The following is a 71,335-nucleotide window of genomic DNA, read 5'->3' as shown; positions in this document are numbered from 1 at the left end:
TGTGAACGCCAGACTTTCTTAGCTAGGATAAGAGGAACCAAGAAAAGAGGAGTTTTTGCCCAGGATGAGGCCAGAGAACTAAAGAGGAAGCAGCCTTCTGGGGGTGGAGGAGTGTGATGGAGGCACAGCAGGAATCCAAGAGAGAGAACCAGAGGGTGAGAGTTGAGGTCTGGCCACTGCTCCCCACCTGGGGCCCTCCTTGTCCCTGCTAAGCACCTTTTCCTTTGCAAACCCTGAAAATGAACCACCAGGAAACTAGGACTCCACTTAATCTTCAGGTGAATACCTAAGGAACAGTGGAAGGTGAAAAAGTAAGCCAGCCCACGGTGAAGGGACATGGTAAAGGACACAGTGACTTCAGAACAGAAAAACAAACAAGACAAAAAAGAAAAGAAAAGGAAAAAAAAAGTGTAAGCACCAACACTATAAACCTCCCAATACTTCTCAGACTTCCCTGGTGGTCCAGTGGTTAAGAATCCGTGCTTCCAGTACTGAGGGCACGTTCGATCCCTGGTCGGGAAAGTTCCACATGCTGCGCACTGCGGCCAAACAAACAAACCTCCCAGTACTTCTCTGAGATGTTTGCCTCTAGCAATGGTAGGAATGTCCGTGAGAGCAGCATCTAGAAACTACACAGGCAAAATCCAAAGGATCTCGAGATCCCCCAGGCTGTCCTGATGTGTGACGATACCAGCAGAAACAACCTTGCATGGTCTTTCCCACTATGCGTATTTCAAGTGAGGAAAAGAAAAGAAGAACAAGTTCAGAGAGACTGTGGTTCAGAGTATCATGACAGCTGAATTGATGAAGGAATGCAACCACAAGCATTTACAACCTAGGGAATGCAGAACATTGGCTCAGGTGATCAATAAAGAAAGTAGTAAGGACTTTTTCAAAGACTGTTTCTTGTTTATGAAAGTAAAAACATCTAATTCAAGTAAAACGATATCCAGAAACTTAGGAGGAAATGTGACTCATTTAAGAAAACCTCACAAAAGTTTATCTCACAGATACTTGGAAGTTCTAAAGGCCAAAGCATTTTAAAGAGAAAAAAAAAAAAACTCCCTCAATTTTTTTCACCCATAAATATCAGAAAGATAAACCCAGAAGCAACGGAGTAGGCTATCAAAACACTCTAAGATGTTCATATCCTTTAATCCAAGATTTCTATTTCTGGGAATTTATAGCCAGGAACTAATTACACAAATGAGAAAAGAAAAATGAAATTGTAAACTGCAAATTCATCTAGAATAGCAAAAAAAAAAAAAAAAGTGGAAATAACCTAAAATGTCCATCATTAGGGGAATGTTTTAACCTCATTACATTAACAGGATTAGGGCTTCCCTGGTGGCACAGTGGTTGAGAGTCCACCCTCCGATGCAGGGGACACGGGTTCGTGCCCCGGTCCAGGAAGATCCCACATGCCGCGGAGCGGCTGGGCCCGTGAGCCATGGCCGCTGAGCCTGCGCGTCCGGAGCCTGTGCTCTGCAACGGGAGAGGCCACAACAGTGAGAGGCCCGCATACCGCAAAAAAAAAAAAAAAAAAAGTACGTAAAGAAACATTAACAGGATTACACAACCATTAAAAATCTTTTTAAGGACAATGATAAAAACATGATATTTGATAAAATATTTAAGGGAATCTGAAGAATACAATTGTGACAGTGTAGATTGACAAGAAGGGGACAACCACATGTAGCCAGTATAGCTTCAAATTCTCTCCCCTGTTTACAACACTAATGACCTTGGACTAAGCACATGATCTCACTACCTGCAGGGCCCTCATGTTCAAACTGGTAACCTCAGAGTCTTGAGTGTTGCTGTGAGGACAGAGGCAATGCCTCTTGCTTCTTCTGAAGCATGGAACAAAGCAGTCAGTAGGCGGCAGCTACTGCTTCTAAGATACATAAAAACCCCTATGCATACGCAAAGTAAAATACAGAGTTCTTTATTTAAAAAAAAAAACCTCTATTTTCTATGTTGTACCTTCAATTTTTAAAAGACTAGAAAGCAAAAACACAAAACAAAAAAAAGCCTTTTGACACAAAAGTGACAAATATTTACAAGCATAAAAACAAAGATCTGGGCTTCCCTGGTGGCGCAGTGGTTGAGAGTCTGCCTGCCGATGCAGGGGACACGGGTTCGTGGCCCGGTCCGGGAGGATCCCGCATGCCGCGGAGCAGTGGGCCCGTGAGCCATGGCTGCTGGGCCTGCGCGTCCGGAGCCTGTGCTCCACGGCGGGGGAGGCCACAGCAGTGAGAGGCCCGCGTACCGCAAAAAAAAAAAATTGCTCTAATTTACCTGTACAAATGATGTTCATTTGATATCACAATATCAACAAAATGTGAAGCTCTTTTACAAAGTGTAGTGCAAATGAATGCTTTAAAGAAATGTAATTTCTTCTCCCCAAATAAGTGCTTTTTCTTTTAATTTTTAAAATTTATTTGTTTGTTTGTTTATTTATTTATGGCTGCGTTGGGTCTTCGTTGCTGTGTGCAGGCTTTCTCTAGTTGCGGAGAGCGGGGCGGGGGGGGGGGGCTACTCTTCATTGCGGTGGCTTCTCTTGTTGTGGAGCACGGGCTCTAGGTGCGCGGGCTTCAGTAGTTGTGGCCTGCGGGCTCTAGAGCACAGGCTCAGTAGTTGAGGCGCACGGGCTTAGTTGCTCTGTGGCATGTGGGATCTTCCTGGACCCAGGAAAGGCTCAAACCCGTGTCCCCTGCGTTGGCAGGCGGATTCTTAACCACTGCGCCACCAGGAAAGTCCCTCCCCTAAGTAAGTGCTTTTTCAATCTCATATGACACCAAGGCGAGGCAAGGGCATTCCCACCGAAGCCAGGAGCTCTGGACTGTTTAGAAGCCTCTCCCTTTCTGCCCTTATCTCCCCACCGCATAAATTATTGCAAACTTTTGGATTATCTTAATCAAGTTAGTTGTAGGCATAGATCCTGTCTTAAACAAAAGACCACATAACTTGCCTCTTTTCTATGTTTCTGAGAAGTGGGGAAGGAAGATTAACTTAAAGATTATTTTCATATTTGAGGGCAAGTGACTCAGAATACACTTCAGCAGGCAAGTGTGGTAAGTGTGGCTTCAGAGCCAGGCTGAGGGTCAGCTCTGCCGGTGACCCTGTGAAGGTCACTTCATCTCTCAGAGCTTTGGTTTACTCATGTGTAAAGTGAACTTTATCTTGTTGCAAGAATTAAATGAGCAGGAGCTTAAAGCTTCTTGTACGGTCCCTCAGAAAGCCCCAGAGGCCTGTCCCAGACGGTGATGCCCTGCCCCCGATCTACCCCCCTCACTGGCTGCCCTCGCTCCTCAGCTGATGGTTACCTTCACTGGTGCAGAGGGCACAACTGCTTCCTTAATTAAAACATTGTCATGTCCAAGCTAAACAGCACCCAGGTAGGCCCGCTCCATCCTCCAGCAATCAGTCAGCTACAAAACCCACCAACAGCAGGCCTGGAGGTCCACATGGGGTGCAGAGCCTGCTCTGTGGTTCTTCTGAAGACCACAACTCACAGACGTGGTGTGCTCAGTTGGCGACAACATAACTGGATACAATGGAACACAAACGTACTTTAAAATATGAAAATGTTCACAAACTATGGTTTGGGTATCACTTTACAATAATAAAATTTCATTTATTCAATAGGAAACTTCAAAGCACTAGCCACAGCTTTTTCTATATGTGAAAGACCACCCTGCAGGCCCCAGCAGAGACCCCCATAACTAGGCTCTCTAAGAGCTATAGACTTGGGCTGAGGCCCACCTGGGGTCCTGGCTGGCCAGCCTCAGTCAAAACCAATGACCCTCCAGTCCTCCCTCTTATCCTCCTCTGAAAAATGAAGAGGGGAGCAAACCAACAAGGCTGTTCTGAAAACAAAATCAGGACTATGGGAAAATTCCTGGTAAACTGAAAATGCCTAAACAATCAAGCCATTCATATTATTTTTTTAATTATAGAGTCAAGTTATTACTTAAATATTAATTCTAAAAGTAAAAGGCCAATGGAACAGTTTGGAAATCAAGGAGAAACTTTCCGTACTTCTACAACCTTAACTATAGTTGCTGTATATTGTTTTAATATTTTACACTTGTGATGAGTATACCTATTGCTTTACAATTTGCTTTTTCAAGCCTTTAAATTTTTCATTACTTAAGTATGAGCTACTGTCACCATCACACATGGTCCTTTCCAATTCTGAGTCATGAAGGCTAGTCACAACACCGAGGGTCAGGCTTTCTATAACCTAGGTAACATTCAACTCAAGCACAGAATCACCAACCCAGATGGGAGCAAGGCCTCTGTGTGGCAGGGCTGCCCTCAAAATCCAGGAAGGAGGGCTTCCCTGGTGGCGCAGTGGTTGAGAATCTGCCTGCCGATGCAGGGGACACAGGTTCGTGCCCCGGTCCGGGAAGATCCCACATGCCGTGGAGCAGCTGGGCCCGTGAGCCATGGCCACTGAGCCTGCGCGTCCGGAGCCTGTGCTCCACAACGGGAGAGGCCACAACAGTGAGAGGCCCGGGTACCGTAAAAAAAAAAAAAAAAAATCCAGGAAGGAAAAGATCGCCCTCAAGCCTTCACCCCAACAAAGGGGACAGAATCAGAGAGAAGCCTGGAGGTGGAAAGAAGAGACAAGACAGGTCCTGTAAGGAGCAGGATGGGAGTGTGTTCCATGCAGGGTCAGAAGCCTCATCCATGTCGACAACCTCAACAGCATCCCTGTGACCCTGAGTCACCAAGGAGAGGTCCGAGTATACTGAATACACTTAGGCTGAGAAAAGAATAACACATCTTTAGAAGGATTTTCAATAGAATTGGATAATATAACATCAGTTTGAGCCCTTTAAACGTATATTTCTCTTAATTAGCAAATTCACTCAAGTAGACCCTGCACTTTGAGCGATACGGAAGTTACTGCGCTGGCACCATGAATCAGGCACAGGTGCTGAGCTCTCGGGGTCTATGGTCTGCTCCCTCACACTGCCCTCCCCAAGTTGTATGAGGAGGGGGCTGTCAATATCCTGGTTTTGGAGATATTGAAATATTTGGCCAAGGAAGACCACGGTTACCTAGTAGTAGTAGTGCTGGCACTCAAACCCAGGACTGTGTGGCTCTGAAACCATGTTACTTCCTATACCTTACTGCAAATACTACCTTTTTTCTGCAGGAACTGGCAGTGAAAGTTACACACTAACTGCATGGATTTGTGAGCATAAGCCATATGAAAAGAGGCAGAACCCAGGCAGATGCTGTATTACCAACTAAAAACGTAAATTCAGGCAAAGGAACTGAGTTAAGACTGACGCCAGTCCTACTGTGGAAGCCCCTCTCATCAGAGTTTAGCACTGCTTCCTAAGAACTTCCACACTAATCCTTGAGCCTCCAGGGACATAAGTGACTTTTGTTAAAATAAGCCACTTGAATCACCCCTCCCCCATCTGCATTTCTGACTTCTCACCTGACGCTCTCACTTCTGTGCAGAGCTTCAACCTGCTGTGTCTACTACCCCAAAACAGCTCCCTATTGAACTCCACCCTCCAGGAGGAGGTTCAAACCCGAGCTTGGCCTGCAAGGCAGGTCACACAACCTGAAGTCTGCCCACCCAGCCTTCCCCCGCTCCACCCTCAGCAGCCCCTTCACACCGTCAAGTTCTTTACAACGCCGTGCCTCTGCCTGGGCCTCTCCTTCCAGTCACTGCCACCTGGAGAGCGCCTGGAGAGTGGCAAAACCACTCCGAAGTCACCTCCCTGAAGGCCAGCTTCTGTGCAGTGTCCTGAGGGTGGTCAGATCCACCCTCCTCTGTCTGCCCCTACTTTGTACACACTCCCATCTGCTACTGTCACAAAGATGGGATCGCTTCTAAGCTCACCTCCTGACAGTCACCTGAATCTCGGGATCCCAGAACTGTGAGGAGAGACAAGTGTCAGGGGCACTGCACACACAGTGGCCAGGAAGGCTCCCTTCGACCCACCTTGCCCAGCTCCCATCATCGGCGTACACTCCTTCCGAACACTCAGCCCAGGAGTGAACTTTAAATAAAAAGCAGGCACTTCGACATAGCAGCCTAATGGAGTTCCCCAGCTCATTACTGACAACTCTGCCGCTCTATCAATATATAAATCACGGACAGGCCTCTGGAAAATAAGAGCCAACAGATGCAAGTTTCCTGGTCAGAGAAGGGCCCGTGAATACTAGCTGACCTCAAGGCAGGTTGTGTAGTTAACTGGATGCCATCCCTGCACAGTGGCAGCAGCCTGGAGTCCACACTTCATCGTGGGCCTTGCCCTCTAACAGCCTCACCTCCTCACCAATGCCTCTCTGGCGAGCAACTCACCTAGGGAAGCTGACACATGACATCACGCTTTATGTTCAATGTCAGTGAGGCTGTGCATGTCTGCCTCATCCTCTCCAGTATTCTAAAGAAATGCACTGTGAAATGAGCAAATACCCTTTTCCATGCCTGGAGAGTGAATGATGTCGGCCAGTCTCCTTACAGGTATCAGACACAACATAATAGGAAGACTGGAGGACACACACATATACCACATTTGAGTGGTACCTACCGTATACCATCCTATTACCTCCATGTCTGATTATTCAGAACATCTTTATTATGATGATTCTTTTCATCAGTAATAAACCATTTAACATCTGTGAGGCTTTAAAGTTTAGTATTTTTTTGCTTACACAAGCCCTTTATATAGCTGATACACTGTATTCTGTTAATAAACTGAAAAAAACAGTCCCTAAAATATTCAGAATCTGGCCAGAAGGCCACAAGAAGTCACTGTTGGATAGTCATGGTCATTGGCACAATCCACACCCAACTCTCAAACCCACCCAGCAGCTCTGGGCCCAGGGAGGGGCCTCTCAGGCTGCAGAAAAGTCTCATCTGTGAGGACATATTCGACAGAACAAGTCAAATGTTTGGAATTATCACTTAACATTTATTTCACAAGTTTCTCAAGTACCACTCAACTGAAAAGTAATCATCTCAATGTACTCTTTAATCAATAAACATTAAACAACTCTGCTCAAAACGCTCAAGTCCCACAAATGTTTCCCTATGAAAAGTATGGCACAAAAAAATAGCAAAAACAAAATAAGTAACCTTTTGACAGTCAGGCAGAAAGGTGTTTAGTGATCCAAATTCAGACAAAAAAAACCAGTCCTTTCAGCAGATGCACAAGTATTTCCTCTGCAAGTGACACATTCTGGGATATCTACACTGCCAAACATAACCAACCACCAAGGAAGCAAAACCTAATGGAAAAACCCCAAGCTGGCAACCAGGAGCCCTGACTCTGGTCCCAGGACAGGCCGCTGGCTGTGTAATGCTACTAAAGTGGTGGACAGGTCTGGTACCCCTTTCTCCATCAGAAGAAGGAATATCCATCACCACCCACACTGTTCAGAAATATTCTGGGGACAAAAAATGAGAGGTGAAAATGCTTTGGAATGTGTCTTCCATAAATACAAGTCATCATTATTATTAGCTCAAAGATGACCAGGAAAATAGGATTACAGAATATCAGAGGTGAGAGGGAGCTTAGAGATGGGATGATCCAGGAATTCCTAATCTGGGGTCCAGGCCTCTGATGCTGTCCACAAGTGTGCTTTCTGGGAAGAAGTCCATAGTTGTTATCAGATTCTCAAAAGGTTAAGAACCTCCAAGGCTCTCCTTTTACAAACATGAAAACTGAGACCATAAGATATGTGATTGTCCTAGGCCTCAGGGTTAGTCAGGAAAAGGCTGGACAGAGCCCAGGGTTCCTAGTCTCCATCTATGCTCCTCCCCCTCTACTATCGCATATTCCAGGGAGGAAAAAAGTCACATAAAGCTCATATAGCTAAATAAATAAATTTTTTAAAAAAGGGGCTTCCCTGGTGGCGCAGTGGTTAAGAATCCGCCTGCCAATGTAGGGGACACAGGTTCGAGCCCTGGTCCAGGAAGATCCCACATGCCGCGGAGCAACTAAGCCCCTGTGCCACCACTACCGAGCCTGCACTTTAGAGCCTGTGCTCCGCAACAAAGAGAAGCCACCGCAGTGAGAAGCCCGCGCACCACAACGAAGAGTAGCCCCCACTCGCCTCAACTAGAGAAAGCTGCGCACAACGAAGACCCAACGCAGCCAAAAATAAATTAAAAAAAAAAAACAAAAACCACCACACACGTGGTTTCTAAAGTTATAGCAAAATTTCCATCCTTTTTTTTTTTTCTTAATGCTTCTGAGGCCTTTGATCGCTGAGGCCTTTGACTGTTGAGATAGCATTTTATTCATTCTATATTCTCATATGCTGTTCTTTCAGTGCCTAATGTCAGGAAACACTCAGATGATGTTTTAATATTGAAAATAAAGATTTTATTCTAGGAAACAAGAAAACTAGACTACATGATGCTGTTTTATTAAGCAAACAGATAAACATACAATCATGGGAATGACTACAAGCTAATATATAACATAAGTAAGGAGTTTTTGTCATTTTGTTTTTAATTAAAATACCAAAGCTTGTGCTCTTAGATGGCCACTGCCCCTCGAATAGCTACCATTGGAACCACACAGACGCCAAGAATGTTGCATTGTGCAGAATACTCTGAGAATTCTTCTTTTAACACTGCCTCCAGTCAGCATAGCATAATCGTCTGAATACCACCAGTCTCAAGGAACTCCTACACAGCCATCCCAGGGACCACTACTGGGCCCATCAGGAACCAGGTTTCAGGCACTGACATGCTTTCAGGTATGCGAAGGATCACTGCCAGGGCCATAAAGTAAGGTCTCTACCTGTGGAATGCACACTGACTGACTTCGTAACTAAGGCACTGCTGCGCTGCCTTCAGGTATGCCGCTGCACTTCCAAACAATCTTAATTGGAAAAAAACTGAGCCAGCACTATCGCTCATGTGAATGTGGTCATTACCCAAATAATCTACAGGGTGGCCTCCACAAAGTCACCAGTACAATCTGATGGCAGATAAGGCAGGCCCGAGTCAGATGGGAGGTCCAGGTAAGGGTAGCCAGAGAGCACTTGGTAAAAGCTATCATGATCTCTAAACACAAGGTGCCATTACTATTATTAAGGAATCTATGCCACCTTTTTGATATTCCATAACATCCTGGAATCAACTGTGACCTGGTCAGAAGAAGGAAACCTGAGCACCAGGCCCTTAACTTGGTCTGCACAGATTATTATTTAAGTGAATAATAATTATTCAAGTGAATAATAAGAAATGAAAAAAATGTAAGGACAAACGCCCCTCATCCCCCACCCCAGAAATTGCCTGGCCATCAGAGATCTGGACTGGGCATCCAAGACTGGGAAAGACAACTTTATCTCCCAGCAACAAGCCATGTTCAAAACCTAGATATTGGGACTTCCCTGGTGGTCCAGTGGTTAAGACTCCACCTTCCAATGCAGGGGACCTGGGTTCAATCCCTGGTTGGGGAACTAAGATCCCACATGCCGCAGGGCAACTGAGCCCACGCGCCCAACTAAGATCCGACACAAATAAATTAATTAATGAATGAATTAATTAATTTTTAAAAATCAACACGCTTTATAAAAAAGGACATGGAGTATTTATTTTTAAAAAAACAGATACAGCTTTCTATATATGCCTGCTGTTAGATCATTTAAATATTATGACCTATATCTTATACATTTGAGACTAAAAGTAATAAAGTTTCAGTTCCCCAACAGCATGAGCTAAGAATGATATTTCCATTCAAATGAATTTTTATTCTTCTCCAAAAAAGTGAATTAAGAGTGCAGACCTAATCACTCATCTATTCCTCTGTGTTACGTTACTTTCCCAAGTAATAAATATCATCAGCCTAATGGCCAGTTTCTTTAAAGCTGCAAGACAATTGTCAAAAGAAAAACACACCACAGAAAAGTTTTTGATGTAGTGGTCTCATATCTCAACTAACATAACCTCACCAAGGAGACTGTGAAACTCTAGAATTAAGTTTAAGTGCACACAGATTATTGTTTCCCATGTGAATCAAGAGAAACCCCAGTTGCACTGGCTCCCATTCAATGCCTCTATGGGGAGGCTGCAAGCAGGCTTGTGAATCAAGTGTAATAAGAACTTTCGTGCAAGAAGGGGAGGGCTGGCATTCAACCGAGCCCACCTGGTTGGCTCCCTTGCCCTGGGTTAAAACAGAACTTCAGCATATTGGGATAACTGAAGAGGAAGGAACTACAGAGAAGGGAAGGAATTGGTGTGAGCTCACCGCCCGTAGCCCAGGTTTAAATTCTCTGAGCTGGTCTCCTGATTTTCATCAGGACAACCAGGGTGTGTTTGGTAAACAGTGTAATGAGTAGCCGTGGAGTCTCTGAGCAGCCAACCCTCCTTAACCACAGAAACACAGGACAGTTGGGGTAAAGGAGAGAAGACAAGACCCAGGAATGGTGCACAGACCCCACCTGAAGGCACCCAACCCGAGAGCACCATCCTCAAAGGCTGCAGCTGTGTGGGACTCCCGGAGACAGCACAACTCGCTCCCCTGACCAACTCCTCTGAAAAGAAAACCAGCCTTCCCAGGTGGAGCTGAAACCCAACAAGCCACTGAAACTGAGCAGCAGCAGAAATCACTACCTCTCCAATCCTAGGCCTCTCCGGATGCCCCGGCAGGCTGGAGACTCACGTTTCTAAAAATGACAGTCTGGGAAAACTACGAGGAGCAACCGGGCAAACACCCCCAGCCTCTCCTGCCCGTTCCCCCAGTCCTAGGACCTGCTCACAAAGAACGGCTTGCCATCCCCCGGCCCCACAGAGCCAGAAGAGGGACAGGGAGGGTGGGAAGGAAGGAAATGGAGGACGGTCATCAAAGCGCCCCAAATAAGCGCGTCCGCATATGTGTCCCGCCTGCTCTGGCCGCCCCCTCCCCTCCAGGCCACCCTCGGGCCCAGCCCTGCCCTCTAACCGGCGCCTACCGGGCCCCCTCTCCTCCGGCGCGGCTCCCCGAGACGCCCGCGCTTCCCCCAGGGAACCCCTGCACCCCTCGGCTTCCCCGCATCCCCTCCCCAAGTCTCTCCTAAAGTCGTCCGTCCCCCCTTCTGCGGCAGCGCTCTTGCCTCCGCGGGCCCCGCTCCCCAACTTCTCTCTCCAGCAAGCCCTCAACCCGAGAACTCGTCCTCTCCTCTGTGGCGCCCCCGCACCAACCCCGCACCCCTCGGCCCCCAGCTTTCCTCAAGCCCAGCCCACCCGCCCTCCGGAGGCCCCTCGACGTCCTCTCTGGCGCCCCCCTCGGCCCCCGGACGCCCCTCGGCGCCCGCGGTGGCCCCAGAACACACCCCCTCCCACAGCGACAGGAAGTTCGCGCGCCGGCGGCGCGGCCCCAGAGGCTGCCCTCGGGCGCGGAGCGCGGCCCCAGCGTGGCGGCCTGACAGGGCGCGGGCCCGGCCGCCAACCAGCGCCGCGCGTCCGTCCGCGGCGCCCCAACCGTCGCGGCGTGCCCCTCACCTTGGCCGCTGTTCGCCTCCCGACACGCCGCACACCCTTCTCCGGCCGCGACCGCGTCTTCAGCCCCGGCTCCGGCTCCGGCCCCGGCCCGGCTCCCGCCCTCGCTCTGGCCACACTGTCCAGCCCTGCCCTGCCCCGCCGCGGCCGCTTCTGCCGCCAGCCCCGAGCGCCTCGCCCCCGCCGCGCCCGCTGTGCTCGCGCCATTGGCTGCTGGGAGCCTGCCCCGCCCCACAGCCCCTTCAGCGTCCCTGATTGGGCCAGAGGAGCTACGAGGCGGCACGCCCCCTAGCGCGCCAAAGGGACCTCCAGTGGGCGTCATTGGCGACTACCTTTGTCAATCAAAGGGGGAAAGCCTGCTTAACTGAGGAGAGGGCGGCTGGGGTCACTTTCCCCGAGTCGCTCAGAGGCTGAGGTCCGCAAGACTTACTGCCTGGAGTCAGTGTTTCGGCTTTGCGGGCGCCCAGAGGTGGGGGCCGCGGGAGGGTCGCACCGCACTTAACTGGGAATTCAGGGAAGGTAGTCTTTCTGAAAGTTTTCTCCCCTAAGGCACTCACAGAAGCCAATGTCATCAGGGCTTCCTCAGATTCACTTGAGCCGGCTTAGTTTAAGCAAGACGGAGAGCGGGGTGTGTGTGTGTGTGTGCGCGCTCGCGCGTGTTCACAGAGCCCACGCGAGGGTTTGGGGAACCGATGCCAGGTAACTTGTCGGGGGGGCCGGAGCAAATAAATAAATGTCAAAGCCAGGATTAGAAACCGGGTCAGCCAGATCCCAGGTCTGAAGTGGATCCACATCACCACCTTGAAAATAATCACGACGATGGTGCAGCAATATGGAAAAACGCTTAAACTAAAATGTTAAAAGGAAAAGCCAGATACGAAATGGCGGGGACTCTAAAACTGCTACTACATTTGCACAAGGACCAGAAACAGAGTGGTTTTTCCCTTTTTAAGTATTTGTTCTGTTGCAATGTGCTTGTGATAATAATAATTAAGAAAGAGGAAAAAGAAAGGCACCACCTGCTTTGTGACCTAGAGGGGTGGGATAGGGAGGGTAGGAGGGAGACGCAAGAGGGAGGGGATATGGGGATATATGTATATGTATAGCTGATTCACTTTGTTATACAGCAGAAACTAACACACCATTGTAAAGCAATTAGACTCCAATAAAGATGTTAAAAAAATAATAAAATCAAGACAAAAAAAAAAGGATCCATACAGTCTAAAGAGAGGTGGGGGAGGGGAGGTGGGGGAGGGATGGATTGGGAGTTTGGTGTTAGCAGATACAAACTATTATATATAGGATGGATAAACAACAAGGCCCTACTGTATAGCACAGGGAACTATATTCAATATCCTGTGATAAATAATAACAGAAAAGAATATGGAAAAGAATGTATATACGTGTAAAACTGAATCACTTTGTTGTACAGCAGAAATTAACACAACATTGTAAATCAACTATACTCCGATAAAAATAATAATAAAAGAGATACAATTGACATATATATTTTAAAAAAGCACTACCATGGTGTGCCAGGACCAGCTACTGCCAAGAACTCCCTGCCATTCTCCAGGACTCAGCCCACAGGGACCACTCTGCCACCCAAAACACCTCTGGACCACGTGTGCAGAACCCAGTCATCAGCTGGGGTCTCCCAGCCCTCTGAGATCTGGGGAAATTCCAGGTGCACTGCTTTTCCAGGTCCTCTGAAGATCCAGAGTCTCCCCATGGTTTCTGAACAAGTGCATCACCTCTGCCTCCAGCCTCCTGCTCTTTCCCACATGTTCGCTGGTCCTTGCCATCATCCCCGTCTCCATTTGCACACACTCACATAATCCCCCTTCACACCGACCACTGGTGAGGCTAGCAGGGGTTCCTGCAGACTGAACCCCACAGGGAGGCATCCAGCCTGGCACTGCCTAGCAACATGAGACACCTCCTGAGCCCTTTTGGCCTCTTGGCTCTGAGGTCACAACCTGGCTATGTGACCCAGGCAGCGCTCTGGGCTCTGCACACTGGCTCCCTTCTTTTCTCTCCCCTTCCTTCTGAAGACAAAAACAAAATTCCTCTCATTTCTTTCACCAGAACTCTGACACTTGCTCAGTTCTTTGAGTCTCATCTCTGTTCCAGCAGCTCATCAGGCTATTTTTCCAAAGAGACCTCCCCTTTCCAAGCTGTGAGCATCCCAACTTTGACCCCCACAAACATTTCACAATGTTGCACCCAGCCTCCTCCCATCAGATCCAAACAGGCCTGGAGCCCAATCCTGCCTCTGCTCCTCCCCCACTGAGGGGCCTTGGGCAAGTCACTGCAGCTCTCTGCATCTCTGTGTCCCAATCTGTAACACAGGGGTGATGACAGAGCTCACCTCACAGGACTGTGGCAAGGAGTAAATGGGGCAAATCAGGTAGAAGCACGGGAAGCAGCTCTGGATGCAGGCGTGAGTGCTTAGTATCTGAGCGGTTAACGTGGTCACACTTTGTCAATGTCATTTTGCTCCCTTCTTCTTGCAAAATGTGCTCATTACCTGAGTCTGGGGCAAAGGCTGACTGGTCCTTTATTAGCCATTTCCCACTAAACAGCCAGGATAAACAGACAGCCGATGTTAAAACATACTTTCACAGAGAACAAAACATTCTCCAAAAAATTTGAAACGTCCAGATACAGTTCTTGTATGGTGATATACGTGTGTCTTCCAAGAAAAAAAAAATCAAAATCTGTTACAGATATTCACTTGATCGACAAGTACTTCCAATGTTTAGAGAATGTGCAGGGCAAGGGATGGGGTGGATCGAGGGAGGGACGGACCTGGGTCCTGTTTGTGCTCCTGGGAAGAGCACAGGACGTAGAGTCTAGAAGAGGCCTCCCCAATGAGTGACCGCAGTGATCCCTGGAGGGCGACGATATTGAAGGCAGTGATATTTAACTGAGCCAAAGTGGATGGAAAGGATGAGGGCAAAGGCCCAGAGGCAAGAAATCCTGCTGTCCAAGGAGACAGGAGGGTTCTGCCTGGCTGGAGTGTACAGCTGAGCAGTGAGTAGCCGTGTGATGCTGGCAATCTGCTTTGCCACTCCAGGTCTCAGTTTTCTCAGCTGTAAAATGGGTATAATCACAGAGTCTAACACTTAGAGAAACTGCAAGGATTCTCGAGATCACACCTGTGATGCTCTTAGGACATAGCTGGCACAGCCAGAGGTTGTTGAGTGTTTTCCAAGGACCTGTTTGCATTTTGTAAAAGTGCTCTTTTTAAAAATTTGTGATTAAAAAAAGAACATGGGCCCAAGAACATGCTCTCTGCACCAACTGTTAATATTCTAGAGACATCAAAGTGTTAACTGTTGAGGCCGGAGGAACACATTTCTGAATATACCTTGGAATGAAGCTCTCCTCTGCCAAGTCATGTAAAGATCTGAATTCCTTGTAAATGTGTCCTTGATTAGGAGGCAATTACCCCAGCCTTTCTTGCTTTGCTTTGTTTTGCTCCATGCCTGCCTGCACGCGTCTGCTCACATAAAATGGTACCAGCAAGTACACGGCTCCACTCACATGCGCCAGGCTCAACTCAACACCACTGGGCAAGACCCCTGGGCCTGGAGCCTGCTCCCTTCCAAAGTCGGCAAGATATGGTCACATCATCTGGATCGCGTTTCCCAAAGTGGGCATCTCCAGGATGCCCTGCATTGGGATCACCCCATTTTCCACAAGTTCCTCAATTGGCTCTTATGCCTCATACAGTTTGAAGCTCTATTCCTGACACTGACAGATACCCTAACTTTTACTAGGTGGAAAAGCTCATTTGGGGAGTTCAGGGTTACAGTGTTGCCATTGGTGCCAAAGTGGAACAAGTATCAACAATGAGACAAATAGGTTCAAGTTGAGTGTTTTGAAACTTTGAATGAAGGCCTGGCAATGCCCAGACTTTATGTGATACATTGTATTTTCTACCATGTGATAAAGATATAAACTCCCTCAGGAACTCCTTCCTTGAGTCCCTGAATTTCAGGAGGATGAGGAGGTCCTGAACACCACATTGATTCCATTCTGAATCCAAAGTATCATCTTACCCTTTTTCAGGCTCCCAGATCAGATGAATGGAAGGTCATCCTGTGATTGTAAAGCAAGATTTTGTTTTACAGTGTTATCATGTGCATCTATTCCTGTGAATCCAGATTTCCTTGATACAAAATAAAATTAGATACTGAAGTTAATTGTTTTTAAAAACTGGAACAGTCGGGCCTCCCTGGTGGCGCGGTGGTTAAGAATCCACCTGCCAATGCAGGGGACATGGGTTCAAGCCCTGGTCCGGGAAGATCCCACATGCCATGGAGCAACTAAGCCCGTGTGCCACAACTACTGAGCCCGCGTGCCACAGCTACTGAAGCCTGTGCACCTAGAGCCCGTGCTCCGCAACAAGAGAAGCCACCGCAATGAGAAGCCCGCACATCGCAATGAAGAGTAGCCCCTGCTCGCTGCAACTAGAGAAAGCCTGCGCACAGCAACAAAGACCCAACGCAGCCAAAAAATAAATAAATGAAAAAAATCTATAAAAACAAAACCGAAACAAAAAGATCTCAAACTGTATATTCATCAAAAAAGTAACATTGCTCTTACTATTGGTTCATTTTATAACAAATATGTAAATGTTATGAACTTGAACTTTTAAAAGAAGTTGTACACCAATACTTACATTATAAAATAAATGTACACCAATAAAATGCTGCTACTGATTACCTGTAGGATGTCATGGAAAGACTCCCACAATTAAAAACGTAAAGAGGTTTTGAAACCACAGCTGGAGACAGTGGGGAGCCTTCAACGACTGCTCTTCACCCCCAGACCAGCTATTACCAAAGGTTCTGCTGACCAGGAGTGACCTTCATCCGTGTGTCCATGCCTCACTTGTTGAATCACCATCTGTGAACACTGGACAGGGGCTCTGCCCTGGGGGCGTCCACATCTCGCCTGGGTTGGGCGTGGGTACTTCCAGGTGGGTGGGACTTGGGACCCCTCCTCAGCCAGGGCTCAGGATTATATGTGTCTCAATGTTACTGTCACGGCAGTAGTACAAGAAGCAGCGCTGGAGGTCAGACTTCCACCCCAACTCTGGTTAAATATTTAATTGGGTCCTGGTCGCTTCCTGGTGTCAGAGGAAAGGAGAGGCCTGAGGGCCACAGGCCCAGTTTTATCTTTTGTGGAAAAGAATTTTCCCCCCTGCCAACAATGAGGGAACCCTAGGACTCAGGCAAAGGCTCAGGGGTTCCTTGTTCTTTTTTTGCTTTGTTTTTGTTTTTGCAGAGCAGTTTTCGGTTTACAGGTTTGGACATGTCTCCTCGCTTCCCAGCCTCAATGTTCTCATCTGGACAGGGGAACAGCGGCTCACCACCACCACCACCCACCGCCCGGGAGGGTGGAGGAATTAAACATGCTAATTGATGAAAAGGACTTTGCATGGTGCCCAGCGCACAGCAGGCGCTCGCCCGACTGATGCTGATGTGGGTATTGGCCCAAACCATCAAGCACCTCCTTGGGACTTCCCTGGTGGCCCGGGTTCGATCCCTGGTCAGGGAACTAGATCCCACATGAATGCCACAACTAAGGAGCCCACCTGCCACAACTAAGACCCGGTGCAACCAAGTAAATAAATAATATTTTAAATAAAAGAAAAAAAGACTCTGTGCTTCCACTGAAGGGGGCAGGGGTTTGATCCCCGGTGGGGGAACTAAATCCCACATGCCGCATAGTGCGGAGGTGGAGCGGGGAGCACCTCCTCATCTGTAAAGGGGAGAGCAGGCAGGGGAGGGGCCTGGCAGGGCCCAGGGGACGTGGCAGCGCCCTCTCCCTCTCTTGCACCCCCTGCCCCACAAGAAGCAGAGCCATGGGGTGCCGCTCCCCAAAGTGGGCATGGCCCGGGGAAGGTGGACTTCCAGCCCAAGTGAGTGCCAGATTCACTGACATCATCACCCACGAAGGAATGTGGGCACCATCCCTCCAGATCACCGGCTGCCCCACCCTGCTGCCTGCGTTTCCACTCCCGCAGCCCTCTGCTCTTCCCAGGCCCAGTTCCTGCCCCCGCCTGGTCTCCCTGTGCACCCTTCTCCCTCTGTGGGAGCCTCCGACCAAGTCTGAGATCCACCCTCCAATCCAGACAGCCCCACTGTGGGCAGGGGATTGGGGAGGCCAACTCCACATTGAGCTCAAGAAATTCCTGTGCCCCGTGGACTGCCCATGGTCACCCACTTTCTCCTCTCTCTGGGTCTGGGCAGCAGATGGTAGATCCACACCAGAGCCTGTCAGGGTAGGTCACGGATGGTTTTGAACCATCTGAACTGGAGCTGTGTATGCCGTGTGGCGGGTGCTCAGAAGTGTGTGTGACGAAGGACTATTCCTTTTCTTCTCCAGGAGCATGAATGATGGACAGTAGTTCAGAATGGGGGGTCAGCAGGGTAACAGGCAGAGGGGCGACATTTCACATTGGAGTGCAGTATTGGGCAGGGGGTGGGGTGGGTGGGAGAGATTGGTGGAGGAGGCTGTTTGGGGGCCACAGAACATCAAAGCCAGAGACCCCAAAGGATGACCAGGTGAGTCCTTCCCTGCTTCTAAGTTGAGGAAGTGGAAGTCCAGGGAAGTCAGGTGAGTTACCAGAGGTTCTCCAGCCAACAGGGCCAGAGACCCTCGCAAACCGGGGCCTCCTGGCTGCTTCTCCTGTGTTCTTTACTTCCCCACAGCAATCCCCCCTTTCCCTCCAACACAGCAGACATGTGACGCCGGGTATCGAGCTGGGCATGAATGAAAACCACTCATTCCCCACTTTCCAGCAAGTAATGCTGGTGGGGGCCAGAGGAGGTGGCTGTGAGCAGTGATGCTGAGGGGCCCAAGCAGTGCTCTGGGGACGGGGTCCCGGAGGGCCCCTGAGAAAAGCAGAGTTTGAGTAGATTCTGGAAGATTCACAGGGCAGGACTTGGAAGGACGGGTCTGAGGGGCAGGTAATGGGAGCAGTGGGGGGCGGGGCGGGGGTGTCAGTCAGCCGGAGGTGAAGCACAGGCAGATTCCTCAAGGCTGTCGGCAAACATCCCTCCTTATGGTTTGAGACCAAGCGCAGGGGCGGCCAGCCGAGGGCACGCTCCCAGGAGCTGTCCTCTGGGCATCTGGGTCCTGGCAGCTCCCGGGGGGCTGGGGGGCGAAGGGCCGAGGCTGCTTCCTGCTGTCCCTCCAGCAGCCTCAGACACGCCCTTCCTGTTGTGACAACTCTGTTCTCTGTGCAACTGGTTCTAGCCCGTGGCTTGGGTTTCAGATTTCGGCCCATGCAATCTTTGAGGCTGATGGGAGTGTCATGTGGACTCTGGGGAAAGCCAGCCCGTCAAACCCGGCCTGGCTTCGTTGCAGCTCACAGCCTTCTTGTTGGGCGCCCAGACAGTGGGCTCCCCGAGCCAGGGCCTCCCGGGGACCAGGCCTGGGAGACTGCCGCTACTCCCTCGTTCAGGCAGCCTTCACCCTGCACCTACTGGGACAGATCACCTGCTGGGTGTCCACGGAGGGCCCAAGGGGCTGAACTGGCCCTGGTTTCTTCCAGGCCCCAATAACAATCACATTCGCCACCAAAATGACCCCCTTCCATGGTGACAGGCCCCAGGATGGTGCTTTATACAAGAGAACTCCTGCTTCCTCACGACAAGTCCTCTTTGCACTTGGGGAAACTGAGGCTCGGAGGGGTAAAGTGACTTGTCCAAGGTCATAGGCTCTTGTCTGGCTCCAAAGCCATACCCTTTGCACTACCCCACACCACGCTGAGTCTCCCAGTAGAGAGGGCACGGGGAGAGCAGAGGCCCTGTCACTCGTCAGTGTCCCCTGGCCTGGGGGCCTCCCTGAGCACTGGCCTTGGAGCCTGGCCCGATGTCGGGCACTGTTTCCAGGCACTTACTCTGTGGTCTCTGCGCCCTCTCCCACTTCCTTGCTCTGCTGTCCCCCGCTCACCTGCTAATGTGCCCTCAGTTTACAGAAAAATTGATTAGAAAGTACAGAGTTCCCACCTACCCACACCCCCCCACACACAATAGTTTCCCCTAGTAGTTATGTCCATATTAGCGTGGTGCATTTGTTATAATTGAGGAACCAATATTAATACACTATCGTTAACTACAGTTCAGAGTTTGCGTCAGGCTTCATCTTTTGCACTGCACAGTTTGACCGATGCATAGTGACGTGTCCATCCTTATTACATCAGACAGAATAGTTCCATTGCCCTGAAATCCCCCCGTGCTCCACCAGTTCATCCCTCTCCCCACCCCAACCCCTGGCAACCACTGATCCTTTTACCGCCTCCGTAGTTTTGCCTTTTCCAGAATGTCATAGAGCTGGAGTCATACAGTCTGTTACATTTTCGGAGTGGCTTCTCTACTTAGCAATATGCATATAAGTTTCCTCCACATCTTACTGTGGCTTGATAGCTCATTTCTTTTTATCTCTGATAATAGTCCATTGTCAGAATGTACCACAGTTTATATATCCATTCAGCCACTGAAGGACATCTTTGTGGCTTCCAAGTTTGGGCAATTATGCATAGAACTGCTATAAACATTCTTGAGCAGGTGTTTGTGTGGACATAAGTTCTCATTTAGGTAAATATCAAGGAATGGTGATATTTTTTTTTCAGCTTTGTATTTACAGGCGTTTGTGTCATAGAACTAACTGTGAGATCAGAAAAAGCACCTATGAGAAATTTGGATAAATATGGGTGGAGTTATATGAAAATGTTTGAGGCCACCAGAACCGAACTCAAGCTGGGGGGAAAGGCGAGGATGATTTAGTGGGAGGAGAGAGAGGTGAGAGGTGAGAGATGAGAGGTGAGAGTTCACTTGTGTGGAACTGAAAAGTCAAGGGCAGGCAGAGAAGAGTGGCAGGTGCTGGGTCAGAAGATGGTTTAGAGACTCAAGGACGTGGTCGTTTAACTGGGCCTCAGGAATGGGCAGGATTTCAGCAGATGGGGGAGGAGAGGGGAGGGGAGGATGCCAGGTTGTGGGAACAGCAGGACTGTGAGGTGGGCATGGGGCATGACTGGCTGGGAAGCGGGATGCCTGGAGGTTCCACCGTACCTGTAAGTAGGAAACTTGCTCCAGGCCAAATGACAGGCCTTTCCAGGTATGGGAGCTGAGGCACCAAGAACGCTCCCAAGCTGAAGGGATTCCTGGGCTGCCAGTTCACTAAAATTTTCCATTTGTCCTCCTGTTTCCTTGCTTTCTCAAAGCCTTTCTGTTTGGGCTCACTCGCCTGGAGGCATGGGACACAGCACCCTCTGGGCAGGAAGTGAGTGTAATGTAACCATGACCCCCACCCCACCCCAGTTTTTATGGCTGTGACTCAACCCTCACCCAGCCCAGGGCTCTGCCAGTTCCCCCTCCCCTGACACTTGCACACGTTCCCACTCCCCAGCTGGGCTGCTCTCTTCCCCAAGCCAGCTGGTGGGACATGGAGACTGCTGCCCAGGGGACAGTGGGAATAGAGAAGGCAGACCCACAACAAAGCTTTGTGATCATTGCTGCTAAAAATAGCAGGACAGCAGGACTTCCCTGGCGGTCCAGTGGTTAAGACTCCACGCTCCCCAATGCAGGAGACATGGGTTCGATCCCTGGTCGGGGAACTAAGATCCTGCATGCTGCACGGTGCGGCCAAATAAATAAAGTTAATATATTTTTAAAATAAGAATAAATAAAAATAAAAATAGCAGATCAGCAACCAGGGCAGCCCAGACCCAGGTGCACAAGCTCGGCCACTGCCTCTTCCCAGCTGGCAGGTAAGGATGGCAATCACCCTCATGTCATCATGCACACTTTGGAGACAAGGAAACAGACTCAGAGATGTGATGGTGTGGACCCACACGGACAGTCAGTGGACAAGGGTTCTCCCGGGACTCAGATTCCAGAGTCAGGCTTTGAAATCAGAGATTTATTGAGCACCTACTATCCACTGGCCACCGTTCTGAGTGCTGTGGTGAATGAGATGACAAATCCCTGTCCTTGTGGGGCAAATCCCCTGGGGCAGAGGGGGAGAGGGATACTCCACAAATCAGCAAGTGAACAGAAAATCTGCTCGCAGGGCCCTAGAACTTGGCCCGTCCTCTCCCCGCCAGCGGTGCTGGGTTGGCACAGGCAAGCTGCTCTCTTTCCTCCCCATGCCCTGAAATGACTCTTCCCCTTAAGCCCCAGATGAAACTTCTAGGTCGCCTCTGAACATTGGGACAGCACATGCCTTCAGCTCAGGGAACTGCTAGAGGCTCAGAGGCAGAGAGGCCCTACCAGCCACCTGTGCCAGTCTTATCCATGATGGATGCCCTCTACCGCACCCCTGGGAGTGGTACCCTCCCTGAGATGCGAGGCTCATAAGATGACTCATTCTGCGCCTGGGCAATGCTACCAAGAAAGGGCCCCTTACACCAAACCAACACCTACCGCCCCACTTCTGCCCCCTGCTCCTGGGTCTGCCTTCTGAAACACCCTGACTACATATTACTCCTCTTCACCTAACAGCTCCTCGATTTTTTAATTTTTATTTATTTTTTATTTTTAGTCACGCTGCACGACTTGTGGGATCCTAGTTCCCTAACCAGGGATTCAACCTGGGCCACGGCAGTGAAAGCATGAGTCCTAACCACTGGACCACCAGGGAACTCCCGGCCCTTCAGTATTTTGTGTCACTCCTAAATCTTCTCTTCTTGAGACTAAATTTCTTCCAGTTTCAAACCATTCCTCACACACTGTTTGCCCCGCCCCCCCGCCTTTTTTTTTTTTTTGCGGTACGCAGGCCTCTCACTGTTGTGGACTCTCCCGTTGCGGAGCACAGGCTCCGGACGTGCAGGCTCAGCGGCCGTGGCTCACGGGCCCAGCCGTTCCGCGGCAGGTGGGATCTTCCCAGACCGGGGCACGAACCCGTGTCCCCTGCATCGGCAGGCGGACTCTCAGGACTCTCAACCACTGCGCCACCAGGGAAGCCCCTCACACACTGTTTGATCTTGCTCTGGCTTGTCACTGCCGCCAGTGTCTGCTGCTCTAACTCTGTCCAGAAGTGCTTCACACAGTGACCACTGAGGGCCCCAGCCACGCAGAACAAATTCCAGCCCGCCCAGTTCTTTCTTACCTCAGCCTGGGGGTGCGTGGCAGTGACCCTGGGGCAGCAGGAGCCACACAGGTGAGGGCGAGGGCCATCACAAATGAGCGGGTACCTTAGACTCCTTCAGTCAGTCATTCAACTGTCATCCATCAAGTGCATGCCATACTCTGGATCGGGTCAAGCAGAGGTTGTGGTGCCCTCACGGAGCTGACGGTTTTGTGGGGGAGAAAGTAGAAAAGCAGGTAAATACCTAAGATAACTTCAGATAGTGATCAATGCTTTGAAGAAAGCCACAGAAGATGATAAGATACTTTGGCTGGAAGGATGATCAGGAAAGCTTCTCTGAGAAGGTGCCCTAAATGAAGAGATGGAGCCGGCCCCGCAGAGATCAAGGGGAAGAGAATTCCATGTAGAGGCCAGTGCAAAGGCCCTGAGGCAGTGGTGAGTGTGGCACCCTCAAAGGCCTCTGTGGCTCCAGCAAAAGGAGCAAGGGCAGAAGGGAGAGTGGGCGGTGGGGAGATGAGGCTGGAGCTTGAGTTTATTCTAAATTACAGGAGAAGTTTTCTTGGTGGGTGTTAAGTCTCAGATATGATCTGACTTATGCTTTAAAATTTAAGAGACAGGGGCTTCCCTGGTGGCGCAGTGGTTGGGAGTCTGCCTGCCGATGCAGGGGACACGGGTTCGTGCCCCGGTCCGGGAGGATCCCACGTGCCGCAGAGCGGCTGGGCCCGTGAGCCATGGCCGCTGAGCCTGCGCGTCCGGAGCCTGTGTTCCGCAACGGGAGAAGCCACAACGTGAGAGGCCCGCGTACCGCAAAAAAAAAAAAAAGAAAAAAAGACAAATAATAAGGGCTAGCAAGGATGTGGAGAAACTGGAGCCCTCACACGCTGCTGGCTGGAGTGTAAGACGGTGCAGTTGCTTTGGAAAATAGGCGGTTTCTTAAAAAGTAAACATAAATTTACCTATGACTTAGCGCTCTTAGATATCTACGCAAGACAAGCGAAAACATCTGTCCGCCTAAAGCCTTATACACAGATGCTCACAGCTCACAATGGCTAAAAAAGTAAAAACAACTCAAATGTCATCAACTTGGTAATGGGTACATAGGTGTGGTATATCTATCCATACGATGGAATACTATTAGGCAATAAAAGGAAATGAAATGCTGATGCCCACTACCACATGCATGGATCTCAAAACATGATGCAAAGTGAAAGAAGCCAGCTTAAAAAAAAAAAAAAAGAATTAGAAGAAGAACAAAAACTCCACATACTGTAGGATTCCACTTATATGAAATGTCCCCAAAAGACAAATCTATAGAAACAGAAAGTAGACTAGTGGTTGCTGGAAGCTAGAAGTAGGAATAGGGAGTTACCGCAGATGGGCTTGAGAGATCTTGTGTGGCCAATGGAGATGTTGTAAGATCGGATTCTGGTGATCACTGCACAACCCTGTAAATCTGCTAAAGGTCATTGAATCGTACACTTAAAATGAGTGTTTATGGTGTGTAAATTAGACCTCAATAAAACTGTTCAAAACGAAGATTTCTCCTCTAGCAGCCTCTGGATTTTATGCTCCATGATGACAGGGACTGACCCACCTTGTTTAGCAAAGTGTCCCCAGGACCTCAAACAGCTATGACACACAGTGAGCACCCAGTAAATACCAGTAGAACGAATGAATGAATGAAGCCTATTAAAAGTTATAATCTTCAGTTGCGCGCACAGCACCTCACAGCCTCCTTCTCTCTCTTCTCCTCTCCCTCACCTCCCTACTTGAAACACTTATCCCCACGGCTGGTCCACTTCCTCTGGGATCTCCCTGCCACGCCGCGACCCTGACCTCACCAGGCCCACCATGGCCCCGGTTGTGAAGTCCCAGAGCCCCTTTCAGGGCTGAGCTCCTGTGACCCCTCGCAGCTCTCGTCACGCTTTCCTACATCCTGGCTTCCACGAGATGCTGAGCCGAGCTCCTCACTCCTCTCTGACTGCCCCTTCTCAGCCCCTTCTTGTTGTTCCTTGTGGCCTCCGCCCTCAGGCAATCTCCTGGAGCATCCTTTCCCAGCTCCATGCCAGTGGCCCTCGATTCTATATCACAGTCCAACTTCAGATCCTCAAGTGCCAACGTGACACCCCACAGGAGTGTCCCCAAGATTCCTCAAGTTCAACATCCCTAAAACTAAAGGCATCATCTTCCCCTGAGCCCTGCATGAATGGCACCTCCTTCCAGAAAGCTGAGCATCCTTCTTGAGGTCTCTCTCCCCTTCTTCACCCATCCTCCCCCACCAAGTCCTGTCGACGCTACTTCCAAACATCACTTTTTTCTCCAGGACACCGTCATCTATCGTCTGGATGACCATTCTCCCATCTGTTCTCCACATTGTAACCTGAGTGACCTATTACAGGTTAAAATTCTTTCAGTTGTAGCCAACTCTCTCTAACTCTGGCTGAAAATAGTGGTGGAGTTACAAGAAGGAGACAGGCAGTGTTCCGTGCAATTGAAGGAAGAACTGAAAGGTCAGGACGAGGGAAAGAAAGTGACCGGACAGCCCCCAGCCTCACCCTCTGAAGCTCATGGTCCTTCTTTCTGGAACACGTCTTCGAGGGGCCTCCACCTCGACAGTTTCTGTGCTGACCCGAGTAGCACAGACATGTCCTCAAGACCCACTTGGGGGATCAAGCTCCTTGCAGACCAGGAGAAATCACCTGTGCCCAGCAGCCAGCCCTCCCATCCCCCAAGCAGATCAGATGGCTCCCCTAATCCTGAATATCTGTCCAGACACAACACAGAGAGCCAGCCTCTCTTATCCACTGCCCTCCGCCCCTCCAAAACTTCTGCCCCGTCACAGTCAGCTCTTTCCAGGCCCTTCATGGCCCCTCCGAGGGTCCACTTGAGCAGCCTGCCCTCTGCTCTCACCCACCTCTGGGAATGTTCCTTTCTTATCTCTCTCCCCTTCAGACTGAACTCTGCAGAGCAAGGACTTGCCTGTTTTGCTCAGGGCTGTGCCCCCAGCACCCAGTGCTATCAAATCGCTAATGCTCCTTCAATATTGGGTGATTTAATGGGAAAACAGGGAATTCCGCATGCTAAGGAGAAGTTTGTGCCTGGGACAGACCGTGTGTGAGAAGAGTTTGCCTGTCAGCCCAGCTTTCTGGCAGACTTATTTTCATTCTTATTCTGAGTACAAGATTCAGGAACTGAAGCAAACCAGTGACTTTCTCGCTACACAGTTGTTACATGGAAACAATATTATTTCATAGCCATGAATAATAGGATCTCACTGAACAGCTCCTGGAAAGTATTTTAGTTAACATAACTTTGCCAAGTTTACCTAATTCTGCTTAGAAAGCTCAAACCCCTTTTGCACACACACGCCCCCTGCTGGTCAACTGAGAATTGCTCCTGGCTCTAAAGATCTGCAACCCGGGGTGCACAAGCCACTTCCTCCACCGACCCTCCCACCCCCAATAGCCTCCTTAGTCCACAACCTCAGCTCTTCTTTGCTGTGCTTCCCTCCAGCCTCTCCCCGCCTCGATCATCCTCTGAACCACCCACAGAGTCTCAGCTCTAAGAACACCTCCCTTGTCACTCTACTCCTCAGAAACATTCAATGGCTCCCTAGTGCCAAATCCTTTAGCCTGGCATCCAGGATCCTTCATAAACTGGCCATGAATCCTCTTTCTGAAATTAACCCCCCACTGCTCCCCTGCTTCCCATCCAGTTTCCACTCATTCTTTAAGACATAGCTCAAGGAAACCACCCCCAGATCACCCAGCCGAACCAGAGCACAGCTATTGGAGCATATATTATTCATGCCACTTCTCTGAAAGACAGTATAGGCTCAGTCTGTCTTTCTCACTGTTCTTACAAGAAATCGTTTGTGAACTCCTTGAGGGCAGACACCAGGTCTTAAAACTCAAGTGACAGTAAAAAACATTAACTAATGCTGATTTGGCACTTTTGCAATCATTGCCTTTCCTTCTTCGTGATGGCTTTGTGAGGTAGGCGGGGCACAGATTATAATCTCCACCAGGCAGATGAGAAAGCAAAACTCAGAGTCATACAGCAAACAAGCAGCAGAGCAGGGAGAGGCCACGGGTCTTCTGATACCTGATTCCGTCCTTGTTCTGTTACCCCCTGCAGTCTCCCTTGTGCATCTTCCAACTTCCCAAACCTTCTGAATGGCAAGTGACAACCAATATTTGTTGATTTTATAATCTCCAGTTTCAACCCCTGGATACTGTCCTGCTACCATAGGGACCTGTTGGAAAGAGCTGGGTGGGAAATCACATGCACCGGGCTCCAGTGAGCCTCTGTCTTCCACCAGCTGTGTGACCCTGGGGAGTCACCTCCTCCCGCACATGAAGGACTGGGCAGCATTCTGTGTCTCTCAGATTAGGTGCTGGGTTTTTGTTGTTGTTGTTTGTTTTGAACTTAGTAGGCCCTCAAGGCTTTGTGGGAAATGTAATTTGTAAAAGTTAAATAACTACACGGCAGCCCCCGCCCCCAGTGCCCAGGGCCTCCCTGGCTCTCCCCCCACCGTCCCCGTACCTTGCAGTAAGGGAGGTGGCTGCATTCCTGAGCAGGGACACTGGAGGCCGGCTTCCTTCTCCAAGCTGCTGCTGGAGCTCCTCCATTATCCCCTCCCCACTCACAGCATCTGTAGCCCAACTGAAGAGAAAAACGTGTTTACCTGTTTCTAAGACTGAACAGGACCTCTGCCAGCCTTGGGGAAGGACTCAGTCTTTCTTATAACTCAGCCACGTCAAAACTGGTGCAATTCCCCACGTTAAATCATTAAACATTCCCATAGTCTTATGTTCTTCAGCCAAAGGACAGGAACATCCCTGCGGGGCAACAGGGTGGGTGAATCGCTTGTTACCTAGAAGGAGAATACGCCTGGGACTTTAGGGCACTGGGTGTGTGCTGGGTGACAGGTCTGAGGAGGTGGGCTTTGCTCTGGATTGGATGCTCTGAGGAAGGGCAGGTGATTCTGTAAACAGGTGTCTCAGTAAACCTTGTCTACAGGGAGTGGAGCCTGGGGCAGGTACAAGCAATGATTGGTGAAGTCAGTCCTGTGGCTGGGACAGGGTGGGGGAAGCTTGGTCATTTTGCAGCTTGGACAATGTTGATGCTGCCGTTCAGGTTCAGACACGAGGATGGAAGGATTCTGCCTTGATGATCAGTTACACACTGGCCTGGTCTGATGCCGACGGTCTGTGCGATTATTTACATTCCACAGGAGAACACCAGGCTGCAGGGACCAGGCCTGCTCTTGGCTGTCGGGGCTGCTTTCTCTTCCTCGGGGACAATGTCAGCAGACAAAGCTCAGCACTCGTGGGACTTCCCTGGTGGCGCAGTGGTTGAGAGTCCGCCTGCCGATGCAGGGGACGCGGGTTCGTGCCCCGGTCCAGGAAGATCCCACATGCCACGGAGCGGCTGGGCCCGTGAGCCATGGCCACTGAGCCTGCGCGTCCGGATCCCAGCAGTGAGAGGCCCGCAAACCGCAAAAAAAAAAAAAAAAAAAAAAAAGGTGAAGGAGAGGAGCTTGGAGAATGGCCCTGAATCAGACACCAGAGGCACGAAAGCCCCAGGGGCATGTGGGCTTGCATTGTACCAGCAGAGACACCACACCGCAGCCATTGCTGTCCTTCAGGCAAGAGGGTCACCCACAACCTACATCAGCATAGCAATCACATTTGCTGAAAAACCCAGAAAACTTGGGCTTTCTCTGAAGCATCTGACTCAGGTGAGAGAGTAACTAGAGAACAGGGGACAAGCACAGCCAGGCCCGGGAACTCAGGAGGGGAGGTCGCAGAGGCTTGGGATCTGGAGAGAGAGAAGGCACGGGTGTGATGCTTCTTCTCCGAGAACAGACGTGGCCAGCCCAGCGCTGCCGAGCCTGCAGGGCCTTCGCAGGGAGTCTGAGCAGGACTGAGAGCTGGGAGCGGTGGAGCAAACCTGAGAACCAGGTGGTCACCTGTCACCAGTCGGCCCTTCGGTCAAGGGCCAATTCCTTGCGGCTGTCTCCGCTGCTCACCCACTGTGTTCGTGTCCTAGAGCTGCTGGAAAAAATGACCACAAACTTGCTGGATTAAACAACAGAAACTTATTCTCTTACAATTCTGGAGGCCGGAGTCTAACATCAAGGTGTCAGGGGTGGTTCCTTCCAAGGGAGGATCTGTTCACGCCTCTCTTCAAAGTGGCAGCCAGCAACGCCTGGCTCGCTTGGCTCAGGGCGGCATCTGCCTGTCTTCACATGGCCTTGTCCTCTGTGCCTGTGTCCTCTCTTCTTCTGATAGAGACACCAGTCATGAGATTTAGGGCCCACCCCAAATCCAAGACGATTTCATCTTGAGACCCTTAACTAATTATATCTGCAAAGACCTATTTCCAAACAAGGTCACATTCCAAGGTTCTAGGTGGACACGAGTTTTGGAGGGACACTGTTCAACCCAGTATACCCACAAAGAAGTCTGGGGTCATTGGTGTCCCACAAGGTTGAGGTTCTGAAGGTGATACCCCTGCAGAAGTAGACCCAGGGGCCGAGTTCAAAGCCCTGGCTGGCACTGGAGGCTACTCAGTGGGTGTCAAGTGCTCCAAGGAAATTGCTGCTGCCACCCGCAGGGCCCATCCTGGCCAAGCTTCCAACCTCCCGGTGTGGAGGGCCACTGGGAACAAGGCCAGCAAGGCCCCACTGGCCCCTCTACCACGGCTCTGCAGCTTGCCTGGTCCCCCTGCCCAAGCTGCTGCTAACGGCCACAGCCACCTGGGCAATCTGCCAGGCCACCTTCCGTGTCCTGCCCAAGCTACAGTGTCCTCACCGCTAACCCCTGGAAGGAGACTTTGCTCAGAATTTGCTCTCTTAGACCCACTCGAGATCCCGGGATGAGAACCCAGACTCCAGATATGGGGCTACCACGCAGCATTATCATATAAGAAAAATCAAGGGAATTAAACTTGAAAAAGAAAGGGGAAAAAAAAGGACAATCAAGGGGCAGGGAAGCCCATGGCTCCCTGCAGGGGACCCTGCAGACCTCAGGCTCCCTTCTGCTAAGGGAGCACAGCAGCCACGGAAGAAATGAGCACGAGATGGAACGCTCGGAACCCTCTAGGCACAGAAGTACGACGATGCTATCTTCAGCTTAAAAGCATATGAGGAAATCCCCTGGAGGCCCAGTGGTTAGGACTCTGCTCTTTCACTGCCGAGGGCTTGGGTTCGATCCCTGGTTGGGGAACCAAGATCCCGCGAGCCACGTGGCGTGGGGCGTGGGGGAGGAGCGTATGAGACGCAGTACGATTCAGGCTGGGACAAATCAGAAGAGAGATAAAAATACCTCGTCTGCTTGAATGAGAAACAGGAAACAAAATCTGATGGTGCTCCTGTCGCCTCCCAGGTGTCCTGAACTGTCCCAGGGAACCCCACGTGGGCACAGCTCCTGTTAATGAGCACCTTGTGGGCACTGGTCACTGGGCAGTGCCAGGAGTCAGGCGAGAGGCCGGCTGGCCGGGGTCCCTGCAGCAGACACTCACCTGCTTCCCTGGCCACAGGAGGCTCATGGCCTGACGCTGGCGAGACCAGAGAAGCTCCTCCGGGGCTGGCTGGAAAGACAGCAGAGCTGGAAAGTGGACCTAGAGGGATGGTGGGAACTGCCAGTCTCCTGGGGTTAGAACATCAGGTGAGTTTGGAGCTGGCGGACACCGTGTATGGAGGGCCTCCGGGTCCCCCCAAGCACAGGAGGCTCTGTGGATGGTGCTGAAGAACCACAGTGTGCTGGGAGAAATGGCCACAGGTCAGAAAAATCCTCTGGGCCAGACGGTGGAACCCAGTTGCATGGGGTGGGGCTGCGGGCCGAGACCCAGTGGTCCAGGTGGGAGGCCCACTGAGGAGCCTGTCACCAGGTTTGGGGACTGCCGGGCTGTGAGGGGGGGAACATGTAGGAAGACTCCTTCATTTTGGGCTTGAGCATCTGCCAAAGAATACTGAGGGAGCAGCCCATTCAGGAGGCAGGCAAACGATGAGTTCACTGTGCGAAAAATCAAACAAAAAGAATCGCTGAAAATGACCAGATGCTACAACCCTCAGACTTCGGGAACCACCCGCTCCCACCCCATCAAACGGAAAAAAGTAATGGGAGCTGATAAGAAAACAAAAATTGTCATCCTGGACGATTCCAAATGGGGACACCACTGCCAAGACCTGAGCCGAGTGACCCGACAGTCTGTTCACAGCCCAACAACTTCCCAAGGCCTCTCCACACATCGCATACTTCCTACTCCTGCATGTTCTAGAAATGTCCAGAGGAAACATCTGCCCCAGAACATGACATCACTAATGTCACAGTCAATATCTGACATAAATCTGTTTAGCAGACACTTGCTCTCACCTAGCAACCTGGTCACTGGCAAACTAACTTCTTTCCTCCGTGATTGAACTGCCCCCTGAGCTCAGCCTGCGGTCACATTCCCAGCCAGGGACTTCACCCTTTCCCAGACACATCCGAGAGGCAAAAATAAAGCAACATAACGGAGAACCTGGGTTGTGAGAAGTGGTGGGTGGAAAAGCTGTGTGCAGAAGCTGAGGGTGGAGGCCAGCCACGTGGATTTTGTCCCCTCCTGGGGAAGAAAACCCCGTCAGAGCTGGAACTAGAGCAAGGTGGGGCAGGCGGTGGCACTTGTTATTTCTAAGGCAAATATAGGTAATCCCCTTCTTAAACACTGGGAAGCAGAGGTCCAAAGAGCCACTGTCAGCCTTGGGACAAACTAATAAGTGGCAGAGCCAGGCCTCAAGCCCAGGTCTGATTCAGAGGCTCGAAGCCACACCTGCCATCCACAGCGGGCCTAAATATTAAGGAACACACGAAACGCCTCGATCCATGAGCTGGAGCTGTTTCAGGCTTAGCGTGAACACAGCAGACAGATCCCTCCAAGTTGCAGTTTCTTTGGATTCTGGCTAAATGCCATTTGTATTACATTTTGTTCACTTTGTACTGTACCAGATCCATTTAAAAGGACCTTTTCCCCTAAATGGCAGTGAAGCATCATTAAGTATATGTGAGCACGTGTATACACACGAGACATGTAAGCGCGACAGGTGTTCGCACATGGGTACGGGGAAGACCTCTATCTTCTATGTCCTTGGCGTAATTATGTTAACAACAAAATCCTATTCCTAACGTTGTAACCAAAAAGAGGTGGGGAGTTGAAAAAGAAACTCAGGACAGTGAATGAAGCATCAATGAAAACTGTCACATGTGACAGTAAAAGGTTCTTACTAAGAGGAATATCCCCATGGGTTATTCGGCCGCATCAGTCGCTCTACAGAGGGACACGGGCTGCCTCCCCATATTTTTCTGTAGGTCAGTGGTGACCAGGGTGGCTTGTGGGTAAACACATCACATCAAGAGCTTATCCCGCCGCCAACGGCTACGAACAGCGCTTACCTCTGCGTCTGTGGCAAACCCAGATGCTGATGTCATATGAGCCACATGCTGGGAATTGCCTGGGCTCATCGGACAGACAGACTCACCTACAAAACCCAGGTGAGTTGTCTGAGAGCATCAAGACAAAGGACTTTGTAACGATAAATGCTGAGGAATATTTCTAGTCGCCTGTTTTCCTCCAAATCGCAGTCAAGCTAAAAGGAATGAAAGCAGCCGTCAGATTAAATGTTTTGTTTTCTCACGGCGGCATGATTTTGTAAGATATTCAGGTTTGGGGTTTGTTTTTAATTTAGTGCTATAATAAACTAAATCACAGGCTGAAGCTGTTACTTTCTGTGGAAAGAGCTCGTTTCATACATTTGTGAATCAGTTCTTACAGCCCTTATGAAATAGACTGTGATATTGTGATTTACAAGAAATATATATTTGGTCTCCATCCCCTTTCCTGGCACACAGCTCCTAAAACCCTTGTAATTTCCTTTCTAAGAGCTACAGGGACATCTTTGTTATATTTAGTTTTGTTCCCAGTTCCTGAAATTGCTACAGAGCATAAAGGTGAAATGGGTATCTTTTGTTGTTCCTAACAAGTCCCTTTCAAGCAAGCCAGAGTTTGCGCTACTGACTGGGGGCTGGGGCTCCTGGGTGGCCTCGGATGTGAGCTGGCTGCCTGGGGAACCAACCACGTGATTGGAGGGGTGGAACTTTCAGCCCCACACTGCAGCCTCCAGGAAGGGAGCGAGGCCGGAGGTTGAGTCAGTCGCCAATGGCCAATGATTTAATCAATCATGTCTGTGTAACGAGGCCTCCATAAATATCCCCGGACTATGGAATCTGAAGAGCGTCCAGGGTGGTGTCCCCGGAGAGGACATGGAAGCTCCGTGCCCCTTCAGACACACCTCGCCCTGTGCATCTCTCCCATCTGGCTTTTCCCGAGTTGCACCCTTTATGTAAACCAGTAACCTAGTAAGCAAACTGTCTTCCTGAATTCCGAGAGCCCCACTAGCAAATTAATTGAACCCAAGGATAGGGTTGTGGGAACCTCCAACTTACAGCCAGTTGGTCAGAAGCACAGTTAACAACGTGGGCTTGCGGTCGGCGTCTGAAGTTGAGACGGTGGGGGCAGTCTTGTGAGACTGAGGCCTTACCTGTGGGATCTGACTCCAACTCCAGGCAGACAGCGTCAGAACTGAGTTAAACGGTAGGATACCCAGCGCTGTGGCAGAACTGCTTGGTGTGGGAAAAATCTCCATACATCTGTTATCAGAGTGTCGTGTGAGCGTAAAGGAGAAACAGGGACTTTTCCCCAATAATAGGCTCCTTAACCTTCCAAAGAAATGCCTTTATTTATTTACAGGGTTTAGGAAAGGAAAAAAAGCTCTAGAAAAAGGAAGTTTCCAAAATAGGTCTTCAGCAAGGGTGGGTGCAGGCTGGAGTTTTGCTCTCGCTGGTGGTCACTTCCAGGTTGTGAGGACGGTCCTCCCGGAGTCTCTCGATCGGCCCCCTCTGGGTCCCAGCGACTGGCCCGGCCGACTCCTCAGCTCTCGGTCAGCCCCGTCGCCCTGTGCCAGCTCCTCGTCGTACCTAGAAACAGAGAAGCATCTCCAGGGCTCAGCGGCAGTGTCGCCATGGCTGCGGTGCGGCCAAGGCCTGTCACCCGGAGAAGCAGCCTGGCCCCGTCCCACACGCCTCCAGCCCACCAACCACTGCCCCAGGCCATGGAACACAAGTACAACTGCCTCAAACTGTTACTGTGGGCGGTCCCCACCCCTGCAGCTGACATTTTATACAGGCCACCAGACTGAACTTGGCAATGACCCCAAGGAAAGAAATGAGCCCTCAGGGTAGTGAGGGAGAGAAGTGACGTCTGGAAATACTTTCCACACAGCACCTCGCTGAGCATCTGTGGGGCGGGGATGACTAACCCCATTTCAGACGGGGCACAGGGTGTGAGTGGCCCGCCCAGGAGGAGGCCCTGCAGCTGGCTCACAGGCAAGGCCAGTGCCGCCTCCACCAGCTGTGACCCCCCCCACCCCTCCCCCCACCAACGTTCCTGCATCAGGCTGGCGCGGCGCTAAAGCACGGCCTGGACAGAGAGTACAGCCTGGGCTCTTGCATCAGAAAGAACTGGCCTAGAACCTCAGCGCCCCTGACCGTTTTGGCATCTGGGTGATCCTTTCTTGCCGGGGTGGGGCCCCTCTTTTGGGGGTCCCATGAGGGTGGTGAAACCCGCAGGACCTGTTGTGGGCCCCGGCACCACGCAGGCTCCAGCAAACAGGGTCTCCTACCCACCCCCGCCGTGGCTTCACATCACCCTCCTGACTCAGACCAGGAGGCGTTATGATTCCCACCTCCTGTTTGAGGAACGTGGGGCTCAGAGGGGTTGACTCAGTGTGCTAAAGTCACACAGCTGGTACGCGGCAGAGGCAGGATTAAATAAAACCCAGGAGTCCGGATTCCTAATTCGGAACTTTTCACCCTGTAGCTCAGAGCGTGAAGTTCCTGCCACTGTTGAAGTGTGTGCGTAGGTATCACTGCTGACCACACCCTGACCGAGGAGCCTCTGTGACACGTGTGAAGACGTTCACATCACACGCAGACGGTACTAAGATGTTCGGTTATGCTGCGTTAGCTACGTCTTGCTGACTTCTGGGAGAGGGTGTGCTTCCGTTATAAGCTCATTCCCAGGGTCAGAATCCGTGGGTTGAGTGTGGGTTAGAGGCTCTGAGGTTGAAGAACACATTTCTGCATTGGGCTTCTGGTGGCAAACGGGGCTGAAAGGGGAGGCGGGGGAAGAGGAAGGCCAGTCGCCGAGTGTCGTCTATGCGGCAGGCACAACGGGGTTTCCCTCTGCCAGACGTAGATGTCAGACCACAACACGTGGGCCCCCCTCTCCTCCCCGTCTCCCTACAGAGAGACGAAGCTGGACAGAGGACTCCCCGGGGACACTGGCGGTTCTGCCTGTGGGGGGCTCTCCCGGAAGCCACCCTGGCCCCTCCCCTCCCCCGGGCACTCCCATTCATACGTCATCACTCTATTGCCTGCGCGCGTCTGCAGTACCGACCAAAGGGCTGGAGCGACCCCTCCCCACCCCCACCCCCGTCTGCTTCACGGTCCTCCCCAGCATCTCACTCGTGGGGGGGGTGCAATAAGAATCTGCTGAATGAACACGGGGGAGACCCACAGGTGGGCTCCCAGTCTGCAGCTTGCCAACAAAACGAACTGCAATGAGCGTCTGGCAAGCAGCTGGCATCCGGGACGGGCTGCTCCCAGGGATGGTGTGCCCACGGACAGAGCGGGCGTGGAGGAGAGTCAGAGACCGGATGGCTCTTCTCAGGCCCCTTCTGTGCTGGTGGGCTGCTCTCCTGGCCTTTCGACAGGCAGAATCCACTCACTGTCAGGGCTCAGAGCATTTCTTTTTTGAAAGGCCATAAAAGTAGAACGGGCACCTTCCGAACTGGGCCCCGGAGGGAGCAGATGCAAAATGCCAGGCTCTGTGGCCCCAAGGCCAGGACGGCGAGCTGGGGCAGCAGCAAGAGCGCCTGTTTCTGGGTGCCACACCAGGGGCGCCGGCACCCTGGCCGGGATGCTCTGAAGGGCACTTGGGAGCACGCAGCGGAATGCAGAGAGGCTGGCACGGCAGGAGGACAGGGCGGTGCGTGTGACGTCAGGGCCCACCCCACGCGGCCCCACGTCGTCTGAAGCACCGGGAGCAGGTCCCGAATGGAAGGATTCAGAACTGTCGGCCCCGCGCTGGAGCTTTCCTTATCACCTCATCTGGGGAGAGGGTGGCTGAACGGATTGAGGGCGGCCCACCTTTTTGTCTCTCCAAGTAAAAGCACTGAGGCTTCGGACCACTGCGTCTTCAACTGGAGATGGAGCGTCTGCCCACTCCCTCAAGGAGGCAATGGGTTGATGGGCGCAGAGGGTCCCACAGGGCCCTCGCAGCCCGCCTCCCCGCCACCCTCAGCTGGACCAAGGCGGACCCACCAGACCCTGGCCAGACTCCTTCCCCACACAGCCCCCCATCTGTCTCAGGACTGGGCCCACAAGGCCCTCCATCACAGTCTGACGTCCGTCACCCGCGTGTCACCCTGCACCACCCACAATGCTAACCCCCGAGGCTCTGGACAGGCCCCATCCTGGCCCCACCGGCAAACTCTCCCTCCCTCTGTGCACTGAGAGCTCTGTCCATCGTCAGCAATGGACACAGCACCCCCCCCATCCCCCACCTTATCCTGGAAGGTCCCCCTCACCTTCCTGCTCGGCAACCTGGCTTCCCCTGCAGCCCCTGGAGTGGGCCTGTTTTCCCTCCCACTCTGGAGGAGACCCTCCCACCGCAAACCTCCTTCCCAGGTCAGCAGAATTCACCACCCTCACCCGGCCTTGGTCACCTCTAATCCTCCGTGTCACTGCCCCTAATTCCTTAAGATTCAGGCTCTCGGCTCACTGTTGCTGGTGACTGCAGCCACCAAACAGACGGGACCCCGACTCCCTGACCTACTGCCCTCTCCGATGACCTTGTCCTCCACCCCAGCTCAGCCCCGTTCCCAGGGCACCCGACCTTGCCATGTTTGGTGACCGCAGCCCCTGCAAAACCTCGGGCGCCAGCCTCACTCTGACCTCTGCCCCTCCTCTTCCCAGCTCACTGTCCTACAGCCCTGACCCCATGACCCCTCCCCACCCCCACACTGTCCTCACCTGCTCACACCCTCACGCTTCCTTGCCCTTCTCCCGCACCTGGCGAGCACCGCGGGCACTTCCACCCTCTGCCTACTCTCCACCCCACCTGCACAGCAGACGCACTGGAGGACACAACCGACCGGCCAACTGGTCGCCCTTTCGGTTCCCGACCACCCTCCCCAGGCTGCACAGTTACGTCCACATGGCAGCAGCGCTACCAGCCAAGAGCCTGGGATCTGTGCGCTGTGTAAAGTTCACTCACCACTTCTTCATTTTTTAAAAATGTTAAGTTAAACGCACATGTTTACTTTTACAGGATCACGTAACGTGATCCTAACATATCCAGTCCTACGGGTTGGGTGCTATTCCCCTCTCTTCCTGGCTCCCCTTCCCCGGCCCACACCCCTGCAGCAGTGGTGTCCACGCTGACACCCTAATGCGTGTCCCTCCATGCCTCCTGGCCCGTCCACTCTCAGAGCAGCCACCACACATGGAAATGCCCATCACACCGAGGGAGGGGGCACCGGGACCACTGCCCGTTTCACATGGATCACATCAGGCTCCCTTTCCTGCAGCTCGCTTTCCTCCCGGGCCCCCGGCACAGCCCCAGGTCAGTCCTTTTAACGTCCACTCACTCTTGTATGGTGAGAACGAATTGGACTTGCTCGACCACTGCCCTCCTGATGGGTTCTCACTTTCCCCCGCTTTATGTCACCACCAACGTGCCACGTAACCCCTCTGAGCCTTTGTTTCCACACGTGTAAGATGGAGCCATTGACAACCCTCACCTCACAAAGTTGCTGGAGAAATGAAATGTGACAACACGTGTGTCAAGCCCTCAAATGCTACATTTCTTTTCCTCTCACCACCGTAAGACAGATCGTATTATCCTCATTTAAAAAGATGTATACACGGAGACTCAAAGAGATCGATTAGTTCCTCAGTGTCACACAGCTCTCGGGGTGGGCCAGGGCGTGGCCAGCCCCCGCTCCACGGCACGTGACCAGCTCCTGCTGCCCCAGCAGCAAACGTGGCAAATGCTTCGTTAATGTTTCTCAGGCACAAGACTAGACCGAGGCCTGGTTCAGCACGCAAACGCTTGTCTGCTACGAGATCTATCTCATAACACCGAAAAACAAAGTACTCTACCCGATAAGGTGAGTCCACGTATACCTAGAAAATCCCAGGTGGGCCCTGGTACCCCCCAATCTGAAACACACGGGGCCAGCTGCACAGACACACAAACTTACAGAACTTCATAATTGCCGAGGACTTCCTTTGGGGGTGACTTGTTCCATTTACAGTCTGGAATTTCGCCGTTAGGGACAGCGATGTTGAGGGTGTCATTAATCAGGTTATACTTGAGGATTCGGTCGTTGGCAGTGCTGGAGGTGAGGGATGGGGACGCGTTCACCTACGAGAGGAAAGAGAACACATCCTTTGGCTAGACCACTTACTCGCCTGGAGCGAGGCCGCACGACGCAGACACAGTTGTGATTCACACCGTTCATACCTAACGCCTTCAGGGAGCATTTCATGATCTATTTCATTAGCTGTTAGGGGAAATACAAATGATATTTAAAGACAGGATTAGGAACAGAAGCTACAAATCCGTCACCACGCAAACAAAAATCGTAGGTCAATGTCCATCACGAACGTCATTTCAGCGACTACCTGTGTGATGAGCTCTGTCCCCAGCACCAAATGCTGCCCAGAGCTTTGCTGGAATCAGTGACCCAATGACCCTGACCAAGCAGCATCGTGGGTCGAGTAAAAGGAAAAGGACCCCTTCTGCTGAGAGAGTAAGTACTAGCTCACCAACAAAGCAACATTCTGACCAGGTGAGGAGCCCGTCCAGGCCTCTGAGGAGGTCAGCCAAGTCACAAAATCCGTGTGTTAAAACGTGGCCACTTACTCCGCCGAGAGTCCCACGGGCCCTCAGTCAGTACCTATCTACCCTTGTTTTAGGCACAGCTGTAATGACTTTGGTGGGCTGTTTTCTCAGGCCGTGAGAGAGAAGAGACAGCAAACGTGCAAGCTGTTCAGGCTTCCCCGCCCAGCAGTCAGACTGTGTCTTTGTGCCACCGGCAGGGTGGACCTCGGTTGCCCCTGAAATTACCACTGTGGTTGATCGTATAATACTGTAATTCTTTTTACAGATATGCTACAGTTAAGACCTGTTAGTATTTTAGAAGTAGTGTTCACAATTAAGATCCTAGTTCATCAAGGAAAGCTTGAGCTCCATTCAAGTTATTTACTCTGTTTAAGATGGAGGGAAAAAAAGCATAACTATGTTATATCTAAGGACTGACCTACCTGTCTATCTATACGCACATTTATCTACACACACACACACACACACACACACACACACACAGCTCGCCCTCCCGTAACCTGTTCTCCTGGCAGCTCCCTGCAGGGCCCCCACTGACTCCCCTACAGGGGACCACTCACTTGCTCTTGTGACTCAGCTTCGGCTGGAAACAGGACTGAGCTAAAGGGCCTGAGCCGTCCCGTCCACATGGGTGTGGTGAGAGGACACGGCACTCAGGGGCACTAGCGGGGAGATGAGTCACCAGAGTGGAAGCCTGCACCCTTTCTGCCCATCCAGCCCTGCGCCCCTGAGGCCTGAGACCCTCTTCCAGGCAGCAGAGCAAAGCAGGACCACCCGGCAAGGTGGGCTCCGTGTCAGGGCCTCAGACGGGTGTGCCAGCGCCCGCTGCCACCGTCATCAGGAAAAGGGTGTATGCACTTTGCTCTTTCTAGAACAGCCATCACTACATCCTGTCTACGCCTTGAAACGGGCATATGAGTCCACTTCCAAACTACGCCTTCCTCCCAAGAGGATAGCGTTCCTTATTTCCAGACAGAACGCTACGGCCTCCCAAGGGCTTCCGGGTCTGTGAGCTCCTTTCCTGAATGGGAACAGTGTCCGACAGGGCTGGGCCCCAGGACCTGGACTCACCCAGAAGCACCCATTCGGAAGGGGGAGGATGGCTCGGGCTCTGTGGGCTAGGCTCGCCAGAGGTGACAGACCGGGAGTGTGTATTCCCCAACCATCAGCAAACCGTCATACCTGGACATCTGCCCGCCCCGTCCTACCGCGCCCACCGTGGCCTGGGAAACATCTGGCTGGGGCCGCGGAGCCTGAGGCAGAAGCACCGGGAGGGTGCGGGGCGACCAGGCACGCGGGCATGCAGCGCGTGGGTACCTCGATCAGCCAGGGCTTCAGCTTGTCGTCAATGATGATGTCATAGCCGTAGCACTCAAAGCAGTGTTTGTCGTTGTTCATCACCGGCTGCAGGGAGAGGACCGGCGGGTTACAGAGCCAGAACTGGGGGGCCCAGCCGAGACCCACATCGTGGAGTTGTGGGATGTTAAAGCGGCAGGACCCTACTCACGGTGGTGATGCCAGCTCACTCCTGTGACCAGCGGCTTCCCATCTCCGCCCTCTCCCCTCCCCCCTTCCTCTCCGTGTTCCTCCCGCAAGGTCAGGGATGGAAAGGGGGTTCGTGAAGCAATCACCGTCTCCACGTCTCATTCATCTGAGGCCTGACAACCAGTAATGAACGTCTCCGTTGGCACAAGACTTTCCTCAGAGTGGACAGAAGTCCAGCTCCAAGCCCAGGCACCCAAAGTTCAGGCCTGTGCGTCTTACACACACACACACACACACACACACACACACACACACAGCCCACCAGGCTGTCAGTCCCTTCACAGACCCCTCGGGATGCAGCGTACAAACCTCTGCTCTCTGTGACAAAAGTCAAAAGTCAAATCCATTTACTTAAAATTTTTCGATTGGGCTTCCCTGGTGGCGCAGTGGTTGGGGGTCCGCCTGCCGGTGCAGGGGGCGCGGGTTCATGCCCCGGTTCGGGGGGATCCCACATGCCACGGGGCGGCTGGGCCCGTGGGCCATGGCCACTGGGCCTGCGCGTCCGGAGCCTGTGCTCTGCAGCGGGAGAGGCCCGCGTACCGCCAAAAAAAAAAAAAAATGTTTTTTTTCTTAGGTTTTTTTTCTTTAATTAATTTATTTATTTTGGGGTCTTCGTTGCAGTGCATGGGCTTCTCACTGCAGTGGCTTCTCTTGCTGCGGAGCGTGGGCTCTAGGCGCATAGGCTTCAGTAGTTGCAGCACGTAGGCTCAGTAGTTGTGGTGCACGGGCTTAGTTGCTCCGTGGCATGTGGGATCTTCCCGGACCAGGGCTCGAACCCGTGTCCCCTGCATTGGCAGGCGGATTCTTAACCACTGTGCCACCAGGGAAGTCCCTTCTTCTCAGTTTTTAATTCCATTTCAAAAATTGTTCTCCAAGTGCATAAAAAAGCCACCAGCGGCTTGTTTACAACACAGACTTCCAGGCTGCCCAAGCTGCCTGGATTAAACCCTCCAGGAGAGGCCCAGCCAGCAGCAGTGCTACACGCTCCCCGGGGACTCTCATGCACCCCACAGCGAGGGGAGCACACAGACGCGACTGTGAGGATGGTAAGGCCTATTCATACGTTAGTGGATGCCTGGACTCTCCCTAAAACACTGGATTTAGAACAGGAAACGTCTAAGGGGGAGAGAGCCCAGTGCAGCCCCACTCACTGGAGGAAAACCAGGCTGGGGGGCTGTTTCATCACGTGGAAATTTAGCGGAATTATTGCATTTCCACTGAAAGCCTGGTGTTCTAACCCGGCCAGCGCACACACCACTGTCCCCAAAAGCGTCTGCAGCACAGAGGGAACAGAGGACAGTCACTCACCCTCTGTCATCCCCCAGCCCCGCTGTCTCTGGCCCTCTGAGCATTCTGCTCCCAAGCTCTGCCTCTCGGCTTCTCCGTGGGCCCCCCACGTGGTCCACACCCTGCACCAGGCCCTCCTCACGAGTTACCGCAGCCTCCTGTTTCCCTGCCTGCCCCTCCCCTCGATTCCCCGAAGGCAACAACCTGGTTAAAAACAAGGTGACCAAATATTTGCTAAATTAATAAAAACTGAAAAAATAAATCCCTGCTCCCCAAAGCCTCAGAGCCTTAGAAATCCAACAGCTTCTCAGCTCAGGAGGCTGAGGCCCAGGAGAAGATGCTCAGAGGCGCCTGGCAGATCCAGCCTCGAGACAGGCTGTGTATCCGGGGCCAGGACACAGGTTTTCTTGATTAAACAGCCAACTCTTTCTCAGAGTTCTGCCAATCAGGCCAGGACGGGAGCGGAGGCACTGGTTTAATCGGGCGCTGAGGCCCCCACATCGCCTGTGTTACAGCCGCCGCCATTTACCTTCCCAGCCCGTAAGTTAGCCTCCGTGGAGCGTGTTCACACAACCAGCCCGAGACATCAGGGTCACGACCCCAATTTCACAGAGGACACCCCCGAGGCCCACGGAGGGCAGGCACTTGTGCCACGTTGCCAGGAGGCACATGGTGGCTTCGGCTTGAAATCTGAGCCCAGGGCTCCCCACACATCCGCACCGTGACCCCTGAGACGCCTCTCTCCAACAGCTAACTAGACTAACTAGACCCTGCGCTTTTCCCCGCCGAGTCCTCCCTGTGGGCCCGAGACGCAGACTGAAGGCACAGGCAGGGCTCATCAGTGCTTGCTGACACAGAAGGAGCTCGATTCAAGGCACAGCAAAGCTGAAGTGTCCACTGAAGGGTCACCTTTCCTGTCCATAGTTTTCTTTACGCAGTTGTTTCAACAAAGCTTTTCACGTACAGGGGAATTAGTATAAGTTGGCATTTTCAAAGTTAAAAATGGGAGAGCAAATTCCCCAGCGGTCCAGCGGTTAGGAACTGCCGTGGCCCAGGTTCAATCCCTGGTCGGGGAAGTAAGATCCCGCCAAGCCGCACAGCGCGGCCAAAGGGGGAAAAGAAAAAGCGGGGAGAGAGGGCCTTAATCTTCCACTGAGAAGGTTTCACATAAATCTTTTCACACACGTCCACCTCGCTGCCAAACCCACATCACACTTTCTCCAGAACAGCAATCTCCCCGCGTTTCCGACTCCAGCAAGCGCAGCTCTTTTCGCAGCCCCTCAACCCCAGTGTGTGGGCACTACTGCAGTCTGCCCACCGCCATCTGCACCAGAAATAGCGGCCTGCATGTTGGTGCCCCAGGGTTTATCCTCTGCTTTCCCTTTGAAAATAGATGCACACCTGCTTTAGAACGGTGAAACAAAACACCAAAACTTCAAACCAGACAACAGATATGAGACTTGAGTGAAAAAAAAGAGGCTCTCTCCAGCCCTAAATGTCTATGAAATAGCAAAGCAGGAAGCCTAAAAATAGGGAGGCTGCTGAAAAGTCCATCTCCAAAGCATCAGCTTATGACAAAACACTCATTCTCGACTCAGTGGGCACAGAAGAGCCGACGATGACTTCACGAGGTCCCTGCCCTTCTGTAGAGGTTCCAGGGTCATGGCTGCAGCAACGCCAGCCAGGAGCCAGCCCCTCTCCCTTCCCGAGACCACCCTGGCCTCTGGCAGATGTGTAGGAGGTGAGACCATAAAAACAGCTATTTTTAACAAAAGAGCCACCTGCACCCCCAAATCCCAAACTCTTGCTAGGCTTGCGTGGTCTCCGCTCTCTCCTCCCAGGGCTCCCCGCCCCGCCCCCAGCACTCCTGGGACTCACCGCCACGGCCTTCAGGGACTGCACAATGATCCAGTGGATCTCGTCGAACAGCCTGCTGGCCACCTCCTTGCCTCGGGTGCTCTCCAGGTACAGCCGCAGGTTGTGCACCGTCCACTTGCCCCCGTGGATGTGGTTGTAATCCTCCTGGCCACAGAAAAGGGGGTGGCGCCCCAGGCAATGCTCCCAGAGGAGCCCAGCGCTTGCTCTCACCCTTGAGCATTTCTGGTGCCCCTTGGTGTGTGTGTGGCGGGGGGGGGGCACCCGGGAACAAAGTGGATGGGCCCTGCCCCTTGGGGATCTGGGCCTCCTACACATGTGATGTTTTAAAATACAGCTGTCCCTCGGTATCCACAGGGGAGTGGTTCCAGGACCCCCCTTGGATGCCAAAATCCTTGGACGCCTAAGTCCCTTATATAAAATGACATTGTATTTGCCTGTAACCTACACACATCCTCCCCATCTCCTGTGTACTTTAAATCATCTCTAGATTCCTTATAATAGCTAATGTGATGTAAATGCTATGTAAATTGTAAACACAACATAAATACTACAAAAATAGTTGCCATTGAGCAGCAAATTCAAGTTTTGCTGTTTTGGAAATTTCTGGAATTTTTTTTTTCTGAAGCTGGTTGCTTCGCACAGCTGGCAGGATCTTAGTTCCCCAACGAGGGATGGAACCCACGCCCCCTATGGAGGAAGCGCAGAGTCTTAACCACTGGACTGCCAGGGAAGTCCCTTTTCGAATATTTTCAACCCACGGCTGCTTGAACCCGCAGATGTGGAGTCCTGGGATATGGAGGGCCAACTACACTCAACTCTGCAGTATTCTCATAATCAATGCTTTATCCCTTACGGTGCCTGCTGTGGATGGAGTGCCACCCAGACACCCCTTCAAGATCAAGGTGTTCCTTCTTACAGCAGAGACTCTTTCAGGGAGCTGCCCTTGGTTAAGAGGACCTGCCTAGTCCAACCCCTCCTCGGGCAGCCCACAGCCAGTGAGGGGTTGGTGCCTGGGTATTGGCCCCTGTCTCCGTCTGGGACAACTCTTCAGGGGCACCCAGCTGCAGAGCGTGCTGAGGTTGGCTGGGGCCCCTGCTGCAGCTGTGTCCCCACTTGACCCCCCTCTGCCCGATCCGGCTCCCCTCAACTCCTGGTGTTGCCCCTGACATCGTGCCCCAGTAAACCTCCTGCACGCTCATCTCTACCTCTGTTTCCTGGAGAAGCCAACCTGGGACACACCATGCCCCGGTCACGATGGTTTAAGAGACCCACACGTGAATCTTCCTCACAGCGTCCCAGCTGTCTGAGACACTCGGGCTCAGAGAGGCCCCATTACTTGCCCAAGCTTTCATCCTGGCTGTGACAGAGCTGGGACCTTAGCCCAGGTTTTCCGATGCCAGTTCAGTGCTCTTTCTACTTCTCTGACTCTGAACATTAATTCTCCACACACTGCCTCTTTGGAGGCAAAAAGCTAGAAAATACTGAAGTATATTAGACAGTTATGAGACGGAGATTTCATTTTCTAAGTATAAAGTTGGTAACTGTGAACTAAAACAAAATCAGCCTAATAAGGAACAAACTCCAAGCACTCTGTTTACATATAAAAGCAAAGAATTATCCATATTTTCAAAAACATCTTTTCAAGGTCAGAGACAAATTCCTTTTACATGTCAGTTCTTACTAAAATGCCTCAAAAGATGAGGTGCCCAAGCTTGTTCACCTCAAACAGGCTCTCAAATATATTACTTGGTGTTTGTATCCCTAAAAAAAGGACTGTAGCCCTAAAATAAATTATAGGAAAAACTAGGCTAACTGTCCAGCAATACCTTTTCTTTTCCTATATACAGATTCTTTTTACTATCAAGAAAAATTTGTTTACTTAAAAAAAGTTCCAGAGGCATAAAGTATACACTTTATGCAAGACACTGTCTGACACGTGCATAGATATAAAAAGTATAGATACAGGGCTTCCCTGGTGGCGTAGTGCTTGAGAGTCTGCCTGCCGATGCAGGGGACACGGGTTCGTGCCCCGGTCCGGGAAGACCCCACATGCCGCGGAGCAGCTGGGCCCGTGAGCCATGGCCGCTGAGCCTGCGCGTCCGGAGCCTGTGCTCCGCAGCGTGAGAGGCCACAAAAGTGAGAGGCCCGCGTACCGCAAATATATATATATATATAGATAGATACAAAGTAATGATACAAAAAGCGCCGCTTTTTGGCCGTAGGAAAGTTATTTTCTCAGTTATCCCAGAACATTTTTCTCCTATCAACTTGCAAACGCTGCACATTTCAGGACCCACCCTGCACCCTGGGAAACCCGCCAGCAGTCGTGGTTAAGCCAGCCTCCTGGCAGGCCCCAAACCCCACTCCCGCACTCTCAAGGCCTCTTGACCTTTCCTGACACTCTGTCCTTTGCAATCTGCCCCTCTGGCTGGACTCTGAGCTTCCTGAGGGCAGGGATGTGTCTCATCATCCTGCCCCAGAGTGCCGGGTGGTGCTCTGCCCCCAGGGGCCCTCGGTGGACAAGCAGATCCACTGGCCCACAGCATTTCTGTGTTCGATATAACATCTATTCTCTACGCAATGCTAACTTAGAGCCATGTGAAGCTTTCATTCAAGGGTGAAACGGACATTTCTCGGAGTAACCTGTTTCTCACATTAAAAAGCGAAGCATTTAGAAACAGGAAGAATGTGGAGAGCACTGCTGCTTCCCGTGCACGAAGAGATGCCAGGCTGAAGACAGCCTCAGCTCTCTCCTTCTGTCTTTTTAAAATGGCTTCTTTTCCTTAGTGATGGAAATAGTGACCTCGTGTTTGATGTCCTGAGAAGGCTCATCAAATGGGACCCTCCCAATTTCAGTCTGGCCCCCCCAGGGTGAGGCGGCTTAGCAGGCCAACACATCATGCACTGACCTCAGGACACCAAGTGGACTCGAGGTCGGTCACTGTCATTTCCCACCCCCGCCCAGACTTCACGAAATGTGCTACTTGGTTATGAAGGGTGTGGCGTCCCCAGATGGCTGTTAAGTTCTGTGCTGTGTCACCTGAAAGACCATTTTCCCAAATTCTTATGAGTAAGGCCTTGGCCGAGTCGCCCCTTCTCCCCTAACTGTGAACGCTGTAACGACAACGCTCTCTCAGTCTGCTCGCAGGAAAACCCGACGGGCAGGTGAGCTGGGGTCAGCCCCACAGGGAAGCCAGTTGCCACGACCAGGAAGGTAAAAACCAGGGCTCCTGTTTGAGAGGGAGGCTGGGTGACTTGCCCAAGTCACCCAGAGGTTAAATGATGGGCACGGGATTGGGCCCAAGCTGGTCTGACCAAACCCTTCAGTAGGTTACTCAGAAAAGCTTGTTTTCTATCAATATTTACCCTCTTTCTATTCAAATGATGAAAAGACTAGGGTATTCAGGCTTCCATTCAAGCAAGACCCAAATGGAAGAGTCTTTCCTATAGAAATGAGACCTTCAGGCCTTGTTCGCCAGGACTGGATTATAGCCCCAAAGCCTGCACAGAACCTACCACGTCCTGTGTCCCGGCCTCCGCTGGCCTCTACAGGGTCCTCTCACTCTACCCGCCTCGCTCGGGGGCTCCAGCTGCCCCGACTCCTTTCAGCTCCTGCGATGCTCCTTCCTGCCACGGGGACTTGGCACGTGCTGTGCCCTCTGCTAGAATGTTCTTCCCACTCCTCTACCCAGGGAACCCCCGCTCAGACTTCAGCTCTCTGCTCAAGGCCACTTGTGCGCGGCGGTCTCCGACCACCTGGACTACAGGCCCCTTCATTCCAAGCTCCTCCAGGCCTGCATCTCTACCTGCAGAACGTGTATCTCAGATGCAGTGTGATTATTTGATGACTGCCTTCCCCCCACAGGCTCTAGGCTCCATGAGAGTAGGGGTGAAGGAAGTTTTTGCCCATAATTGTAGCCCTCATCATGGGACCACCCCAGACAGGTGCTCAGTACCTGGTCTTTAACTGAATGACCAAGCACAAGTCCTCTCATATAATCCTCCCACAAGCCCCACAAGGTAATAATATTATCTCCTTTTATGACTCGAGAGACCCAGGCTCCAAGAGTCAATTAAGTTGCCCAAGGTCCCAGAACTACTTGAATGTGGGACTTTCTCCAAATGCCCCACCCCCAGTGGGACAAGCACACTGGATATTTGGGGTTCCCCCTCCCAATCAGTGCCAGAGCATCTTAAATACAACTCTTATACCCACCCACCCTCTCCTGCAAATAGAAAAATGAAGAAACCCACAAAATCCTCATCAGTGCCAGGGCATCCTAAATTCAACTCCGGTACCCACCCAACCCCTCCTGCAAATAGAAAAACAAAGAAACCCATAAAATCAGTCCATTTCCTTAAGCTCAAGGGAAAAGAAACACTTACCCCGTGTTTCTGAATGGCAACGTTGGTGAGATGAACAAACATGTTGTCCAGCTCACTGGTGCTCGGGGTGTATTTTACCGTGCAAAAGCGGCAAAATCCAAGTTTATACCTAAGTGGGAATTCAGATGAATTCAATACTCTGAGGACAAGCGTAAACAAAATATAACACTTTTTTTTCTCTTAGAAGAGCTGCTTTTTGTTTTAAACTTTTTAAACAGCTGCTTTGTTATTTTTTATGGTTCTTTTTACATAATAGCTTTATTAAGATATAATTTACGTGCCATATAACTCATCCACATGAAGTGTACAACTCAACGGTGTTTGGTATATTCAGAGTCGTGCAACCATCACCACAATCAATTTTACATCTGCATCACCCCAGAAAGAAACCCTGCGACCATCAGTAGTCACTTCCCAACCCTGATGCTGGGCAAACACTAATCTACTTTCTGTTTCTACAGTTTTGCCTCTTCTGGATGTGTCATATAAATGGAATTGTACAACATGTGGCCTTCTGTGTCTGGCTTCTTTCTCTGAGTTTCTTTGCAAGGGTAAAAGAGTTGCTTTTTGCTTTAAAGATTCACATTCGTGTCAAAGTTACGGCCTTACTCAACATGGATCACATGCCAGGCACTACTTGTACGCGGAGTTCGACAAACCCTTGCAACGTCTCCGAGGAGTAGGAAGTATCGTGTCAAAGCACGGTCTTTTTTTTTTTTTTTTTTTTGCCACAGCGCGCATTATGCGGGAATCTTAGCTCCCCAACCAGGAATCGAACCCGGGCCCCCCGCAGTGGAAGCCAAGTCCTAACCACTGGACCACCAGGGAATTCCCAAAGCTCAGTCTAAAGAATGGAAACAAAACTCCGGCTCTTACATGTAGCAGCGCAGTGGGCGGTACGTAGACACCAGAACATACAAGCGCAGGTCAAACTTCCTGCCGCCGATTAGTAACGGGTTGTTAATGTACAGAGAGATCACGTAGGCTTCCTTGGTAGACTGAGTCAGGAACCTGGGCGTGTCAAAGTCGAGGTTAGATGCAAAGACCAGAGGTCTCATAGAGAACAGACTTCTGGTTGCCAAAGAGGGGGTCAGGGAGGGATGGATTGGGAGTTTGGGGTTAACAGTTGCAAACTGTTATACATAGGATGGATAAACAACAAGGTCCTCCTGTACAACACAGGGAGATATACTCAAATATCCTGCGATAAACCATAATGGAAAAGAATATGAAAAAGGATCTATATATGTATAACTGAATCACTTTGCTGTACCGCAGAAATGAAAACAGCATTGCAAATCAACTGTACTTCAATAAAATAAATTAAAAAAAAAAAGACCAGAGGTCTTTAGTCGGCTGGTGACAAGCTTGCTGCCTCTCATTAAGTGAGAGGCCAGTTCACAGGGAGAAAACGAGGGTGGGGGGTATCCACAGAGGAACCCCCGGGTGCTGGCATCATGCAGTCAGACTTAAATGCGGGACACAAGGAGGCATCCCTGCCACTCCTGGGAATTCAGGGGAGCCACTGGCCCACCCGGAAAGGATGGCACCAACGGTGGCCTCCAGGCACTTCCCGGCAGTTAAGGACCTCAAAGAGGCAAAGAGTGAGCCTCAGATGAAATCTCCTGGTGTCCTCCGTTCTGAGGGGCACCCAATCCAGAGAGGAGACCTGACCTGATGGTCACTTAGGTCTTCTCTTACACTGACGGCACACACTGCCTGGCGCTCGGGTCCATCCCCACCTCGACCCCGTGAGGCTGGTGCTATTTGTGTCCCCAGTTTACCCGGATGAAGAACCTAAGAGTCTATACAACAAAACTTACTCAGGTGGTGAGTGTCAGACAGGGGCTCAAGCCCAGGCACCCAGGTGTTAAGCATGTGCTTCGCCACCTCAGAAGCACCAGGACTGGACGGGTCTCCCCCCAGCTTTCAGGACAGAGAGCGGCCAGCGAGGCTCCCTGCTCCTGTGACCTTACGCCAGTTTACCCACCATCCCCAGGTGAGATTCTACGACTGGTGACGCTACAGTGGCCACAGAGCCTTGCCCTGCTGCCACGTGTATACCTGCACAAATGCTGCACACCTGGAAAAGCAAGCGAGGGCCCCCCCCACCCGTGGCAAAGCACACGCAACGGGCTCCCCCACTTACGAAGACGTTTTGCTGTCCCGGGACCACTTTTTGATTTGCGAGAGCTTGTTGATCAGAAAGATGCCCTTTCCCTGGGCTTTGCCACAAGGTTTCATGATCCAGGTGCTAGAGGGGCTTTTCCTGAACTCCTCCACGAACAGGTTGTAGTCAGCAGGCAGCATGTAGGTGACGGGGACGAAGTCTGAGGGTAACAGAGAGGAGACAACGGTGAGCCAGCCCGCCGGGGGCCACGGACAGAAAGATGCTGCCACTGCCGCTTCAGGGCCTGTTTCGCTACCTCACGCCCCCACCCAGCATCCCACAGGGCAAGGGCTTCTGCGGTTCAATCCCGGTACGACACAGGCGCACCTCACTTTATTGTGCTACACAGATAATGCGTTTTTTACAAACTGAAGGTTTGTGGCAACCCTGCGTGGAGCAAGTCTATCAGCACCATTTTTCCAAGAGCATTTGTTCACTTTGTGTTACGTTTTGGTAATTCTCGCAGTATTTCAAACTTTTTCATTATTATTATGTTTGCTATGGTGATCTGAAATCAGTGATCTCTAATGTTACTACTGCAAAAAAATTACAACTCACTGAAGGCTCGGATGGTGGTTAACATTTCTAAGCAATGAAGTATTTTTAAATTAAGGTATGTACGGACTTCCCTGGTGGCGCAGTGGTTAAGAAGCCGCCTGCCAATGCAGGGGACACGGGTTCAAGCCCTGGTCCGGGAAGATCCCACATGCCGGGGAGCAACTAAGCCCGTGCGCCACAACTACCGAGCCTGTGCTCTAGAGCCCGTGCTCCACAACAAGAGAAGCCACCACAATGAGAGGCCTGAGAACCGCAACAAAAAGTAGCCCCTGCTCGCCGCAACTAGAGAAAGCCCGCGTGCAGCAACGAAGACCCAATGTCGCCAAAAGTATAATTAATTAATTAAGGTATGTACATTGACTTTTTTTAAAGACATAATGCTATTGTACACTTGACAGACTACAGTTTAGTGTAAGGATAACCTTTATATGCAGTGGGAAACCAAAAAACTCATGTGGCTTGCTTTTATTGCGGTATTCGCTTTATTTTAAAACTTCATTCTTTTTATTTGCTTATTTATTTATTTTGGGCCACACCATGCAGTTTGCAGGATCATAGTTCCCTGACCAGGGATCGAACCCGGGCCCCTGGCAGTGGAAGCGTGGAGTCCTAACCACTGGACCACCAGCGAAGTCCCATTGTGGTAATTTGCTTTATTTTGGTGGTCTGGAACTGACCCCACCATACCTCTGAGGTCTGCCTGTAACGAGTTTTCTCTTTTAGCTGTGTGCTAAGTACTTGACAAATCTGTATCATTTAATCCCCACAGTAAACTGTAAGATAGGTATTGTTATCATTCCCATTTATCAGATTAGGGAACGAGGCCCAGAGAGGTCACTTATGTACTTTTCCCCACGTGTGCTAAAGGGATTCTGAAATTACCCAACAGCCCAGCTTTTCTCACCAGACGGGGCAGGGACGCACTGCGCTCCCCAGGCATTGCTGGACACAGTAATGATCCCTCCTGGCAGTCTGTAACTCAGGGAGTGTCCCCCACGCCCATCACCTCCTGTGCACATTCCCAAGGCACTCACACAAACTCGGATTCCAAGTTGAGCCCCCTCCCCCAATTCTGGAGATGCCTGGAATGAAAGAGGTGCCCACAAACACGGTCATCCCTCAAAGCCAACAGTCACCGTCTCGCGGTCTTGTGCCACTGGAGAATACTCCACTATCTATTTAAAACGTGAGGCCGGTGGAAAGGACACAAACCCAGGTAGAGGTATTTCCCACTTTCGTCCTTCTCTGCCAAAGGACTCCCTTCCTTCTCCAGCTCTTTCCTGTATCTCTTGATGTTTTTCACCATCAGATCCTTCCGCGTCAGTTCATAGTGGTTCGGGAAATGGTTGACTATTTGATCATCTGAGAGCCGGTAGCCAGTCTCGACACTAAAAACGTTGCGGATGGTTTGCACACTCATCCTGAAAGAGAAGCACAGAAGGGATGTGCAGGACAGAAGCTCAGAATGTGTCCATGTGGAGGCGGGTGTCATTAAAGCCCGGGGACTCCTGACCAGGAAGCACACTCCCTCAGAGCTTTACCTGTCCCCAACCCGGCACCGAGCCAGGTGCCTGGCCCACAGCGGCAGGCTGTGTGTCCGCTGACTGTACCTCAACTATCTGAGGCAGGGGCTGTTTTGACTCTGCCCTGATTGGTTGTACTCTCTGGCACAGAGTAGATGCTCAAAAAATGTTTATCAGTTAATGATAACACTGATTTTGATACCAAACTAATGAAAGTCGGACTCTGAAGTCAGGAAACTCGTTGACTCACACCCGAAGTCAGGAAGGACAGGGACCCCCTAAAACCAAAACCCCACGGACTTCCCTGGGGGTCCAGTGGTTAAGAGTCCGTGCTTCAACTGCAAGGGGCGCAGGTTCCATCCCTGGTCAGGAACTAAGATCCCGCATGTCATGTGGCAAACCCAAAAAATTAAAAACAACAAAAAAACAGGGGTTATTTAAGGACCCTGAGTTGGCATGTGATATTCTTGGAGAGACCCCTGACAGGCCAGCTAAACCGCGAAGCCCCCAGTGAAATGAGAGTTGAAAGAGAAATAGATTCCTTCTCATCCTCTAAGAAAGCCAGTCTCCCTGCCACACCTGTCTGACTTCCCTAGCCACCCCCAGAGAAGCAGGAAGGATAGAAGGGCTGGCACCCACAAGGGAGTCCTGGAGTCACAAGACAAAGCAAGGTCCTCTCTGTACTCCCTGCCCCCAACCCGCCCCCTCCCCATAGCACCAACCAGAGGGTTTCTTTTGATTCCATAATCATTAGAACAAAAGGATTAAAAGGATTAAAAACAAAACAAAACACTGTTTATTATGGGAAAGCTCAAACACACGAAGAAGTATAGAGAAAAGTGCAACAGAACCCCGTAATCCAGCTTCAACAGTCACCACGAGGCCAGCCTTGCTTTGCCTGTACCTCACAGCACTGGCTTATTTTGAGGCACTTCCCAGATACCATATCATTTCATCCAAATTATTCCTGTTAGAATCTCTAACAGTTAAGGGCTCCTTTTTATATTATATGATATCCTATTTTATACTGTTATCACAACTGAAAAAAAAAAGGAGCGCAGCCAATTCCATTTTTTTTTCTTTCCCTGCACCACGCAGCTCGCAGGATCTTAGTTCCCAAACCAGGGATCGAACCTGCGCCCCCCGCAGTGGAAGCGCTGGACCGCCAGGGAAATCCCAGGAGCAGTAATTCCTAAATATCATCAAATATTACTCAGTGTTCAAATCTCCCCAGTTGTCTGATAAATATTTTTTTACAACTTTGGCAAATAAGGGCCAGGCCTTCTGATTAGTTGTTCTCTCTCACACACATCTCTTTAAATCTATACATTCTCCCCCACCCCTCCTTAATTTTTTTCTAGGTAATTTATTTGTTGAAGACACCGGGTATCTGTTCTGTAGGGGTTCTCACAGCTTCCTTATTTATCATGCTCCCCAGGGCCCTGTACTTCCTGTAAGTTGGGAGTCAGACCTAGAGGTCTGATGAGCTGCAGGCCGATGGGGGCAGAGCTGCGTCCCGGGGTGGCATCCAGCCGGAGAGCCTCTCCCTTCGGGATGTCAGTGACTAGTCAGCTGCACTGCCCAATAGAAAATGTGACCCACAGCTGAGTCACATAGTGAATTTTCTAGTAGTCACATTAAAACAAAAGTTAAAGGGGGACTTCCTTAGTGACACAGTGGTTGGGAATCCGCCTGCCAAAGCAGGGGACATGGGTTCGATCCCTGGTCCGGGAAGATCCCACATGCCGTGGAGCAACTAAGCCCATGCGCCACAACTACTGAAGCCCGTGCACCTAGAGCCTGTGCTCCGCAACAAGAGAAGCCACCACAATGAGAAGCCTGAGCACCGCAACGAAGAGTAGCCCCTGCTCGCCGCAACTAGAGAAAGCCCACGTGCAGCAACGAAGACCCAATGCAGCCAAAAAAAAAAAAAAAAAGTTAAATGAAAGAGGTGAAAGTAATTTTAATGTATCTTATTTAACCTAATATATCCAAAATATCATTTCAACATATTACCAACATAAAAATTTGTGATGAGGAATTTTACATTTGTTTCTTTGTACTAAAACGGGAGCGTACATCACACTCCGGCACATGCATCTCTGTCTGGACCAGCCACACTTAAGTGTCCTATTGTCCTGTGGTCAGCGGCCTCCGTCCTGTACAGGCGTAGATCCTTATGCCGCGAGGGGTTGCAAAACAGTGAAATTCTCCTTTTTCATTCCTCCTTCATTTATCGGCAGGAATATTTCTACAAGGAGAAACTTCCCTTCGTCAACAATTTAGGTAACCCATGAATGGTTCGTACAGGAAAGACTGAGTAAGTGTGTGACTCTTTCCCTTTACCAGTTTTCAAAATAGTGAGCTGGTTCCCTACCACCCGCAGACGTGGGATGAGCTGTGTTCTGGGAACCTATCACTGCAAAACGAATCACCCAACGTTAGCTACTTAAGACAACCACCATTTTATGATATCTCGAGGTTTTGTGGGTCAAGAATTTGGGCAGGGCTCAGCAGAGCGCTCTGCCCCACGCAGCACTGAGGTCGCTGGGTGGGATTCAGCCGGCTGGTCTGGGGGCCCCGAGAAGGCTTCTTCCACATCCGGCACCTTGGCAGGCATGGCTGGAAGGTGGGTGCAGCTGCCACTTCTCCAGCACAACGGTCCCGGGACGGTCAGGCTTCTCATGTGGCAGCTCAGGGCTCCCGCAGGGGGTTCCCACACAGGAGGAGGAAGCTGCGGGTTTCTTAAGGCCTGTATCACACTGACTGGATCACACTGACTGCATCCCACTGGCCAAAGCAATCACAGAGCCCACCCAAGGTCAGGAGGAGGGGAACGAAGACCCCATCTGCAGAAGGAAGTGGTGTCAAAAACTCTGTGGCCATTTTAATGTGCCACAAATTATGTGGGGCTTTGTTCCGTTTCAGTTCTTTTTGGGGAATTTTTATGAACTCATAGATTCAAACATGATTCATGAGTTTCAGTCTGCTGTCATTATTCTTATGGAAGCTCTAGGTGTCCCTATTTTGGGCAGAAGGAACTCTGCAAGTTGTCTCCTGAGTTTTATTAACCTGAATCCAGCAGGCCTCGACGACGTCCTCGCTTTCCCTTAAGACAAGCTATTCCGAGCTCACCTTGTACAATTCTTCCTGAGGCCCAGCATCAGGCATTTCTCCAAGGAACAAAGGACGCTTTGTTATAAATAAATGTTCACCTACTGTGTAGCCTGATTGTAAAAAGGGCCCCAATTGTCCACCCCTCAACTCCCATCAGGAGGTAACATATATTTCCCCTTGAACTGGGGCTGACCTAATGCCTTTCTTTGGCCAAAAAGAAGGGCAGAAGTGATGGTGTGCCATTTCTGAGACTAACCCCGAAAGGCCTTGAGAGCTACCACCTCCCTCTTGGGCCCCCGACACCACCACAAGCCCAGGCTAGCCGGTTGGAGGGATGTGAGAGATTTATGGAGAGAAGCCCCTGTCGTCCTAGCCAAGGGCATCCTAGACCAGCCAAGCCTCAGATGACCCACCAGGTGACAGCAGATGTGTGAGTGAGCCCAGGCAGGAACAGTGAAGTTCTGCCAGACCAAAGGAACCGCTCAGCCAAACCCACAAACTCATGTGCGGCAAAAAGCGGTTGTTGTTTCAGGCCCCTAAGTTTGTGGTGTTTGTTACTCACCATCAGTTCGGCAACAGATAACCCATACACCCCCTCCAGGAGAGCCAGTGTTTACCTGTTTCACACTCCTTCTGCTTCCTGCCCACATGCAAGCTGTTTTTGCATAGTTGTTATCAGAATACAAATACAATTTCGTAATATGTTTTTCTTCACACTTACTGTTATTCAGTTTCCCAAACTGCTTTATAATCATCACAATTATTTCAACGGCTGTACCGTAATCCACTTGGTTAATCTATTCACCTTTCCCCAACCAGTTAATGTTTAGTTGTTTCCAATATCCTTCCCTAACCAATTTTTAAGACCCAACAGGACACTTAGCGCTTAAAGCGTGAGCTCTCAAGATATCTCAAATATCCAACCTTATCATATTGTTTAGCTCTTTTCTTCTCTGTCATTCTCTTGTTGGTTAAGAAAAGCTCCAAAACGCTTCTCGGCATGAAGAAGCAAGCATTCAAATCCCCACCCCCCCACCCCCATCCCTGGCACGTGACCAGCTGCCCAGAGAAGCCGAAAGAATGCGCTGAGTTCTGCTGGGCCCCACAGCACTGGGCAGTGGGACACCAAACAGCAAGTACAAAATACTGTCCTGTTCAGCCTTCTTTTCAGAGCTCCCATGAAACAGGGCTCTGGATAAAGGATTTCACTTTACCTTTGAGAAGAAAGAACGTAAACTTGACACTAAACCATACACAGGCACTGAACTACTCCATCAACGCCCTTCCTCTCTGCAGTCCACACTCCTGAAGGGAAATTAGGTTGCAGTTCGTTTGTTTGTTTGTTTATTGGCCATGCTGCCTGGCTTGTGGGATCTTAGTTTCCCAACCAGGGATCGAGCCCAGGCCCTTGGCAGTGAACGCGCAGAGTCCTAACCACTGGACTGCCAGGGAGTTCCCAGGTTGCAGTTTACAGGGCAGGTGACTTCACTGCTGCCAGGAGCAAAGCTAGGGTCACCTCTCCATCCACCGCTGCAGCTGGAGGCTGGGTGCTGCCTACTCTGTGCCCAGGCCCGGCCAGGCTCCGGGGATGCTGAGATAAGCCAGGCCAGGTCCTCATTCTCCAGGGGTTCACAGTGACACTGGAAGAGGGGACAGGCCGGGAAATCACAAGTCACAGCACTCAGCATTTGCTGCCACGGCACCAGAATAGAGCAGCCTGGGAGGGCGCGAGAGGCAGAGGCGGCTTCCAGGGCAGGTGTGCTGGTGCACAAAGGACAGCGCCTCCCCACACCACCCGCCATGCGCCATGCGCCAGGCACTGCCCCGAGTTCTGTGCTTCACTGCTTCCTTGAAACCTCAAACGGTATTTGCAGAGAGAGACCAAGTCCTCTGCTAACAGCCACACAGACGGCAGCGGAAGAGCCAGGGCTGAAGCCATGCGTGGCTCTGGCCCCAGGGTCTGGACGTGTAACCCCTGGATGCACTGCGTCTCCAAATGGGGGGCTGAGGAAGCATAGAAAGCATAGCACGTACACAGACGGAAAAGAAAGACAGTTTCAGCAGTGGGTCAACAGGGGAAAACGCACAGCCCGCTGCACCAGCGGGGACCAGGGGAGGAGCAGGGAAGAGAAGTGGCTGAGAGAAGCCGAGTAACATCTCTCAAGGTGGCGGCAGGGAGAGTGAGTCCGGGGCGGGGGGATGTACAGGGTGACAAAGGCCCTGCCGACCCCGACGTGTGCCCCCACTGGTCCCCTGCCCCCTCAAAGGTTCACTGCAGTGCTCTGGACCCAGGAGCTGCACAGGGTCGGCGAAGTGTTTGGCTGAGGAACCCAGCAGGGATGTGGAGGCCGCCCCGAGGGAGGGAGCAGACCAGGCCTGGACCAAGGAGGACACAGGACCTCACCCTGAGGAAGTGAGAGGCGAGGAGAGGAGTCTAGGAAGACTCCAGGCTCCTGGCTGGGTGGTACCACCCGGGACTCAGGGCCCACACACTGCTTTTCCAGCCTCATGCATTTCCGCGGTTTCTCAGTCAGTCCAGCCGGCACCCTCTCGGCCTAACGGGAGGGAGGTGAAAGGAAGCACCGAGCTCTCCCCACAGCCCTTCCCCCAATCTCCTCCCCACACCACCCCACAGGATGCTGACCTCCCCAGCGCACCCCGAGGTGCCAGGCAACAGGGCACCATTGTGACCAGCATGAACTGGAGGCAGGAGGGCTCTGGTTTCTCACCCAAATTCCCACTGCCGTGTAACCACACTCAGCCGTGCTGAGACATCCCGGGACTTCCTGATAACCAGGAGCAGGGGACACTCCACCACGTATACTAACCCAGGGCCTTCTCCCCGCATGCACGAAGGGCCCAGATGAGCGAAGTGTAAGGGGAGGCGGCACGATGGCTTGGAGGTGCCTGCACAGGACAGTCCGTGCGGCATGGGATTGACTGCGCTGATAAACGGGCTCTGGAAGACAACCAAACCCTGGTTTATACTTACCAGTAAAAATTCCAGTCCTCGTTTTCTGTCACTTGGACCCATCCTCTCTTTTCAAAGTTATTTATCAGCACCGACTTCTCGATATCAGTGACCCATTTCACTTTTCCTGCCATAATCCTGGAAGAGATCACCTTGTCGGAGCCATGAAACTTAACAACTCACGTCCCTCCGCCCAAAGGAGTCCTCTACACGCGGCGAGCAGACATCCCCCACCCCCAGCTCAGTCCTCCCCAGTGGCTCTCAGCCAGGGCAGGTCACCCCCGGGGGACATCTGGCAACGCCTGCAGCACTTCGCTTGCCAGGACTGGGGGTGAGGGATGCTTCTGGCATCTGGAAGCAGAGGCAGGGATCCTGCTCAACGCCCTCCGACGTACAGTATGCCCCACGCCAGCCCCCACCAACAAAGCATCCAGCCCCAAAGACCAGTTGTGCTGAGACTGAGAATCCTGGTTAAGTGGGAAATAATGGCAACACACGCCGAATAGCAGCTGTGACTGGAGCCACAAGGACAGGCACGAGGACAGGCACCACTGTGAGAGCGGAGACAGCTGGGAAGGCTGCCCTGAGCAGGGACCCTGGAGCTGACTTCTGATGGGTGGGTGGGAGTACTCACCCCAGTCTGGGCACCCCCCGTCCCCTCAAGTTCTGCCTATCTCCCTGCTGCTTCCGGATTCGCTACACCAATTCACTCTCTTTAACTGTGGGTGATCTTTTTTAATATTTATCTCTTTGTTTATTTATTTTAGCTGCATCGGGTCTCAGTTGTGGCACGCGGGATCTTTTTAGCTGCGGCATGTATGTGGGATCTAGTTCCCCGACCAGGGATCAATCCCGGGCCCCCTGCTTTGGGAGCACGGAGTCTTAGCCACTGGACCACCAGGGAAGTCCCTAACTGTGGGTGATATTGTTTGTCTGACCACATCGATCCCGGTGAACAAGCAACGTGGCTCTCACTGTACTTAAAATACGCAGACCCCTGGCCCTCACCTGCTTTTCCAGGTGCATCTTGTGCCACCTTCTCCCTCACCCGCTGTTCCTGCCACATTGGACTTCTCTGCCCACCTCCTCTTCTACCTCAGGGCCTTGGCACATGCTTTGCCTGCAGCACTCCGCCCTGCTCTGCCTGGCCAAGCTACCGCCCACCAGTCTGCCAGCATAAGTGAATGTCACTTCCTCCACAAAGCCTCTCTGACTCTCCAGACCAGCTACGCGGCCCCTTGGCACCCTGCAGTTCTGTCCTTGCTAGAGGGCAGGAGCTGGCTTTCTTTGTCACTGCTTTGCACCCAGGGCCTGGCACCGTGCCTGGCATGCAGCAAATGATCACTTCAGAGAGAATGAGTGACTGTGGTCACAGGCCTGTCAGTACCTCCATGTGACTTTGAGAAAGTTTCTGGACTTGTTTCCTCCTTTGAATTCTCATTTTCAAACTGCTGGGGCAGCCCAGGATTCCAGGCTCCCACCCCAGCGCTGACCAGAGAAGGCTGCATTTGTTACACTTCTGTGTACCTCTTCACAGAAGGTGAAGGGCTTTCAGGAAGAAGGGCTTCTGTGAAAAACTGGGCTTGAAAGCCAGGGGACCTGATGAGCCTCGAGGGCCTTTTATGAAACGAGGCACCTCCTCCATGGACTTGTAATAGCTTCACATTTGGGCAACTTAACCGGGCAGAAAAGGCATGGGACGTAGAGATGGGGACCCAGGTATGTGTTGCTTGGGAGAGGAAAAGAGAAGACACTCTCATGATAGAATCCACCAGGCGGAGCTCGGGGTGCTTCCACCCAGCATCAGCCCACTCCCTCCTCGTGTTGCCCAGCAAGGCGGGTAGTATCATCGAGGCGGGACTGTGGTCAAGCATAGGTCCCGGAGCTTGGGTTTGAGGCCCAGCTCCACCACTCACTAGCTGTGTGACTTTGGGCAAGTTACTTAACCTCTCCGAACTTGTTTCCCCCTCTGTAAAATGGGGATAACAACAGTATCTATCCATGTCATAGGTTGGAGTGAGAAGTAAATGCGTGAACACATGTAAAGCACCGAGAACGGTGCCTGGCACGTAAGGAAGCAACTCATACGATTGTCATTATCCCCGGTTTTCAGATGAGGAAGCTGAGGCTCAAAGGTTAAGAGCCTGTGTAAGAACAGACCAAAGGGACTGATGGTGGCTTGAGCCAAACCTAGCGTGACCCTACTCTAAACCTCTTTCCACACAGCCCAGCCCTTCCCTCTGTGAACTTGGCCTTCATCAGGATGATGACAACGCCCACAGGGTCAAAGTGAGGAATAAATGGACCGCTCTCTGCAAGCTCTAAGTGCCACATGACAGCCACATAAGGCTGCCAACTGATCCGTCATGACCCACGTGCAGGTCAGCAGCCACCACACGGAAATGATGGCAGAAGCACCACAGAAGCCGAGTCCCCGTGTGCCGGTAACTCATGTCTGTACCGGAGCAAACCCCGCACGCCTCACACCCTCTTGCACTGTCCAGGCCGACTGCTGAGGGGAGTTTACTTTTTCACCACTGGTGATTTGCACATACTGCGTTTGTTACAAATTGAAGTTTTGTGGCAACCTTGCATCGAGCAAGTCTGTCGGCACCATTTTTCCAACAGTATTTGCTCACTTCATGTCTCCGTGTCACAATATTCTTGTGATATTTCACACTTTTCCATTATTATATATGTGCTACGGTGATCTGTAATCTTTGGTGTTACTACTATAGCTCGCTGAAGGCGCAGGTGATGGCCACCATTTTTTAGCAATAAAGTATTTAGTTAAGGCAAGTACCTCTTTTAGACAAGTTGCCAACGCCCAATACCGTCTGCAGGACAGTGTAAAGATAACTTTTAAATCCAGTGGGAAACCAAAAAACTCATGTGACTTGCCTTCTTGCGATAATTCGCTTCACTGCGGTGGTCTGGACTGGAATCTGCAGTTATCTCTGAGGTCGGCCTGTATTTGATTTCAGTCTAAACAGCCCTGCATCCCTGACCAATCCTGCTCGTACTCTGCCCCCTAGAGTCCAACTGCAGACACAGGATTTCAGTGAGAATCACCCCCAAGCCAGGTAGCACCGACACCACAACCCACACCCTGCACTTCAAGCGCCAGTCTCACTGGGCGACCTCACTCCCGCCACAGCTCCCACCTGGAGATGACGCAGAAGTAAAAGCAACAACACAGAACAATGATGAAGGCCGTACTTTATACGTGTCCTGCGCTTCAGTCATAAAATAGTCTGAAAATGCTTCCAAGGGTAAACTCCTAAACCCAATCGGGCCGATGGGGCAAATATTCTCACCTTCACTTTACTGAGCAGGAAATGGAGCCTCCGAGAAAGGTAGGTTTCCTCTCGGCCCCCTGCACCCTCCACCTGCTGTGTGGACAAGTGGTCACCAAGGAAAACATCTCAGCCCCGACCTACCATAGGTACTTATGGAGCCACCGGGAACATTGAATTTCTCTTCAGTTTCACCAAATTTTGACTCGGATTCTTACCTAAAATAAAATACACAAATGATTGGCACAAAAACAGACATATGGATCAATGGAATAGAATAGAGAGCCCAGGGACTTCCCTGGTGGCACAGTGATTAAGAATCTGCCTGCCAGTGCAGGGGACGCGGGTTTGAGCCCTGATCTGGGAAGAGCCCACATGCCGCGGAGCAACTAAGCCCGTGCGCCGCAACTACTGAGCCTGCGCTCTAAAGCCCGCGAGCCACTACTTAAGCCCGTGTGCCTAGAGCCCGTGCTTCGCAACAAGAGAAGCCACTGCAGTGAGAAGCCTGCGCACCACAACGAAGAGCAGCCCCCGCTCACCGCAACTAGAGAAAAGCCCGTGCACAGCAGCGAAGACCCAACGCAGCCAAAAATTAAAAAATAATAAATGTATTAAAAAAAAAAGATTAGAGAGCCCAGAAATAAACCCACAGACATACGGTCAATTAATCTTTGACAAAGGAGGCAAGGATATACAATGCAGAAGACAGTCTCTTCAGCAAGTGGTGTTGAGAAAGCTGGACAGCCTCATGAAAATCACTGAAGTTAGAACACACCCTCACACCACACACAAAAATAAACTCAAAATGGCTTAAAGACTTAACTATGAGACATGACACCAAAAAACTCCTAGAAGAGAACATAGGCAAAACATTCTCTGACATAAATTGTACCAGTTTTCTTAGGTCAGTCTCCCAAGGCAATAGAAATAAAAGCAAGAATAAACAGATGGGACCTAATCAAACTTATAAGCTTTTGCACAGCAAAGGAAACCACAAACAAAATGAAAAGACAACCTATGGACTGGGAGAAAATGTTTGCAAATGATGCAACTGACAAATGCTTAATTTCCAAAATATACAAAGAGCTCATACAAGTCAATAACAAAAAAAAAAAAAACCCAATCAAAAAATGGGCAGAAGACCTAAATAGACATTTCCCCAAAGAAGACATGCAGATGGCCAACAGGCACAAGAAAAGATGCTCATCATTGCTAATTACTAGAGAAATGCAAATCAAAACTACAATGAGGTAACACCTCACACCAGTCAGAATGGCCATCATCAAAAAGTCTACAAATAACAAACGCTGGAGAGGGTGTGGAGAAAAGGGAACCCTCCTACACTGTTGGTGGGAATGTAAATTGGTGCAGCCACTATGGAAAACAGTATGGCGGTTCCTCAAAAAACTAAAAACAGAGTTGCCATATGATCCTGCAATCCCACTCCTGGAGAAAACTAATATAATTTGAAAAGACACATGCACCCCAATGTTCATAGCAGTACTATTTACAATAGCCAAGACATGGAAACAACTTAAATATCTATCAACAGATAAATGGATAAGGAAGATGTGGTATGTATATACAACAGAATATTACTCAGCCATAAAGAAGAATGAAATAATGCCATTTGAAGCAGCATGGACGGACATAGAGATTATTATACTAAGCAAAGTAAGTCAGAAAGAGAAAGACAGATATCATATGATATCACTTATATGTGGAATCTAAAATATGACACAAATGAACATATCTATGAAACAAAAACAGACTCACAGACATAGAGAACAGACTTGTGGTTGCCAAGGGAGACGGGGTAGGGTAGGGAAGGATTGGGAGTTTGGGATTAGCAGATGCAAACTACTATATATAGAATGGATAAACAACAAGGTCCTACTGTATAGCACAGGGAACTAAATATATTCAATATCCTGTGATAAACCATACTGGAAATAAATATGAAAAAGAATATATGCACATATAACTGAAACACTGCTATACAGAAGAATTTAACACAACGTCGTAAATCAACTATACTTCAATAAAATTTTTTTAAAATTAGGGGAAAAAAAAGTTAGGGGAACTTCCCTGGTGGTCCAGTGGTTAAGAATCCACCTTCCAAGGCAGAGGATGCAGGTTCGATCCCTGGTCGGGGAACTAAGATCCACATGCCGCAGGGCAACTAAGCCCGTGCACTGCAACTACTGAGCTCGCGCGCCTCAACTAGAGAACCCATGTGCCGCAAACTACAGAGCCCATGCGCCGCAAAGAAGAGCCCACGTGCTACAACTAAGACCCAATGCAGCCAAAAATAAATTAAAAAGAAAAAAAAATTAGGGATTTCCCTGGCAGTCCAGTGGTTAAGACTCCACGCTTCCAAGGCAGGGGGCGCAGGTTTGACCCCTGGTTGGGGAACTAAGATCCCACATGCCATGCAGCCAAAATATTAAAAATGAGAAAAAACATTAATACACAGAGAAATGTACACAGCACAAGATCAAGAGGTGTTCTAACAGTTTATGAATACAGCCAAATGGTAACTAACCAGAACATTCGGTGGATGGCGTCTTCTGTTTAAGTGCCCAACGGAGGATGCCTTGGGTTCCTCTCTTGTCATGATAAGTACTTCTGAATTAATTACTTATTGGCTCCCGCTGACCTTCCCAAGCTGCCAGGCCACCCCTTCACTTCACGCAGCCCTTGCTCTGGCTGAATGCACCCCCCGCTGCTGCTCCGGGCTCACGTGCTCGCCCGCGATCCTGTGCCCACGCTGTCCCTCCATCCTAACGCCTCTCTCCACCGCTCTTTATCCAGCTCCACGCGGGGCACAGTTCAAAGGCCACTTCCCCCAGGGGGCCATTCTCATCGCCTTCACTGGAATTAGTGTTTCCCTCCTCGGGACCCCCTGCAGACCCTTCCTGCCATCCTTGCTGGCACTCAGAACTTCCCAACTTGCATTTCAGTTCTTTATGTACATTCCTTCCATAAATGTGTGAGGCGAGGGACTCTCGTAGTCACCCGTTTCCCTCTCAACCCACTGATTCTAGATTAAAAGGGGAGTATCTGAAGCGAACCCTACAGTCCATTTGCCCGACCCCATTATCTCCAGCCCTTCAGCACATGAGACGCAAAAAATGACTCCTTGCTGTGTGAGTGACTGATGGACAAGTCCTCAAGGCTGGGTCCTTGGAACCTGACTCATTGCTTCCCTGGAAATGATATGGGTTGAACTGTGTCCCTGAAAAGATACATTGAAGTCCTAACCCGGGTACCTGTAAACATGACCTTATTTGGTCAAAGTATGGTCTTTGCAGTTACGATGAGGTCATTCGGGTCAGCCTTAATCCAATGACAGGTACTCTTATGAGATGGAAAGTTGGACACAGACACACAGGCAGGGAACGCCTTGTGAAGACACAAGAACGGACAGACAGACAGAGGGAAGGCAGCCATGTGCAGATGGAGGCAGAGATCAGAGGTAATGCTGCAACAAGCCAAGAAATGCCTGGGGCTCCCAGAAACTGGAAGCCACAAGGAACCCTCCCCTAGAATCTTCAGAGAGAGCACGGCTCTGACAACACCTTGATTTCAGGCTTCTGGCCTCACTGCGCCACCCAGTTTGGGGCACTTTGATACCGCAGACCTAGGAAACTAATACAAGACACAGCCATCCTAAACACTAGGGAAAAACGAAGAATAAGAAATGTACACCCATAAGGAGGTTTACGTATATATATTTGGGGAACAGAGCACAGTAAAATGTTGAGCAAGAAGACAAGAGAGTCATTTACGGTTAAAAAAGGAAAAGATGAAGGAAGGCCCCCTCTCCTTTAAAAGAACCTCTTTTCGGAAGTGCACCAAATCAATGTGGAAACCGCCACTGAGAGCAGATGAAAAGGCAGCCTTGGGAAGAGCCAAAGGAGGGAGGGCAGTTCGCTCCACACCCGAGGCTTAGAGACCCAGCTCGCTTAGAGACGCGTCTGAGCCCTGGAGCCGCCGCTGTGGATCCTGGCAAATCCTCCCTGGGCCTCAGCCTCCCCAGTGAAATAAACGGGAAAGAACTGACTCACTCAGTTACAAAGCAGAAAATACCACACCATTGTAAAGCAATTAGACTCCAATAAAAATGTTAAAAAAAAAAAAAAAAAAAAGTGACAGCTCCTGGGCGGTGCTGCTGGGATTACTGCAAGGTCAGGTGGGCGTGGACCTGGCACACAGCAGGTTCTCCAAACCGTCAACTGGGTTTGAAACCAGTGCATCAGGCAGAAAGAGCTTCACCCTGAAGCTGCCCCCCCCACCCCGATTTCAGCTCCGCACGCGCCTCCTTTCCAGCTCCTCCTCCCGGAGGGCTTGCCAGGCCCCGCCCTCACACAGTAAGTGAGTACGTATTTCTGTCATCCCTGAAACAACAGCTACCACTCCCCGAACACCAGGATGCATCAGGCCCCGGGCTGGGTGGTGTGTGTGTAGATCCTTCTCTACTGGGTACATGGTTACGGCTCACCTGAGGCCGGCAGGCAGGTACTCTCCCCACTTACAGACGGGAATGTGGGCTTGGAAAGCAAGAGGCAGAGCAGAGACTGCTGCCGAGGCAACCCGCACAGTCTCCCTCCCACACGGGGTGTCAACCGTCATTACACGCATCCCCCTTGTCAGGCGTCATCGACCCCACAGGGCAGGGGGTAGGTCACCCAGTACCCAGCCAGGGCCAGGCACAATGAGGGGGCTCAGGTACCACCTGTAGAACAGACTAAGGAACCAGCTGGCCAATCCCCACATTACGGAAGCCAGGGCTGACGCCTTCCCAACCCTAGGAAATACTAAGCCTTATCTATTTATCAGGTAAATAGATAAATACCTGATGTCAGATTGTTTTCCTGTGGCTTCCTCCTAAAATAGAAAAGAAAAAAAAAAGTGGAATTAGCGGTATTATGTGACGAACTTGACACGTTACCTCTCTACTGGTTCATATGAACTGACACCTCAGAATTTTAAGCCACAGGGTCAGCTACTTTCAAACTGAGCATGATAAAAACCTAATCAGGAAAAGCAGAGAGTGACGTGCTGGTCCTCATGCTGCCCACAGCTTGAAGTCAGAGTGGGCTGTCACTGCCTCACGCATGTCAGCCTCGGAAAGCCATCCTAAAACCAGGCAGTGGCTGGTTACTTCCAGAACACCGTGGGTCCCACTCCTGGGGCAAGTGGGCAGGATCTTCACAAGCTTGAGAACAGGTTTCCGCCGGGACATCCCTGGGCATCCGGGCCACCGATAGTGTAGTTTCTCATCCATCCACTGGGCACCGACAGCCACTCCGTGCCAGGCGGGTGACGGGAGACGGAAAGCCACCCGGGGCCAGGTGCTCCTGGACAGTCCTGATCCAGCGAAGGCAAGAGACGCGTTCAACCAGCGGCAGCCCCGGCGGCAAAGTGCTTTAACGACCTAACAAAATCCAACCTCAGTCCTGGGGAGGAAGTAACCATCAGTCCAGTCCAGCAGCAAATCATGCCCACTCCACCCCCAGAAAATTCCGGATCCGTCTGTGCCTCTCCCCAGCATCCCCACAACCCAGGCCACAGCTGGCTTCCTTGGCCCCATTCTCACCCCACGGCAACACGTTCCCCACCCAGCGGCAGCCCAATCTTTTCAGACACAAAGCAGGTCTCGTCACTCCTCTCACAAGCCTGCAGCGGCTTCCCACTGCACTGAGAATAAACCTAGCAGCCCACCCATGGCCTGCAAGGCTGGCCCAGCGGGACCCGGGACCCCCATGCCTCTCGGGCCTCGTTTCCCAGCGCCCTTCCCACCTGTCTTCCCTCTCCAGGCGCCAGCCTCTGTCAGCTCCCCACACCCGCCAAGCAGCATCCAGTCTTAAGGCTTTGCTCTTCCCCCACACCTGGCCCTTTCTCCAAGGTCAGCTCCTCAGACTGGGTTTCCCAATCTCAATCCTCCCCCTTTACAGAGCTGTCACTTTACTTCTCCGTGGTGCTCACGTTGTACACAGTTGCTGAGTCGGCGCCAGCTCAAAGCATGGTCCGCGGACCGGCAGCACCCGCATCACACCTGGAGCTCGTTAGAAATACAAATCTTCCAGCTCCCCCCGTGCACACACAAGGGTGCACACATCCAGACTCTTTGGGAGCGGGGCCCAGGAATCTGTGTCTTAACAAGCTCTCAGGCAATTCTTATGCAAGTGCAAGTTTGAAAAGACCTGGCCTATGAGACTTCCCTGGTGGTCCAGTGGGTAAGACTCCATGCTCCCAGTGCAGGGGGCCCGGGTTCGATCCCTGGTCAGGGAACTAGATCCCGCATGCCTGCCACAACTAAGAAGTCCATATGCTGCAACAAAGATCCCGTGTGCTGCATGCAACGAAGACCTGGCGCAGCCAAAAATAAATAAATAATTTAATTTAATTTAATTTTTTAAAAAAGGGACTTCCCTGGTGGTGCAGTGGTTAAGAATCCGCCTGCCAATGCAGAGGACACGGGTTCGATCCCTGGTCCAGGAAGATCCCACATGCCGCGGAGCAACCAAGCCCGCGCGCCACAGCTACTGAGCCTGCGCTCTAGAGCCCGCGAGCCACAACTATGGAGCCATGCGCCACAGCTACTGAAGCCCGCATGCCTAGAGCCGGTGCTCCGCAACAAGAGAAGCCACCGTGATGAGAAGCCCGCGCACCTCAACGAAGAGTAGCCCCCGCTCGCCACAACTAGAGAAAGCCTGTGCACAGCAACAAAGACCCAACGCAGCCAAAAATTAATTAATTAATTAATTATTTTAAAAAAGAAAAGACCTGGTCTAGTTCATGTATTTGGCTCCTTGGTGACTGTTTGTCTGACACAGATACGTCACATTGTGAGCAGCAGTGCTGTGCCACGTTATCTCCTGCTGAATCCTCAGCACCCAGAACAGTGTCTAGCAATAGCAGGCTCTCAACCAATACGTGACGAATTAACAAAAATAAAGACGTGAATTCCCTCCACACACACAGTCAAACAAGCACTGTTTGTGCCAAGCAGTGAAGTAGGCGTAGCCCAGCCCTACAGGGCCTGTAAGTCCCAAGGGGGAGACCCAGGAAACCATCACCCATAAACACTTCCACAGCTTTACCCTGGTGAGAAATAGGAGGCCGGGAGTTTAGCTGATTTCCGCCGAGCGAGGGAACATCTTGGGAAATCTCTGTGCCTACAACCCCAGGAGGACAGAGCTCTGCCAAGAGGCCTTTTACCTCCTGGAGTTATGACTACTCCCAGACAAAAGTTAGAACAACCTCTGAGGAGAAACAGTGGAGGGCGGGGGACTCACCCTCATGGGAGTCACTTCACTCTTCTGGGTCCAGCCATCGGAAAATGGGAGCAGTCTCTAACCTCATCCCCCTACCCCAGACACTGTGATCACTATCAGTTTCAATAAAGTCCCAGCTGGGCTTCCCTCGTGGCGCAGTGGTTGAGAGTCCGCCTGCCGATGCAGGGTACACGGGTTCGTGCCCTGGTCTGGGCAGATCCCACATGCCACAGAGCGGCTGGGCCCGTGAGCCATGGCCGCTGAGCCTGCGCGTCCGGAGCCTGTGCTACGCAACGGGAGAGGCCACAACAGTGAGAGGCCCGTGTACCACAAAAAAAGAAAAAATAAAGTCCCAGCTAGGCCAGGATCCTAGGACACTGCATTCTTTTCCAGCTAGTTAAGTCTTTTTTGAAAAGGCAAAAAAGAGCCATCTTTAAATAAAGTAACAATATAAATGACTTCACATCAGTGCCGTGCAGCATTAGGTCGCAGCTGTGTTACCCTGACAGTCTCCTCACCCCCATGCTCCACGTACCTGTTTACCAGTGCCTGTAACTCCCTGAGTGCAGGGCAGGGCCAATCTTTTTGTACTGCCACAACCCAGCACCCAAATGTGCTCATTAAATATTTCCTGAACAAAGAACAGCTTTGCAAACAAACCTCCAAACGGCTTACAACGACCAGATACTTTTAGGTCTAGAATGAATCCCCTGTAATGCCACAGCTACTCTAGGGGTGTATGACTACCACCACCCCACCCCCTCTAATGATGGGGAAACAGTCCCCCAGAGAGAGGTGAGCAGGGCGGGGAACACTTATCTCCTGTCTCCTGTCCAGAGCTCTAGCGACAGGTACACCGCGCCCTGCAAGATGCCAATAGGAACAATACAGATTGCAAATGAATGAAAAAGCCTAGGAACAATGAAATTCTGGGATAACCGATAATAAGAAGAATGCAATTACAAGGATCGAGCGGCACAAGTTAAGTCATAGGAACTCGGAGGAGGAAGAGGGGCACAGTGGTCAGCGCAGGCTTCCCGGGGAACGCGAGTCCAGCGAGCAGCATCTAAACCGCACCTTCGCGGCCCCGTAGACCAGGACCCACAATCGTTCGCGCATGCGCACTCGCCCACCCGGCACGGCCACACCCTCGGTCCCCGGAGGCGGCGGCCTCGGCGGCGGGGCCTCACCTGTGGGCGCACAGCGCGGAGGAGCGCCCAGAAACGCGGAGCACGGCGGCCCCGCGCCGCTGCCCGGCCCCGCCTCCAACCCCACTCGGCGCTCAGAGGAGGACGCGGACCGCTACCCGGCGCGGACCGGCTCTACTTCCGGGGCGGTGCCCTGGCAACCGAAGACGCGGCCTTGCCAGCGCCGCGACTGATTCCGGGGTCAGACTTTCCCTGTCGGTCTCTACACCGCTATGCCGGTGGCCTGCTACGCCTGGCGCTGAGATCCTACGAGGAGTCATGCGTCCACCCCCGGGAGCCTTGCAACCTTCAGGACCCAGAAATGAGGTTGCGAGGGGTCGGGATCGAGCCTGATAGTGGGAGGTAGAGCAGTATGATGCCTGGGGCCCTGGGTCCAGTCGGCTCTTTATCCCCTCTGCTGCTCAGCTTCAGTATCTGTAAAACTAGGACTGTTCATAGCACCTCCCTAGTGCTATTGTTGTAAGGATAACAAGTTGTGCTCAGCAACCAGTAATCAATAAATGGCCTACTCAAAGGTAACCTCATTGATGAAGTGTTCCCTGAAAGTGGGACAGGTTTAGGTCCTCAAACTAGATTTTTAAAACGCCTTCTGTTAGGAAGAGGCGGCCTAGCCTAGTGAGAAATTTAAAACTGAAGCCAGGGGAATTCCCTGGCGGTCCAGTGGTTAGGACTCCGCGGTTTCACTGCCGAGGGCGCGGGTTCAGTCGCTGGTTGGGGAATTAAGATGCCACAAGCCGTGCACGCGTGGCCAAAAAACCCAGAAAAACAAGCCAGGCCTAGATTGAATCCTCACTTCAAAATCTACTAGCTTTCTGGCTTTTGGCAGGTCACCGTCACTTCTCTTGCCACAGTTTCTTGTCTGTAAATGGAACAGCAGCACCTATATTGAAGAGTTGTTGGGAAGATTATTTTTTTAAAAAAAGGCACAAATACTTGTTGAATTAATACAAAATAAAAGAGCATGTACCCCAGACATCTGTCAGCCATGAAAATGTACTTGAAGGCAGCAGAAAAGAAGAGACACAGAATTTACATTCCTGCTCTGTTACATTCTAGGTGTCTGGGCATGGGAAAATCCCAGCCTTTTTTTTTTTTTTTAATAAATTTATTTATTTATTTACTTACGGCTGCATTTGGTTTTTGTTACTGTGCGTGGGCCTTCTCCAGTTGCAGTGAGCGGGGGCCCTCTTCACTGCAGTGCATGGGCTTATCACTGCGGTGGCTTCCCCTGTCATTGCAGAGCACGGGCTCCAGGCGCGTGGGCCTCAGTAGTTGTAGCACATGGGCTCAGAAGTTGTGGCGCACAGGCCCAGCTACTCCGCGGCATGTGGGATCCTCCGGACTGGGGCTCGAACCCACATCCCATGCATTGGCAGGCGGATTCCTAACCACTGTGCCACCAGGGAAGCCTCTAGCCTCTTAATTACATTTTTTTCATGGAGAAATGGGAATAATGATCTCCATCTCTCAAGGGTGCAAAAGTGTTTAAATTCCTAGGTGAATAGCACCTAGGAAGATGTTTA

At 51.3% G+C, this 71,335-nt stretch overlaps 1 protein-coding gene across 1 annotated transcript; it reads right to left on the bottom strand.

The window, feature by feature from the left end:
• Nucleotides 1–33,334: 33,334 nt before the first annotated feature.
• On the bottom strand, nt 33,335–69,924 carry TTLL1 (TTL family tubulin polyglutamylase complex subunit L1). The gene is made up of 10 exons (XM_065887477.1): nt 69,795–69,924; nt 58,047–58,163; nt 51,627–51,835; nt 49,836–50,016; nt 48,563–48,697; nt 47,687–47,795; nt 43,301–43,444; nt 39,908–39,994; nt 37,947–38,110; nt 33,335–33,597 (listed from the first exon to the last, which is right to left on the bottom strand). Exons 2-10 carry the CDS (start codon nt 58,157–58,159, stop codon nt 33,468–33,470), a joined length of 1,272 nt encoding a protein of 423 aa, XP_065743549.1. The 5' UTR covers nt 58,160–58,163; nt 69,795–69,924; the 3' UTR covers nt 33,335–33,467.
• Nucleotides 69,925–71,335: the final 1,411 nt, after the last annotated feature.

This window comes from Phocoena phocoena, chromosome 11 (genome assembly GCF_963924675.1).
Source record: "Phocoena phocoena chromosome 11, mPhoPho1.1, whole genome shotgun sequence".
Classification (NCBI taxonomy): domain Eukaryota; kingdom Metazoa; phylum Chordata; class Mammalia; order Artiodactyla; family Phocoenidae; genus Phocoena; species Phocoena phocoena.
Note: the sequence above shows the minus strand (reverse complement) of the source record. Positions and strands in the feature narration are given on the sequence as shown.

Coding starts and splice junctions, on each gene's coding strand:
- TTLL1 (XM_065887477.1), bottom strand. CDS start 58,159: ATGGCAGGAAAAGTGAAATGGGTCACTGATATCGAGAAGTCGGTGCTG. Junction 51,836..58,046: donor GAGGACTGGAATTTTTACTG/GTAAGTATAAAC, acceptor CTTCTCTTTCAG/GATGAGTGTGCAAACCATCC. Junction 39,995..43,300: donor AGTCCCTGAAGGCCGTGGCG/GTGAGTCCCAGG, acceptor CTCTCCCTGCAG/CCGGTGATGAACAACGACAA.